The 71,199-nt window shown below is 43.3% G+C and overlaps 3 protein-coding genes across 3 annotated transcripts; 1 reads left to right on the plus strand and 2 right to left on the minus strand.

Moving 5' to 3' along the window:
- Positions 1 to 6,713: 6,713 nt before the first annotated feature.
- TMEM67 (transmembrane protein 67) lies at positions 6,714 to 35,625 on the minus strand. Its single transcript, XM_054385378.1, has 27 exons — positions 35,554 to 35,625; positions 34,474 to 34,567; positions 33,184 to 33,283; positions 32,676 to 32,745; positions 32,510 to 32,584; positions 31,690 to 31,752; positions 28,533 to 28,687; positions 28,303 to 28,411; positions 27,715 to 27,801; positions 25,169 to 25,234; positions 23,778 to 23,934; positions 22,675 to 22,798; positions 20,813 to 20,918; positions 19,901 to 19,951; positions 19,705 to 19,803; positions 18,765 to 18,863; positions 18,312 to 18,398; positions 16,720 to 16,819; positions 16,487 to 16,626; positions 13,796 to 13,936; positions 12,748 to 12,828; positions 11,334 to 11,450; positions 9,981 to 10,097; positions 9,791 to 9,895; positions 8,875 to 8,977; positions 7,680 to 7,822; positions 6,714 to 6,794 (listed from the first exon to the last, which is right to left on the minus strand). Exons 1-27 carry the CDS (start codon positions 35,608 to 35,610, stop codon positions 6,714 to 6,716), a joined length of 2,727 nt encoding a protein of 908 aa, XP_054241353.1. The 5' UTR covers positions 35,611 to 35,625.
- Positions 35,626 to 41,912: 6,287 nt separating this feature from the next.
- RBM12B (RNA binding motif protein 12B) lies at positions 41,913 to 44,114 on the plus strand. Its single transcript, XM_054385436.1, has one exon. The coding sequence runs from the start codon at positions 41,913 to 41,915 to the stop codon at positions 44,001 to 44,003; it is 2,091 nt and encodes a 696-aa protein (XP_054241411.1). The 3' UTR covers positions 44,004 to 44,114.
- Positions 44,115 to 48,718: 4,604 nt separating this feature from the next.
- On the minus strand, positions 48,719 to 65,860 carry CIBAR1 (CBY1 interacting BAR domain containing 1). Its single transcript, XM_054385483.1, has 9 exons — positions 65,814 to 65,860; positions 63,079 to 63,313; positions 60,268 to 60,336; positions 58,398 to 58,499; positions 56,739 to 56,744; positions 54,698 to 54,802; positions 53,553 to 53,666; positions 51,750 to 51,869; positions 48,719 to 48,820 (listed from the first exon to the last, which is right to left on the minus strand). The coding sequence occupies exons 1-9, from the start codon at positions 65,843 to 65,845 to the stop codon at positions 48,719 to 48,721; spliced, it is 885 nt and encodes a 294-aa protein (XP_054241458.1). The 5' UTR covers positions 65,846 to 65,860.
- Between the last annotated feature and the right edge of the window lie 5,339 nt (positions 65,861 to 71,199).

The raw sequence follows: 71,199 nt of genomic DNA on the forward strand, positions 1-71,199 counted from the left end.
GTTGGCTCCAGGACACACTGAGCTGTTGGTGGCTCCAGGACACACGGAGCTGTTGTTGGCTCCAGGACACACGGAGCTGTTGTTGGCTCCAGGACACACGGAGCTGTTGGTGGCTCCAGGACACACTGAGCTGTTGGCTCCAGGACACACTGAGGTGTTGTTGGCTCCAGGACACACTGAGCTGTTGGCTCCAGGACACACTGAGCTGTTGTTGGCTCCAGGACACACTGAGCTGTTGTTGGCTCCAGGACACACGGAGCTGTTGGTGGCTCCAGGACACACGGAGCTGTTGGTGGCTCCAGGACACACGGAGCTGTTGGTGGCTCCAGGACACACTGAGCTCTTGGTGGCTCCAGGAGACACTGAGCTGTTGGCGGCTCCAGGACACACTGAGCTGTTGGCTCCAGGACACACTGAGCTGTTGTTGGCTCCAGGACACACGGAGCTGTTGTTGGCTCCAGGACACACTGAGCTGTTGGCTCCAGGACACACTGAGCTGTTGTTGGCTCCAGGACACACTGAGCTGTTGTTGGCTCCAGGACACACGGAGGTGTTGGTGGCTCCAGGACACACGGAGCTGTTGTTGGCTGCAGGACACACTGAGCTGTTGGTGGCTCCAGGACGCACTGAGCTGTTGGTGGCTCCAGGACACACTGAGCTGTTGGCTCCAGCACACACTGAGGTGTTGTTGGCTCCAGGACACACTGAGCTGTTGGCTCCAGGACACACTGAGCTGTTGGTGGCTCCAGGACACACGGAGCTGTTGTTGGCTCCAGGACACACTGAGCTGTTGGTGGCTCCAGGACACACTGAGGTGTTGGTGGCTCCAGGACACACTGAGCTGTTGTTGGCTCCAGGACACACTGAGCTGTTGGTGGCTCCAGGACACACTGAGCTGTTGTTGGCTGCAGGACACACTGAGCTGTTGTTGGCTCCAGGACACACTGAGGTGTTGGTGGCTCCAGGACACACGGAGCTGTTGTTGGCTGCAGGACACACTGAGCTGTTGTTGGCTCCAGGACACACTGAGCTGTTGGCTCCAGGACACACTGAGCTGTTGGTGGCTCCAGGACACACTGAGCTGTTGGCTCCAGGACACACTGAGCTGTTGTTGGCTCCAGGACACACGGAGCTGTTTGTGGCTCCAGGACACACTGAGCTGTTGTTGGCTCCAGGACACACTGAGCTGTTGTTGGCTGCAGGACACACTGAGCTGTTGGTGGCTCCAGGACACACTGAGCTGTTGGCTCCAGGACACACTGAGCTGTTGGTGGCTCCAGGACACACTGAGCTGTTGTTGGCTGCAGGACACACGGAGCTGTTTGTGGCTCCAGGACACACTGAGCTGTTGGCTCAGGACAGAGGTTGCTGCAACACTTCGTGTCTCAAGGATGAGACAGCACCAGAAGCAAAGATCTCTATTCAGCATTTGTGGGAAGGACTGGAGACATTCATAGATTCATAGCATGGTTTGGGTTGGAAGGCACTTTCAAGGTCTTCTAGTTCCAACCCCACCTCCCACTAGCCCAGGTTGCTCAAGGCCCCTGGTCCAACCTGGCCTTGAACACCTCTAGGGAGAGGGCATACAGAACCTCCCTGGGCAACCTGTTCCAGTGTCTCCCCACCCTCACTGTCAAGAATTTCTTCCTAATTTCCAGTCTAAATCTGCCCTCCTCAAGCTCAAGCCACTGCATGATTCAAAGGGGTCTCCCTCCCTGCAGTTGTAAACCAGAGTGAACAGGTCATGGACACCAAGAGGTTGTTGGTTGTTTTTTTATTATTCAGGTTTTCCCCACCCTGCATGAACCTTTCTGCCTCCCTGAGGCCCAGAGCTGTAAGATGGACACTGGGGAACTGCTGTCATAGCAGGCCCTCAGGCAAGTCCCCTGCAGCTCAGCCACACCAAGACACCATCTAGATCTGGCTCTTCGTGGTTGCTTGTTCTCTGGGCAGAAGGGCTGTGGTGTGAGGGGGGACTGTTTGCAGAGGCCTGCAGGGACAGGACCAGGAGTAGTGGTCTGAAATGAGAGCAGAGCAGATTTGAGATTGGATGTTTGCAACAAGTTCTGCGCCATGAGGGTGCTGGATCACTACAACAGGTTGTCCAGGGGGGTGGTTGAGGCCCTGCCACTGGAGAAGTAACAACAGGCACCAGGACAGGTTAGGAGCTGCCCTGCTGCAACCACAGAGAAAGACCTTGGAGTGCTGGTGGGCAGCAAGTTCTGCATGGGACAGCAATGTGCCCTTGTGGCCAAGAGAGCCAATGGGATCCTGGGGTGCACAAAGAAAGGTTCTGCTGCCCCTCTGCTCTGCCCTGCTGAGACCACAGCTGCAATCCTGTGTCCAGTTTGGGGCTCCCCAGCTCAAGAGAGACAGAGACCTGCTGGAGAGAGTCCAAGGGAGAGCCAGGAGGATGCTTAGGGGACTTGAGCATCTCCCCTGTGAAGAGAGACTGAGAGCCCTGGGGCTGTTTAGTGTGGAGAAGAGAAGGCTGAGAGGGATCTGATCAATGCCTATCAATAGCTGAGGGGTGGGTGTCAAGGGGAGGGGGCCATGCTCTTTTGGGTGGTTCACAGTGATAGGACAAGGGACAGTGTGTTCGAACTAGAAGATTTCACCTCAACATGAGGAGAAACTTCTTTCCAGTGAGGGTGCCAGAGCCCTGGAGCAGGCTGCCCAGAGGGGTTGTGGAGTCTCCTTCTCTGGAGACTTTCCAGCCCCACCTGGATGCATTCCTGTGCAGACTCCCCTGGGTGATCCTGCTCTGGCAGGGGGGTTGGACTGGATGATCTCTGGAGGTCCCTTCCAACCTCTGTGAGCCTGTGATATTCAAGGTGAGGCTGGACAGGGCTCTGGGCAACCTTATCTAGTTGAGGATGTCCCTGCTCAGTGCAGGGAGTTGGACTCTAGAGGTCCTTTCCAACCCAAGCCAGTCTCTGATTCTATGGCAGGAAAAGGCTGTTGTAGGCTTGGGTCAACTGATTTACCAAGTAAACAAAAAAGAAACTTCTCCAATACCTCAAAATATTTTTATTGCTGAGTGTGGAAACAGAGCTGAGAGTCTGAAATATTGGAATGGATTGATTTGACTGATTGATTGATGTGGTTAAATTAAGCATGTGGAAACTTGAACTACACTCATCACAAACCCAGCACATTGTAGCTGCATATTGATCTGAAAAAAAGGGGAAAAGGTGAAGTTGGAAATAGAGTCCCAAAAGCTTTTTCTGGATCAAACAATAGAACCAAGTGCAGCCAACCCATTCCCAAGTGTTCCCTGGGCAGCAAGAAGGAAGAAAAGCTTCTCTGAATTCCTGAAGCTTTTGACTCCTGTAATGATTTCCTAAATCATGCAGACTGACTGTGGGTAGGGAAATTAGCTGTAATTAACCTTTCAGACAAATGGCCTGGAAAAATAAAGCACAACAGAGCAGAGTGTGCAGCCAGGAGAGAGGAGGCCAAGTGCCTGAACTGTTGTGGTGGTTTGAAACTGTCTCTTTAATTTTTCTTCTCAAAGTTCAAGCAGAGAAAGCTAAAGGGTGTAAATAAGTCACTATTGGGTGTAAGACACTGACACAACTGTGTTGAGAGGACAGTTTTGGATGAATTTCTCTGTAGCAGGAGTTGCCTTTAGCAGCAGTTCTTGCAGACTGCAAGGCCACTCAAGCTGTCTGCTTCTGAGCAGCAGATCATGAAAGGCATAGCTAAAGCAAACTCACAGCATGGTTTTGGCATGGGAAGGTGGCATGGTCTCCCTCCCTGGAGACATTCCATAGCCACTTGGATGTGTTCCTGTGTGACCTGCCCTGGGTAATCCTGCTCTGGCAGGGGGGGTTGGGCTGGATGATCCTGTGAGGTCCCTTTCCACCCCCTACCATTCTGTGATTCTGTGTACCTGGTTAGCAAAAGCCCTGACAGCAGGGCAGAGAGTGAGAGCCCACATGCTGAAACCTCTCCAGTTCTGCTTGCAGCAGACTGACTGACAGCTGCACAGCCATGCTGACAGCTGACACAGTCACACCTGCATTCTGCTTGCAGACATTCATTCCCTGCTTTACCCAGCCTGGTTCCTACAGCTCAGTCATTCTGAATGCAGGCAGCATCTTTGAGTGTGGCTCTGGCTCCTAGAACAACTTCATGACTGTGAGCACATCATCAGAATTCACAGAGAGAAAAACCTTGTGCCTGTGAGCACAGACAATGAGGCACAGTCCTGCTGCTGGCAAGAAAACACCTGAATGAGGGTAATTCATCAGGGTCCTACTTGCTCACTTGCAGACCATAGTAACCATCTTTTAATCCCCCTGAAGAAATGTGGTCAGATGAGAAGGATGTTTCCTCTGGTACACCTGCACTAGATTCTCTGGTCCTGCTCTGGCAGGGGGGGTTGGACTGGATGATCTCCAGAGGTTCCTTCCAACCCTTAACATCCTGTGAGTCTGTGACATTTCAGACATTTCATGGACAGCTTGCTTAAGTTCAGTTAAGCTAAGCAAAGATAGTGGCCAAAGAAATACATGGATGCCATGAGAGCCTTACCTTTGCCTTGCAGGTGTCCTATTGCAGACCATCTTCCATCTGTCTCCTTAGCCTAGTTCACAGCTTTGGCACTCAGCGTATCAGTGACAAGAAGTAGGACAGAAAGGTCCCAAGCAATGAAGTTACAGAGTCATGGTACTGGGTGGAAATGTAAAGGCTGGCTGTGTTAGCAGATCCACAACCTCATGGACACTTGAATGACTACACTGACTATGATTTACAGTGACTTGATTTACAGTGGACATTCCACCCTGTGGGTATTTTGTGCTCACCCCTTTTTCTGAGGGACAGTCTTCACCAACAGAGAACTGTGCACAAGCACACAAAGGTAAGGAAAAGCATGGCATGGGAATGCCCAGGCAAAAAATGCACACCACCAGATGGATGTCCCACTGAAAATCAGCTCTTCCCTCCTCTGCCTTCTCACAGCCTTACTGGCAGACACATCCAACCAGCTAACAGCAACCCTACAGGGCTGGCAAGCTCCACAGCTTTTGCAACACCAAAAGCAAATGCATTGGAGCAACAGTGACCCTGAGGTTCATGTCCCTGTCTCTTGAAGTTTAAAATCATGGCATGATATGATATGATATGATATGATATGATATGATATGATATGATATGGTATGATATGGTATGGTATGATATGGTATCAACAGGAGCACATACTCCCCTTTCTGCAGTCAAGGAACACCTGAAGCCCAATGCTTCCTCAGCTCAGAGAAGCATGGAAGTCTGCTAGGTCCAACTGGTCACATCCTCAGCCTCTGCTTGGAATGAGAATGCTGACCCCCACCTGCATCTTTATGGTGGTTGTGCTGGTGAAAGTCCCTTGTTGAATCATCTGAAGGCAAGGAACAGCTATAAAAAGAGCAAACACTATAAATGTTTAACCATTTACTGAACAAAACCCATCACTTAACAAAGGCAGGGAGGCTTCCCAGAGCTAGACACCTCACTTCAAGGTGTTTAGAAGGCCAGGCTCATAATCTCCCTGAACACTAAAGAGGTGGCACTTGAATAATCATTAACTTGCCTAAATACCCAAAATAAATGAGTGTGGTCCTTGTGTTCTATCTAAAGACAATGAAGAGGCACATGAGCACATAAAGGCACCTGTGAGAACACTTCACAAACAACAACTGCCTCTATCTCACTTGTGTGGGGACAGCAGAGGAGAATTTCTGTGTTACCCTGGTCATCATCAGATGACCAAAGATCAGGAACAAACCCCATATAGCTAAACCATCTCTCCTGCTCTGTCACCCTGGCCTATACTGGAACTGCTGTGGCCAGCAGGGACAGGGAGGTGATCATCCCCCTGCACTCAGCACTGGTGAGGCCATACCTTGAGTGTTGTGTTCAGTTCTGGGCCCCTCACAACAGGAAGCACATTGAGGGGCTGAGCCTGTCCAGAGAAGGGCAACAAAGCTGGAGAAGGGCCTGGAGCACCATTCCCCCTAGTCCTGTCTCTAGAAAAGTCCCTCTGCAGCCTTCCTGTAGGATCCTTTCAGCTATTGGAAGGAAGCTCTTAGGTCCCCTGGAGTCTTCTCTCTTCCACCTCAACACCCCCAGCTCCCTCAGCCTATCCTCACAGTAGAGCTGCTCCAGCCCTTGGATCATCTTTGTGGCCTCCTCTGGACTCTCTCCAGCAGCTCTGTGTCCTTCTTCTGCTGGGGACACCAGAACTGGAGGCAGGATTGGAGGTGAGGTCTCAGCAGAGCAGAGTCCAGGGGCAGAATCCCCTCTCTTGCCCTGCTGCCCACACTCCTCTGGCTGCAGCCCAGCACACAGCTGCCTGCTGGGCTGCAGGAGGGCACTGCTGGCTCCTGGGGAGCTGCTCAGCCACCAGCACCCCTAAGTCTCTTTCTTCAGGGCTATTCTCAAGCCATAAGCAGCCAGCCATATTTTCCTTTCAAAGTCCTATGGCTTAGTGTTCAGAAACTTAAAAAAACTATTTGCAAATACACAAAATTAAAGCTGAAGAACACACAGTAGAAAAAATATACATTTAAAATGCACCTATTGAAAAGTGCACTACAATTGATCAGTCAGAGATGCTGGACTGGATGATCCTGAAGGTATTTTCAACCCAGATCTATTCTGTGATTTTTTGTGATGGTGGAGATCATTTCCATGATTAATTCCTCAGCAAAGTTGTTCCATCTTCTTAATCAAATGAGAAATCTTTGATCCACCAAGGTTTTGGATGCCAAATTCTTCTGCCCAAGTGTATTACGAATGAACCTAAATATCTGAGAGGAACAGACCAAAAAGGTATGAACAAAGAAATACTTCAAGTAGTATTCTTTGAATGCCTAATGCAAAATAGTAACTCCATAGTATCTTTAAATCACAAAGAAACTGAATGAATCAAGTCCTTCACTTCCCTTAGTGTTTTGAGATTTGTGATTAATTTTAACAGGGATTTGTGGGTTCTGTGGCCACTTTTACTCACGACTGGGATGTGAGTAAAATGAATCTCTCACAAGCCTGTTTGACAACAGAACAGCAGCTAAAAACTGTTGTATAACCTCTCAGTATAACCTGTCACCACCTAAAGTTAACTTAGTCATAGATCCATAGGGTGGTTTGGGTTGGAAGGGACCTTAAACATCATCCAGTTCCAACCCTCCTGCCATGGGCAGGGACACCCCCCACCAGCCCAGGTTGCTCAAGGCCTCATCCAACCTGGCCTTGGACACCTCCAGGGAGGAGGCATCCACAACCTCCCTGGGCAACCTGTTCCAGTGTCTCACCAACCTGTCAAGAATTTCCTCCTAATCTCCAGTCTAAATCTGCCCTCCTCAAGCTTCAGTCCATTGCCTCTCATTCTATCACTACAGGCCCTTATAAAAGTCCTTTCCTGGCTTTCTTGTAGCCCCTTTCAGACACTGGAAGGCTGCTGTAAGGTCTCCCTGGTCTTCTCTTCTCCAGGCTGGACAGCCCCAGCTCCCTCAGCCTGTCCCCATAGGGGAGGTTCTCCATCTCTCTGATCATCTTTGTGGCCTCCACTGGACCCCCTCCCGCTCTGTGGCTGGAGCCAGCAGAACTGTATCTATATGAACTACAAAACTATATAAACCTCCCTCCAATCCCATCTTGAAAAAACAGTACTTTGTGCTTCAGTTGAAATTTACCTCTTGTTGCAAGTATGTCACAATGGCTGCTAACACAAAACTCTGGGAAGCCAGATCCACCACGGAGAAAAAGAGGATATCGAAGATGAGCAGCGTGGTCTCGTTGCCATAATAGAGAACGTCAGTGAAAGCCTGTCCTTCGTCTGCAGGAAGGAAACAAGGGTAGAGAAGCTGTTATTCCTGTGAAGGGCAGGCTTGTGGAGTTCAGCAGGCCCTGCTGAGAAAGCTCAAAAGGAAAAGGGAAGTCTGAGCAAGAGCTAGTCAAGGCACTCGATGGCATCAGAAGAGCTGCTGAGGTCATTCATTTGATTGAAACTAAATAACTCAAAACTTTTCTGCTCCAAAATGGCTCAATACTGGCAGAACCCCACAGCCAAAGCCCTCCTGCCACAGGCAGCTTTCTTCACACCTAACATCTCCATTGGATTGTTTTAACAAAGCTGCTTTGAACAAGAACAAGAGAGGGGATTCTGCCCCTTTGCTCTGCTCTGCTGAGACCCCATCTCCAATCCTGCCTCCAGTTCTGGTGTCCCCAGCATAGGGACAGAGAGCTGTTGGACTGAGTCCAGAGGAGGCCACAAAGATGATCCAAGGGCTGGAGCCCCTCTGCTGTGAGGACAGGCTGAGGGAGCTGGGGGTGTTCAGCATGGAGAAGAGAAGACTCCAGGGGGACCTTAGAGCTTCCTTCCAACAGCTGAAAGGATCTTACAGGAAGGCTGCAGAGGGACTTTTCAGAATGGGTGTCTAGAGACAGGACAAGGGGGAATGGTTTGAAACTGAGGGAGAGCAGGGTTAGGCTGGATCTTAGGAAAAAGTTCTTCAGTATGAGGGTGGTGAGACTCTGGAACAGGTTGCCCAGGGAGGTTGTGGATGCCTCCTCCCTGGGGGTTTGTTTCAGATGAAATATGGTTCTATATTAAATTAAAAAAAAAAGGCATGGAGCTGATTAAATATTGTGGCTCTTCTTTCTATTTACCAAGTGGACATTGGATCTAGATAGCAATTCAGAGGAGCGCTTCCTACTCTAAACAGCATTTCTTTAACCTGAAAATCTTAACTACCTCCCTCAGCAGTATTCATTTAATGCCCCCTCCTGCTGTAAAGCCCAGTTTAGACTGTAAATCCTGGGAAAGAAATCTACACAGATACCTACATAGTTCTAACAGCACAAAAAGGAAGCCATAAATCTTTTTACCATTGTAAAATATACTTTTATCCAGTGGTTCCATTAACTCCATTTCAAGAATCCTTTCCAGCAGCAACTTATCTTTTACAATATAATCCATTTCTTTGTGAACCTGAAAGAAAAGGCAAACCCAAAACTTGGTTTATGATTTCAAAGAGAAAGTACTCATTAGAAAGTGAAGTGCAGCTACTTAGACCTTTAAGAATGAAAAAAAACAACACTGGTCTGTTTCAAGACAAAAATAAAGGAAATAAAAAAGGAATTGTCATTTTTAAGGGCAGGCTGCACTGCTGGGCTGCCCTTCAATTTGATTCTTTTAATGAAGCACTCTTCCAGTTGCTGTTGGAGTGAATCCAGAGGAGTGCCACAAAGATGATCCAAGGGCTGGAGCACCTCTGCTATGAGGATAGGCTGAGGGAGCTGGGGGTGTTCAGCCTGGAGAAGAGAAGATTCCAGGGGGACCTTAGAGCTGCCTTCCAATACCTGAAGTGATCCTCCAGGAAGGCTGCAGAGGGACTTCTCATAAGGGTGTCTAGAGACAGAACAAGGGGGAATGGTTTGAAGCTGAGGGAGAGCAGGGTTAGACTGGAGCTGAGGAAGAAGTTCTTCAGTATGAGGGTGGTGAGACTCTGGAACAGGCTGCCCAGAGCAATTGTGGCTGCCTCCTCCCTGGGGGTGTTCAAGGGCAGGTTGGATGAGGCCTTGAGCAGCTGAGTCTAGCTGAGAGGTGTCCCTGCCCATGGCAGGGCAGTTAGAGTAAACGATCCATGAGGTCCCTTCCAACCTAAGCCATTTTATGATTCTATGACTGACATGAAGTCCCCAAGTCTTTAAGTACATCTGTATTACTCTTTCAGCTGTTAGAGTTGTCAGTCTCTCCTGACTGTCTCCCCTTTCCTTCCTGCAGCAGCTGCCCTGTACGTACGTGATCAATGAAGGAGCCGAGGAACTTGTTCATGGTGTTGTATGCCCTTGTGCTCTGCTCAAAAGTATTTGCTGAGGAGTCCACAAGCCTGGCAGGACCACGTTTCTGAAAGACAGCACCACCACCACCACTTGAGTGGGAAATGTCCATATTTAAAATGAGAATTAGAGAAGAGAGATCTCTGACTCACCCTGGTCAGGGCTTCGTGGATCCTGTCGTAGTGCAGCCGCATCCTTCTTGACAGGGAGATCTGAAAGGTCTGGCACTCTGTGCCGGGCAGCAAACCTCTCTGACTGCAGAGATTCTCCTGCACAATGAAAGCAGTTGGAAATGAACATCATTCAGTCTGGAGAAGAGAAGGCTCCCAGGAGACCTCATTGTGGCCTTCCAGGATCTGAAGGGGGTTACAAGAAAGCTGGGGAGGGACTTTGGAGGGTGTCAGGGAGTGATAGGACTGAGGGGAGTGGAACAAAACTAGAAATGGGGAGATTCAGATTGGATGTTAGGAAGAAGTTTTACACCATGAGGGTGGTGAGACACTGGCACAGGTTGCCCAGGGAGGTGGTGGAAGCCTCATGTCTGGAGGTTTTTGCAGCCAGGCTGCATGTGGCTGTGAGGAACCTGCTGTAGTGTGAGGTATCCCTGCCTATGGCAGGGCAGTTGGAACTGGATGATCCTTGAGGTCCCTTCCAACCCTGACAATTCTGTGATTAATGTCATCCACAGACCGAAAAAAAAAAAAAAACAAACCCCAGCTTTTCATTTTCTCTCTTTCCTATACACATAGGACTTAGTGGCTCTAAATATCTGACTCGACTACACTCTCCATTCAATTATAGCCTGGATCTATAGCCTGGATCTCCTTAGGACAAGAAATCCTGACCCATGCTGTCACAAAATCAGATTCTCCTTTCACCTGTGTTCAGCTTATTACAGATTCACACATTCTCCAGTCCAATCCCCCTGCCAAAGCAGCTTCACTTAAAGAAGGTCACTCAGAAATACCTCCAGGCAGGTTTCAAAAGTCTCCAGGGGAGACTCCACGACCTCTCTGGGCATCCAGCTCCAGTGCTCCACCACCTTTACATTAAAGAAGTTCCTCCCCATGTTTAGCTGGAACTTCTAATGTTCCAGTTTGTGCCCATTACCCCTTGTCCTGTCACTAGGCAGCAGTGAAAAAAGCCTGGCCCCATCCTCCTGACACCCAGCCTTTATTTATAAGCCTTTATGAGATCCCACTCCACTTTGCTCTTTTTCCCCTACAGTTTGCAATATTCCAGACTAAAAGTCACAGAATCACAGAATATTAGGGGCTGGAAAGGACCTCCAGATATCATCCCAGTCCAACCCTCCTGCCAGAGCAGGATCACCTAGGGCAGGCTGCACAGGAACACATCCAGGTGGGGGTTGAATGTCTGCAGAGAAGGAGACTCCACAACCTCTCTGGGCAGCCTGCTCCATAATGCAAAGGTGTGGAGTTGTTTTTTTTTTTTTACAAAAATAAATGACTGGAGCAGGTGTCAGCATTGATCCTTTTACTTACTGCTTCTCTCTTTAGGTTCAGATTCATTTCTTCCATATTGGTATCTGCATGCCCATGCACAGAGCGCCCATGGATATAGTACCCAAAGCAGCTATGTGACAAGAGGAAGACTGAAATCTAGAAGAGATGGAGGAAGAAAAAGAGTCCTCTAATCCAACATGACCATTCTATGGTTGAACTTTTGAATTCACAGCAGAGATCAGCAGGACCAGCCCTTCTGCAAACACAAAGCAGGCATCCACCAAAACAAGTATGACAGAAAGATCTTTAATAACTCTTTAACTGATTTTGTAAGTAGAAACAAAACCCAGTGTTGAGTTTAGGTTGTGAAGGGCAAGGATCACTACTGAATTCATACATTTATAAATTCACAGAATGATTTAGGTTGGAAGGGACCTCACAGGTCATCTACCCCAACTTCCCCTGCCATTGGCAGAGAGACCTCTCAACTAGACTCAGCTGCTCAAAGCTTCATCCAACCTGGTCTTGAACACCTCCAGGGAAGTGTCATCCACAACTTCCCTGGGCAACCTGTTCCAGAGCCTCAATATCCTCAGGGGATGTTGATTCAAGAGTTGGGGATGTTCAACCTGGAGAAAAGGAGGCAGTGGGGAGACCTTAGAGCTGCCTTCCAGTACCTGAACAGGCATACAGGAAAGCTGGGGAAGGAGTTTTCACAAGGGCTTCTAGTGACAGGGCAAAGGGCAATGGATTGATGCTTGAGGAGGGCAGATTTAGACTGGGGATTAGGAAGAAATTCTTCCCAGTGAGGGTGGTGAGACACTGGCACAGGTTGCTCAGGGAGGTTGTGGATGTCCCCTCCCTAGAGGTGTTCAAGGCCAGGCTGGATGAGGCCTTGAGCAACCTGGGCTGGTGGTGGGAGTTGTTCCTGCCCACAGCGGAGGGGTTGGAACCAAATGATCTTGAAGGTGCAATCCAACCTAAACCATTCTATGAATCTATGAACCATCCAGGAGGGACAGCCACGAGAAGGGAGCAGAAACTAAACAAAAACATATGGAATAAACCCAAGACATCTGTGTCTGTAAGACTAAAATAGAAACCAGCAGACAGAATGGCAGCAAAAGGTTTGACACCAACTTTGTTGTAAATTGTCATAATGCTTTTTCTTTGTAATTGTGTGTAAGGAAATGGAACCAATTTAACTCCAAAATCCAATCTAAAAACCACCTCTAGAAGAACAGATTGATAGCAATGGCTGAAGAATGGTTTTCTAATTAAAGTTCAACTGAAATCTTCTTGCAGATTGCATCAGTAAAGTGAGGTGAAAGAAACACTGACTGTGGCTGTTAGGTAGTGATCTCTAATTAAACTAAAGGAATCAGTACTGTTTCATAGTCTTACACCTACTTAATGTGTTATTCTCTTAGAAAGGAGACACAGAAATACTTACATTGCTCATGCAACACAAATCAACAAACTGGCTTATCTTGTCTTCAACAAATCTTTCATAGAACACAGAAAAAAATAGAATCTGAAAGAAATCAACACATTTTCTTTAATTAATTCATTTTATTTCATCAAGCAGTCACCATCCCAGTTTAACACTCACAAATTACAGACTTATCTAGTGGCCACCATTCCACTGGGCTCTGTGAAATGGGACTGACTCCCTCCTTCATCTAAGAAGGGAGGTTGTAGCAATAACTTGCTCTTCATTTTGATCTTAGAGATGCTTCAAAGTTGTTTAAAACAAAACAAGCACTCCTCACCTGCAGTATTGTGTCCAGCTCTGGGCCCCCAACACAAGAGAGACATGGACCTGATGAAATAGGTCCAAAGGAGGCAACCAAGATGATCAGAGGGCTGCAGCACCTCTGCTATGAAGACAGGCTGAAAGAATTTAGGCTGTTCAGCCTGGAGAAGGCTCTGGAGAGATCTTAGAGCTTCATTTCAGTATCTGAAGGGGACCTACAGGCAGGAAGGCTGGGGAGGGACTGTTTAGAAGGGCCTGTGGGGATAGGATGAGGGGCAATGGTTTGAAACTGGAGCAGGGCAGATGTAGGTTGGACATCAGGAGGAAGTTCTGCACAGCGAGAGTGGTGAAACACTGGAACAGGCTGCCCAGGGAGGTGGTTGAGGCCTCATCCTAGCAGACATTCAAGCTCAGACTGGATGTGGCCCTGTGCAGCCTGCTGTAGTTGGAGGTGTCCCTGCTGAGTGCAGGGGGGTTAGAGAAGATGCCCTTTGAGGGTCCCTTCCAACCCAATGAAATCTGTGAATCTGGGTGAATCTTTGAGAGGATTAAGATGTCTCATAGCTTAGAGGATTCATTTGGAGCTCTGAGTACCATGCTAAGGCAGCTAAAATTCTACATCAAGCAAAACAGTTCACAACATAACCTATGCTATGACACATAGTCTGAATGACCTCGTGATACATTCTAGCTGCCAAGAAACACTCTGACAACGATAATTCTTTGTCTCCTGTGCTTCACACACCTGCAGGAAGGCAATGGCCAGCCACAGAGCAGCAGACACCCCAAATCTCAACGTGCGGCTCCAGGGAGCGATGTAACTCTCACTGCTTCTCGTAAGACTGGAAGAAGAATCCATTAAAGCCAGGTTTGAAAATCCCACCACCTGATGAGATAAGAAAGTCAACAGGACAAGATGAAACAATTAACAGGATTCATTATGACTCTGTTGTTTCCACCCTAACAAGAAGTAAGGAAAAAACAGGAAACAATGGGAGCTAGGAGTAGCAGAATGGTCACTATGGGAGAGCCCAGCTGTGTGCTCCAGTCTGATTGCTGGGCAATGCAAATAAAAACACAAACTGTACCTAGGAAACATTCAAAACATACACAGCTAAACCCCACAAGAAGTCAACACTGAGTTCTACTGAAAAGCTCCAAAAGATTCTACTGTTAGACTGCAAAGGGAGGTAGTTGAAGCCCCACCCCTGGACATTATTCAAGATCAGGCTCATTAGGGCTTGGAGCAACCTGATCTGGTGGAGGATGTCCCTGCTGACTGCAGGGGGGTTGGACTGGATGACCTCTGGAGGTCCCTTCTAACCCAAACCATTCTAGAGTTCTATGATTCTATGCTTTATTGCTGAGCACGTGGTACATGGTATGGAATACCCCTTTGGTTAGTTGGGCTCAGCTGTCATGGTGGTGCTTTCCCCCACCTCCTTGGGCAGCCCCAGCCACTTCCCTGGGGCCTTTGACACTGTGCAAGCACTGTTTAGCAATACCATAAACATTGGTGTGTTACAGAGCAAGATGTCACTCCCTACTAAGAGTAGCTTCTCCCTTCTAGTAACAACCAGGAGCATAAGAGGAGTAACCTGAGCAGATTGGTTGAGAAACCTGGTCTAGAGGAAGGTGTCCCTGCCCTTGGCAGGGGCTTGGAACTAGATGATCTTTAAGGTCCTTTCCAACACAAACCATTCTATGACCCTACAAGTCTTGGGAACACATGCTCTCCTGTCTCCCATTCCTTCCTCATAACATGGCACCTAAGTTGGCCCTGGCCTTCATTTGCCAACAGCAAAAATACTGATTTAGGGAATGAGGTGAGTTTGAGGTCTTTGTTTGGGTTTTTTTTTCCCTGTATTTCATTAAAAAAATAGTCAATTTAAACCCAGAAATATAAAAATGAATAAACACCTGATTGCTCTGGGCAACCTGATCTAGTTGAGGATGTCTCTGCTGACTGCAGAGGGGGTTGGACTGGGTGACCTTTGGAAGTCCCTCCCAACCCAGACCATTCTATGATTCTATTAAATACACTGCAGAAGAACCCCACATAAACAACTCTATGCTTTACGAATACATCCCAAACTAAAAGTCCTTTCCAAGCTACAGAAGAAACAAACTGCAAAGCTAAAGCAGAATTTCTGGCACATCCTTCAGCTGAAGGCACACTGCCTTGTGTGTGGCAGGAACAGAACTGGCACATTCCATTTCCTGCTTTATAAAAGGTCACTACAGCAAAGTAGCAGCAAGGAAGCTCAGTTCAGATGAATATGAAACCACTGTAGCAGGAGGCAGCCAGCAAGCAAATAAAGAATTGAATGTGTACATAGATTTATCAGTCTAAGCTATTTAGGGCAATTTATTACCTTAAAAAAACCCAAACAAACCCAACAAAGGTCTCAAAGTTTGGTGTGTTTGGGGTTTTTAAAAAGTTTTTATTGCAACGAGCCATAAATGGATACCCATACATTAAAAAAATGAACTTATGATAATTATTTCACTAAGTTTTACAGTTTTTATTGCAATGATCCATAGATGGATACCCATAAGTGAAAAAAATGAAATTAATTATTTCACTAAGTTTTAAAGTTTTTATTGCAATGATCCATAGATGGATACCCATAAGTGAAAAAATTAACTTAAAATAATTATTGCACTAAGTTTTAAAGTTTTTTATTGCAATGAGCCACAGATGGATACCCACAAGTGAAAAAATGAAAATAATTATTTCACTAAGTTTTTTAAAGTTTTTATTGCAATGAGCCATAGATGCATATCCATAGATGCAAAAAAATAAATAAAATTATTTTACTAAGTTTTGAAGGCTTTTTTGTTGCAATGACCCATAGCTGCATACCCATAAATGAAAAAATGAACTTCAAATAATTATTTCACTAAGTTTTAAAGTTTTTACTGCAATGAGCCATAGATGGATACCCAAAAATTAAAAAAAAAAATTAAATTATTATTTCACTAAGTTTTAAAGTGTTTTATTACAATGACCCATGGATGCATGCCCATAAATAAAATAAATTAAATTAAAATAATTATTTCACTAGATTCTAAAGTTTTTATTGCAATGACCTATAAATGTATACCCATAAATGAAAAAAAAAAACCTAAACTTAATTGTTCCACTAAGTTTTAAAGTTTTTTATTGCAATGACCTGTAGATGTATACTCATAAATGAAAAAAAAAATAATTATTTTACTAAGTTTTAAAGTTTTTTATTGCAAGGGCCCGTAGATGGATACCCATTAAATGAAAAAAAAAAAAAAGAAAGAACTTAAAATATCTTTTCAAGTGAACTTGAAAGTCATCCACTGTGATCACAAAGAATGCAAGAACTCAAACCCAGATTCTTATGTTATGCTCTGGTTGTGAACCATAAAAAATGAATACCAATAATAATTGTAGCAATAATACCTCCAGAAAGAAAAGGACTGCAATCACTTGGAAGAGGGGATTTATCTTCCTCACTGTCTGAATTTCATGCCATTCATTTGCTATAAAGTATGTCCTCCATATGCTCACAGGTGCAGCAGCACTTCTAATAACCCCTTCACCTAAAAAGAACACATCAAATAAAGCTCTTAATGCTTGAGTGAGAGCCAAAGTTAGCCAGAGCTGTTTAGACAAATGAGCACAGCTTGAGTTACCTTCAACTGCTTTAAGAACTTTGCCCTTAGGTCTTTCCCAGTCGATAAAGAAAATATCTACAGTGAGTTGTGAAACCAGCAAATGTAAGAACTGCAGGGCCTGAGGGAGAAAGGAGAAATCCAACAAGTAAGGACAGCAACAGCATGCAGGCAAAGCTGAAGAAGCACTCACTGCACGTCAGTCACTAAACATCAGTAATAGGCTTGACTGCTAGGCTTGACTGCACTGGAGACTGCAACTCTGTCACCAGCTTGGGGTTTTTTACATTTAAAAGCTTGGCTTCATGGCAAGCAACGAGATGATGTCCAAACTATGCAGCAAATAGAGCAAAAGAACAAATTAAAAAAACACTGACTAAGCATTTTCCCACATGAACCTGTATTATGAAATCCAATTCAATATGCTCCCCAGAATCAGTAAGATAATTGTGTGTCCCATGAACAGAAAATTGTGATCTCTGAATTTCACAAGTTCTCTTTCAACATAATTATTTTAATCTGCCTTTTTTTTTCAGTCAGGAATTGACAGCACTATATTCCCCTTTAAAAGAAAGCACTTCCTTTCTCCATGTGGTTTTCTTTGCTTTACATTTCCTTACATGGAAAGAGTTTTCCACAGATCACCTTCCTTAGATATTTGGTTCCATATAAAGACTCCACAAATTAAATTACTGTGGGGAAATGAATTAATTCTTTGCATAAAATCATAAAATCATCCTGGGCACACCTATTGGGTGATGCAAGAGAATCACTAATAAAATGAACCGTACAAGATGTTTAAAATCAAGTCTGATGCCTGGGTCTGGGCAATCCCAAGCACAAATCCAGGCTGGGTGAGTGGCTGGAGAGCAGTCTGGAGCAGAAGGCCTTGGGGGTGTCACTTGGTGACAAACTCCCCAGGAGCCAGCAATGGTCCCTGGCAGCCCAGCAGGCAGCTGTGTGCTGAGCTGCATCCAGAGCAGGGAGAGCAGCAGCACAGGGAGGGGATTCTGCCCCTCTGCTCTACTGAGACCCCACCTGCAGCACTGCCTCCAGCTCTGGTGCCCCCAGCATAAGAGGGACATGGAGCTGCTGGAACAGGTCCAGAGGAGGTGATGAAGATGATCAGAAGGCTGGAGAGCCTCCCCTATAGGGACAGGCTGAGAGAGTTGGGGCTGTTCAGCATGGAGAAGAGAAGGCTCCAGGGAGACCTTACAGCAGCCTTCCAGTACCTGAAGGGTGCTACAAGAAAGCCAGGAAGGGACTTTTTATAAGGGCTTCTCATGATAGGATGAGAGGGAATGGATTGAAGCTTGAGGAGGGCAGATTGAGACTGGAGATTAGGAGGAAATTCTTGACAGTGAGGGTGGTGAGACACTGGAACAGGTTGCCCAGAGAGGCTGTGGATGCCTCCTCCCTGGAGGTGTCCAAGGCCAGGCTGGATGAGGCCTTGAGCAACCTGGGCTGGTGGGAAATGTCCCTGCTCATGGCAGGGGGGTTGGAACTGAATGATCTTTAAAGTCCCTTCCAACCTAACCCATTCTATGAATCTATGGAAACATAGAGAAGCCTGTGTTGAAATGTCTTTAATGCCTAAGGAAAAGAATATTTACCTTTAAACTAAATGCACAGGCTATGTATGTGACAAATTCCTCTTCTTGAGATGGAAGTGGTAAAAGGACGGAGACAAACTTCTGAGCCTGTAATGGAGAAGTCACATTGGAAGAGTGTGGATGGCATATGTGACAAAACACTAAATGCTAGAGTGAAACACATATTGCAGAAAAAGGTCAATATTTAGTGGGCAAACATTGTGAATTAGTAAAAGATTTTAAAGGACTATTAAGCAGACTGCAAGTACAATAAATCCTAAGGAAAAGAAAGAGTTGAACACAAAAACAGAAGTACAGAAAACGGAATATGATAGACAACTTGCCTCAATACTCTGACCAGAAAGGCAAAACAAAAAAAAAAGGAAGGAAAAAAGAAAGAAAATTAATTTTTGCATATAAATCTATGCCATATTAATTTGTTTTCATAACACCCACATCTGGAGAGACACTTACTTTGAAGAACACAAGCCAATAAATCCCTGTGCCCACTGTGATGAGAAAGAAAACGTTGGCAAGGTCTCCAGCATAGAACAGGAGAAACTTCAAAACTGTCTGCAATTACAAAAACACACTGTAGAGATCTGTAATTAAGCAAGGAATATGTACAGTCACACACAAGGGTCTGCAGCTCACACTAGGGCAAACTCCAGTATTGAAAAGCAGCCTCAAAGAAGATTTTTCTCCTTTGGTCACATGCTTATGACATCTTCAGTATCTGAAGATTGTACATGATGGCTTTGTTCAAGGAAGAATTCACTAGAAAACTAAGTCCACTCAACTGATCAGAATAGAATCACAGAACGGTCAGGGTCTGGAAGGGACCTCCAAAGCTCATCCAGTCCAATGCCCTCTGCAGTCAGCAGAGGCATCCTCAACTAGATCAGGTTGCCCAGAGCTCCGACAAGATGAGAGGGAATGGACTGAAGTTTAAGGAAGGCAGATTTAGACTGGAGAATAGGAAGAAATTCTTGACAGTGAGGGTGGGGAGACACTGGAACAGGTTGCCCAGGGAGGTTCTGGATGTCTCTCCCTGGAAGTGTTCAAGGCCAGGTTGGATGAGGCCTTGAGCAACCTGGGCTAGTGGGAGGTGTCCCTGCCCATGGCAGGGGGGTTGGAACTAGATGATTGTTAAGGTCCTTCCAACCCAAACCATTCTATGAATCTATGAATTAATAAATACTTTTATTTTTTAGCAGATTTCCTTAAATGACAAGATCAGAATCAAACAAAAAAAAGCAAAAACCCTACTCCCTCAAGTGAACCTAGCTCCAGGTCACTGTTCTGTGCAGCTAGGCTAGAAATCATGTGAGTTACCTTAGGAAACAAAATAATAGCAAAGGTCTCCTTAAAGGGAGGAGGATGTGTCCCTTGTGAGGTTGCCAGCTGCTTATACCTGCAAGTCAATTACAGAGCTTCCTGTACGCCTCTTCCAGCCTGTAGTCTTGAGGAGGGACCACAACACTGCCAGACCACCCAACACACCCAGGGCAATCTGAAGAGAAAGAAAAATCACTTCCAGCTATTTTAGAAACCCACACAAAACAGAAGTAAATCATTCCATCAGCCAACTGAAGGGAAATAAAACTTACATCAGTCTGAGCCTCTGACTGGTTCATCTCATAACTGACTGAGAAGGAAACCTGAATGTCAAGATATAAAAAGTATAAATGCACAGAAATCCTGAAATGGGAATTCCCAGCTAGGACTACAAGAAGTACAACAATTTCTATCTCCTTTTTGAAGCTTGAAGGAAACACAAATTGCCATGCAGCAGCAAAATTGCTTCCTCTAGCTTAAATGTCTGTCTAACCTAAGACATGTTTTGGCTTTGGTCAGAAAGATTTGTACAAGGAAGAGAAAATGTCATGTTTTTATAACATTCTAGCCTCAACCTTTGTCACTAGCCTCACTTTGTCACTGCAAGGCTAAACTTAACACAAGTATGATAATGAATAGTAATTTGAATTCAGTTTAAATAAAAAAAAAAAAAGGACAAAATCACCCCAAACCTACCCCTCCATCCCTCACCTTCCAGTACCTGGAGGAGGCCTACAGCAAGGCTGCCCAGGGACTGTTTGCAAAGGCCTGGAGTGATAGGACCAGGGGCAATGGTTTGAAATTATTTTTAATTGATTTTTCAATTGTTCATTATTATAGAATCATAGAATTTTTAAGGTTGGAAGGGACCTCAAGGATCAGCCAGTTCCAACCCCCCTGCCATGGCCAGGGACACCTCACACTACAGCAGGTTGCTCACAGCCACATCCAGCCTGGCTGCAAAAACCTCCAGGGATGAGGCTTCTACCAGCTCCCTGGGCAACCTGTGCCAGTGTCTCACCACCCTCATTTAAAAGCTCTCAGTTTTAGTGAGGACTTGCAGCTTGACACTGCACAGGACTAGAAATGATAATGATTTTTATAACCTCCCAAAAAAATGTTCACCCAAAAACTGAGAGCACGATTAACAAATCAGCTCAGTGAAGACAGCACCAAGATCTCACCTTTACACTCTGGGTTTCAGGGTTCTGGACAAGCACATCTGTGTAAGCAACAGTAACCAGAGGAGGGTAGATGGCTCCCCTCTTACTCTGGGGTACCAGACGAATGCTGCAGGAATACAAACAGTATTTTAATGCAGAAAATGGAGGAATCACTTGGAAAGTCTTCATTGCAAGTCTACTAAAAGCATGCACACAAATACAGAAAGATGCTGGGAAGGGTTCTTTATTTGTAAGAAAATACCTCAATCATAGAGTCACAGAATGTTAGGGGGTGGAAGGGCCTCTGGGAATCATTGAGTCCAACCCCGCTGCCAAAACAGGATCACCTAGGGCAGGCCACCCAGGAACGCATCCAGGCGTTCAGATTGTTTATGACTTGCCCAGTCTTATTTTGGACATCTCTGAGGACTGGGGTGCCCCAGCCAGCCTGGGACCCAGTTCCAGTGGTTCACCACAGAATCACAGAATGCTAGTGGGTAGAAGGGGCCTCTGGGGGTCACTGAATCCAACCCTACTGCTAAAACAGGATGACCTAGGGCAGGCTGCACAGGAACGCATCCAGATGGGTTTTGAAAGTCTCCAAAGAAGGAGGCTCCAGCTGCAACTGAAGGCAGTTCCCAAGGTAACTTTTCTCAAAACACTACAGAATATCCTTTTCTATGTGTTTTTGAAATTTCTGGCATTATTCTTCGTTGAAAGGGGGATGGGAGGGAGTTCTGAGAGCTGGAATATGATTTGGAAGAACCTTTTTTCCTCTTTTTTTTTTTTTTTCTGTAATATCTCCCTTTGAGATGACTGTCTAAAACTTGAGATCTCCCTTTTCCTTCAGCACTTCCAGCTGAGATTAACACCAGCAACAACCCCAACAGGGACTCTCACAATTTCAGTTAGCTGACTACAAGCCTGCTCTGGATTGTCCAGCAGAATAGGCAATAGATTGTATAATACTGCAAACCAAAATATGGAATGAGAAATAGCATCCTGGTGTAGTCAGCAACATAAAAAAGAAGACCCAACCTCAAATACAGCATCCAGTTTTGCTGTCCCCATCATAAGAAGCACATAGAGATGCTGGATTGAGTCCAGAGGCCACAAGGATGATCCAAGGGCTGCAGCACCTCTGCTATGAGGATAGACTGAGGGAGCTGGGGATGTTTAGCATGGAGAAGAGAAAACTCCAGGGGGACCATAGAGCTGCCTTCCAGTACCTGAAGGGATCTTACAGGAAGGCTGCAGAGAGACTTTTGCTAGGAGTGTCTAGAGACAGGCCAAGGGGGAATGGTTTGAAGCTGAGGGAGAGCAGGGTTAGACTGAATCTTAGGAAGAAGTTCTTCAGTATGAGGGTGGTGAGACTCTGGAATAGGTTGCCCAGGGAGGTTGTGGCTGCCTCCTCCCTGGGGGTGTTCAAGGCCAGGTTGGATGAGGCCTTGAGCAGCTGAGTCTAGTTGAGAGGTGTCCCTGCCCCTGGGAGGTTGGAGTAGGTGATTTGTGAGGTCCCTTCCAACCTAAGCCATTCTATCAAAGAATTAAGAGAGGAGTTTTTAGGTCATGCCAGATGACTCCTGCTGAGAAGTGACTGAATGCCTGCTAACTTGCATCACGCATACATAGTCTGATCCATCATCTCTGGAAAGAAATTACAGTAATTTTCACCCTCAGAGGTCAGAGACATGTTTTCTTCCTCACTCATATGAACAACCTAGGGAAACTTTTGCTATTTCCAACGATGATATGGAAAAATCAGCACCAGGACTTACTAGAAGCAACATAAAACCTTAAATGTCTTTTCAAGACAATCAAATGCCAGCTGCACAGGATTGGTTTTATTTTCTATGGACTCTGTATGATATGGCATGAATCACCTTATGGTTATTTTGCTAGCAATCCGAATTACTCTTGGTAGCTTTCCCAAGCTGTTCTCTTTTCCACTCAGAGCATCCACCAAGAAAAATCGACGAGTCAAAAGCCAGTTGTTCATGTTACTGCCTTGGAAAAGACAGGACAGTCACATAACACTTCAGAAGCTAAATCAGCACACAAAAAGAATGAAATCTCCTAGAAAAGATCCACATAGCTGTACAGTACACGGAACTGTATGCAGGATATCAAATTGTTTACTCTTTATTCTTTTATTACCCTTTACTCTGCTCTTGTGAGACCCTCTCCTCCAGTGCTGCCTCCAGTTCTGGTGTCCTCAGCCTGAGAAGGACGCAGAGCTCGTGGAGCAGGTCCAGAGGAGGGTCACAAAGATGATCCAAGGGCTGGAGCACCTCTGCTATGAGGATAGGCTGAGGAAGATGGGATTGTTCAGCCTGGAGAAAAGACTCCAGGGGGACCTTAGGTCTTCCTTCCAATATGTGAAGGCTGCAGAGAGACTTTTCCTAAGGGTGTCTAGAGACAGGCCAAGGGGGAATGGTTTGAAGCTGAGGGAGAGCAGGGTAAGACTGGAGCTTAGGAAGAAGTTCTTCAGTATGAGGGTCGTGAGACTCTGGAATAGGCTGCCTATAGGTTGTGGCTGCCTCCTCCCTAGGGGTGTTCAAGGCCAGGTTGGATGAGACTTTGAGCAGCCAAGTCTAGTTGAGAGGTGTCTCTGCCCATGGCAGGCGAGGTTGGGGTAGATGATTTGTGAGGTCCCCTCCAACCTAAACCACTCTGTGATTCTATTTATGTCCAACTGAAACAAATACAGAAGGACATCAGTTGACTTTATTTGTGCATCATAGAATCAGAGAAAGGCTTAGCCTGGAAGGGATATTATGGGTTGGGCTGGTGTATATGACCAAAGGTTGCACTTAACACTATCACAACTTGCCCACCAAGTATTAAACTCTTAAAGCAGAATCAGTTCTGTTGTGTTGTGCTATCTTTAAAACAATTCAGTAACAGCAAGTAAAACAAATTCCTTCTCTGTGAAGTTATTAAGATTATTCAAATTCCCAGGGCTGTTACTACAAAACAGTCTTACCTTGATTAACAAACATTTCACTGTACTGAAGATTCAAGTTTAAAACTGGCACAGGCCAGAGATATTGCTGTCCATTATCACCATTATATTCAAGGAACAGGTCATAAAAGATTGGATTAGGAAAATCCAGTAAAATCTTGGAAAGTGAAATTTTGCACTGAAAAAAAAACGTTAAAAGAAAAAGATTGCTTTAGCCTTCAATGATTTTATCAAGGTGTGGAAAATTTTAAAGGTACAGCCTAAAACTACCACAAGAGCAGATGTAGATTGGATGTTAGGAACAAGTTCTTTGCTATGAGGGTGGTGGAACACTGGAACAGGTTGCCCAGGGAGGTGGTTGGGGCCCCATCCCTGGAGATATTCAAGGTGAAGCTGGACAGGGCTCTGGGCAACCTGATCTAGTGGAGGATGTCCCTGCTGACTGCAGGGAGGTCAGACTAGATGACCTGTGGAGGTCCCTTCTGGCCTGAACCATTCTATGATTCCCCTGTAAGATTATTGTGGAATCTGTCCCACTTTTTCCCAAAAGACAAGTCATTGCAGCCCTTTGCAAGCAATTAGAAAGCACTAATGATTTTATACAAACCTCTTGGAAATGAATGATTAATGTGGAGAATGAAGCTCTGCTAATGGTTTTGAACAGATGAGGGAAAAATATCCTAACACATTTCAGAGAAATGGGGAGGGACTGTTTAGAAGGGCTTGCAGCAATGGTTTGAAACTAGAGCAGAGCAGATTTAGGTTGAACATCAGGAGGAAGTTCTGCACAGTGAGAGTGGTGAAATACTGGAACAGGCTGCCCAGGGAGGTGGTTGAGGCCCCATGCCTGGAGACATTCAAGCTCAGACTGGATGTGGCCCTGGGCAGCCTGCTGTAGTTGGAGGTGTCCCTGTTGAGTGCAGGGGGGTTGGACAAGATGCCCTTCGAGGCTCCCTTCCAACCTGATGCAGTCTGTGAAGCTACATATGACTGTTGGAATTCAAGCATTGTGTTCTTCCACTGATGAGGCAGCAACCTCACTGATTGGGATGCCAGTTCCATTTATCTTGGTTAGCCTATGTAATAACCAATTTTTTCTTGCATAGTTAAACAAATTAACCCCCCCACACCATATTTATTTCACTCAATAATAATTAAAAAATTAAACAAATGACCCCCCCATATTTATTTCACTCAATAAAAAAGTTAAACAAATTACTCCCTCCCTCGTATTTATTTCACTCAATAATAATAATTAAAAAAGTAAAATAAGCAAGAGTATGACAAGAAAGAAGGATCATGCTGCAGCTCATGGTTAAACTCCAGAGGTCCTTCAGTGTGTTGTGAATTATTAGATGACTTAGACCCCACCTTAATTCAACACTCAGAAGAACATTTTATCTCTTACTTACACTTTGCTGGTAAGTTGTTCCAAATGCATAAGCTGCATCCAATTTAGTTTGGGTATCAGGACAAAGCTGAACAAAACATAAATATAATGAGGTTAATTCAAAGGTATCAGTTTCTCACATGAAATATTTCCAGCTTATGTGCTGTTCACATTTCTGTTTTTTAAGAAGAGGTAACACAATTATTTCTTGTACTAATATCACAGAATGTATCTGGTTGGAAGAGACTTCCAAGATCATCCAGTCCAAGCACTAAATGGTTAACACTAAACCATGTCCCTAAGCACCAGGTCCCCAGGCTGCTTAAACACCTCCAGGGATGGTGACTCCAGCACTGCCCTGGGCAGACCATTCCAATATTTGAGAGTCTTTTCAGTGAAGGAATATTTCCTAAGAGCCAATCTGAACCTCCCCTGACGCAGCTTGGAACTATTTCCTCTAGTCCTGTCTCTTGCCACCACAATTCCATTAGTGTACAGCTGGAATTCTGGGAGTTGCTACAATTACGCATTGAGGTGGCTTCAGCACTGTAATATCATCATGCATGCCCTGGTGAGGCTACACCTGGAATACTATGTCCAGTTCTGGGCTCCCTGGATCTGCTGGAGAGATTCCAACACAGGGACTTGAACATCTCCCCTGTGAAGAGAGACTGAGAGCCCTGGGGCTGTTTGTGGTCTTGAGAGGGCTGAGAGGGGATCTGATCAATGTCTATCAATATCTGAGGGATGGGTGTCAGGATGAAGCTGATGGTTCCTTTTTGGTGGTACCCAGTGACAGGACAAGGGGCAATGGCTGCAAGCTGGAGCAGAGGAGGTTCCATGTGAACATAAGGAAGAAATCTTCAACTGTGAGGGTGATAGAGCCCTGAAGCAGGAGGCTGCCCAGAGAGGCTGTGGAGTCTCCTTCCCTGGAGACTTTCAAAATCCACCTGGATGTGCTCCTGTGCAGCCCACTCTAGGTGATCCTGCTTTGGCAGGGGGGTGTGGGACCCCCTAGAAGTCCTTTCCAATCCCTAACATTCTGTGATTACATGAAAAGATGCTTTGAATGGAAGAGCTGTTCCTCTCCCATTGAGTCCTGAGAGCTACCAAAAGCTCTGCATTTAGGGAATCAACATGTCCCAGTAAATCCTAAAATCTGTGTCAGAATATATAGTTTCCTATGCAGAGTAATTGCCTTAGTCACCTGCTATCCCAGACTCTAGTTTTCCTTGAAATGAGACAGCTCATCCTGAGATAATAACCAAAGAAACAGCAGTCACTATCTAAAGCTGCTTCTCTATAGATACTGGAGCATTTGAAGTGACATGCTCCAAGAGTGACATGAAGAACACAGAACAAGGGACAAACAATTCCCAATTGTTCTTGCCAGTGTTCCTATTGTTGCCTGCCTAGGGAGTTGCTGAGAGCCCAGATCACCACTGGACTGCTAAACAAATTCTATTCTGTAATGCTTTGCAGCTGCCAATTTCTGCTGTTACTGATGTCCAGTGACAGGACAAGAGGCCATGGGGGCAAGCTGGAGCAGAGGAGGTTCCATGGGAACAGAAGGGAAAACTTTTTCACTGTGAGGGTGACAGAACCCTGGAGCAGGCTGCCCAGAGAGGTTGTGGAGTCTCCTTCTCTGGAGACATTCAAAACTCACCTGGATGTGTTCCTGTGTGACCTGCCCTGGGTGATCCTGCTCTGACAGGGTGGGTGGACTGGACGATCTCTGAAGGTCACTCCCAATCCCTAATATTCTGTGATTCTAAATAGTCACCAGAGATGGTGACTCAATTACTTCCCTGACCAGCCTGTTCCAGTGCCTTACAACTGTCTTGGTGAAGAATTTTTTCCTAATATCCAATTTGAACCTCCCCTGGTACATCCTGATGCTATTTCCTCTCGTCCTAACACTTGGTACTTGAGAGAAGAGATCAACACTCATCTCACTACAACCTGCTTTCAGTTTAGTTGTAGAAAGTGAGAAGGTCTCCTCTGAGCCTCCTTTTCTCCAGGCTAAACAACCCCAGTTCCCTCAGCCATTCCTCACACAATTTGTGGCTTCATTACCCTTCTCTGGATGCACTCCAGCCCCTCAATGTCTTTCTTGCAGTGAGGGGCCCAAAACTGAAGCCGGTGTGGCCTCACCAGTGTTGAGTACAGGGGGACAATCCCTGCCCAGGTCCTGCTGGCCACACTACTGCTGATACAAGCCAGGATGCTGTCGACCTTGTTGGCCACCTGGGCACATACTCAGCTGGCTGTTGGCCATTGTTGTTTCTAAATAATTAGAACTGATTTTCAGAGATTTCCAATACTCTGAATTTATTTTAGTCTGATGGACTAAGGCAATGTTGAATTAATACTTTTGATTCTGCAGAGATGATAAAATTAGAGATTTGAAATAGTGAGGAAGAATCAAGGGCTGATTGCCCTAATCTAGCTCTTCAGGTATCTTATGAACTGTCCCTAGTGTAGTAATCTCCTGCCTTTTGTCTTAATTTGGCTAAAGGCAATCAGAATGTTATGGTATTGACAAAGGATAATGGAAATCAAACCTACCTGTAAGATGCCTCCTTCCAGACTTTGCCATTTAAGGAAGTTTCCTGCTGCATCAAACGAGGCTGCAATAAATTGCAGCTTTACATCCTGATGATGAAAATAAGAGAAAGAAACCATGAAACTGCCATAAAGTGGACATTATCTTTAGGAGAGCCACATCTGTAACAAACCAAAACTGCTTCGTGTGATGACAGCCCCTTCCTAATGTCTGCTTCCCTGAAGGTCCTTGCTGGTCCCAGTGAAACAGTATCTCAGGTCTAGATGAAAGCCAGGAAGGGACTTTAAACATGGGCTTGTAATGATAGAATAAGAGGGGATGGATTGAAGCTTGAGGAGGGAAGATTTAGACTGCATGTTAGGAAAAAATTCTTTACAGTAAAGGTGGAGAGACACTGGAACATGTTGCCTAAAGGAAGATCATGGATGCCCCCTCCCTGGAGGTGTTCAAGGCCAGGTGGGATGAAGCTCCGAGGAACCTGTTCTAGTGGAAGGTGTCCCTGCCCATGGCAGGAGGTTGGAACTGGATGATCTTGAAGGTCCCTTCCAACCCAAACCATTCTATGACTATGTCTACTACCCAACACCTACCTTTTCTGTTCCTTTAAAACTGAAGACTGCAGGGAAATGATTTGCCTCAAGCACTTGGGATGCTAATCCTGGTAGATCACCATAATATAACCATGGCAGGTTGTGCCTCCTGAAAACAATGACAATGTTTTCTCTAAAGGAACAGTGTGTCACATCAAACAACATTCAGAATAACAACTACCATAAAAAAACCCTATCACAGTCTGAAAGCTATGGAAAAGGCAACTTACCAGAAGGCTACTGAATGAACAACGCCTAACCTTGCTGTGTTGACATAAATATACTGAAACAAACCACAGGCATCAGCACTTGAAGGACTCAGTGAGTTCATATTCATCACACACATATTTCCAAGAGCTTGGCATGCTGTCAGATTAGAGTGAGACTGCAATGGAGAAACACAAGAACACACAAGAGTATTTATTCGCCCCTCCTTTTGATAAGGCAGGCATAAAATTAATCTCTAATAAGCCATTCCTAATCTCCCATTTTAACTTTAAAGTAATTTCATTTGGTCAACTTCTAAATTCTTCTCCTAGTTATTCTGGTTCCATATTCTGGCAGTGTGAAATCAGTGCTCTCACTTTTCCAGTTCATTTTAGTTTCATCAGCTAAATGGTATGAAGCAAGAGAAATCCCAACATCTGCATTTAGAAAACAAAGTAAGAATCAAAATGTTTAACACCACTCAGGCTGTAGGACAAAGGTGACTCCATCAGAGATCTACGACTATCAAGTGTAGTTGCACGTAGCATAAAGATCTTCTTTTTAGCATTTTTAGTATTTTTTCTATCCTGTTGTTCCTAAACCAGGTTGTATTGATACCACTGTTTAATTTTGGTAAACAAACCACTGCTGCAGGATAGGCAGAAGTGATGCCTGGCACCTGAGTGCAGTGATCACTGCACCAGGATTAAGCTGTCACCATCTAGCACCTTGGTGTGGGTGAGATCAGCAGCTGCACATCACATTCAGAGCAGCACCTCTGAAGAGCTGAGCAGGCTGAGATAGACAGACAGGATAAACTTACTGAAGTGATGAGGATAGTCTCAGTTTGTAAAAACAGAATGGGATAAGCAGGAGAATACATCTCAGAGCTGTGTGCATGAGATGCTGATGGGAGCAGCTACAAAGGTGACCTGGGAAAATACTGAAACTAAGTCTGCTGAATGCCTGCCAGCCTAGGACCAGCTAGATGGCAGCTGGGCCTGGCAATCAAAACCATCCTCAAGAACTGCAGAAGATAAACACCAGAGACATCCTGAGACAGCATCAATATGCACAAATCCAAGAAGTGTAACACCAGCTAATTATCTGGAAAGGTGAAAAATAGCCAGGAAAAGAGGGAATGCATTCTAAGAAAGTAAGAATTGGCAACTGCTCTTGGATGTTCTAGCTGAAAGAGCAGGAAAACAGTCTGTTAATATAAAAACTGCTCTGAGAGAATATAAAGCAGGATAGATATTGGCTACTCCAGGTGGTGCTGCCCCATGCCACCTAATGTCCCTGACTGTTTCCCTCTCTCACACACACACAGAGAAACCTGCTTCAGCACAAACTTTTCTATGAGCTCTCCTAGGCACATCAGAGCATGGCTGGGAACACCTACCTGCCTCCAGACTCCCTGGCATGGATTATCTTCAAAGTGAGACTTCAACAACAGTTGATTTTGAGGCCCCACTACTGGTGAGCCCTGGTACTGGTGTTCAAGAAGACCAAATGCAAGGTCCTGCATCTGGGTCCGGAAAATCCCAAGCACTGATATGGGCTGGGCAAGAACTGGCTTGAGAGCAGCCCTGAAGAAAAGCATTTGAGGGTATTGGGGGATGAGAAGCTCAGCATGAGCCAGCAGTTGCTGCAAGTGTTGCCTGCACTTGCAGGCCAGAAAGCAAATCACATCCTGGGCAGCACCAAGAGCAATGTGGCCAGCAGGTCGAGGGAAGTGATTCTCTCCCTCTACTCTGCTCTGGTGAGATCCCACCTGGAGCTCTGTGTCCAGTTCTGGAGCATCTATTACAAGGATTTGGAGGTGCTGGAAGGTGTCCAGAGAAGGGCCATGAGGATGAGCAGAGGGCTGAAGCTGCTCTGCTATGGAGACAAACTGAGAGAGTTGGGGTTGTTCAGTCTGGAGAAGAGAAGGCTCTGAGGAGACCTTCTTGTGGCCTACCAGTATCTGAAGGGGGCTCCAAGAAAGCTGTGGAGGGACTTTTGAGGGTGTCAGGGAGTGATAGGACTGGGGGAGGGGAATTGAACAAAACTAGAAATGGGGAGATTCAGATTGGATGTTAGGAAGAAATTCTTCCCCAGGAGGGTGGTGAGACACTGGCACAGGTTGCCCAGGGAGGTGGTGGAAGCCTCATGCCTGGAGGTTTTTGCAGCCAGGCTGGATGTGGCTGTGAGCAACCTGCTGTAGTGTGAGGTGTCCCTGCCCATGGCAGGGGGGTTGGAACTGGATGAGCCTTGAGGTCCCTTCCAACCCTGACAATTCTGTGATTCTATGATTCTACACCTGTTGCTTTACTAGTGATAATGTTGTAGTAGCTTGTAGCATTGCAGTATATGCTTGCTGATACTATTGGTTTCTACTATCATTGGAATACAAAGATATTTTCTTTATTAATCATAAATATACTCATTTTACTAACAGCAATTTGTAGTAGTTTCTGACAGAGAGAGGTAGGAAATAAAGACTTTGTGTGCTTGTGTATTACCTGAAAATCCACTGTTAAGTTCTTTACACACCTCTAGGCCAGGTAGCCCTTTGAGTTGTGACAGATTGGGAGAAAAAAATAGGGCTTAAGAAGTTAAAATCTGATTTTGAGAAGAGGAATATGGAAGGGAAATGAGGATGTGTCATAACAGAGTTGGTAAAAAAGAGGCAGAGCATGATCCTGTTGTGGCAGACACTCTTCCACATGTGGTTGGTTACTGCCACCCAGAGCAACAAAGTGGTAAATAACATTTGCATTAGTAAAACAAAGCAAAAAAGGATGGTTCTGAGGTTACCCTTCTCCCTGCCAAAACAAAATGAGTAACTGAAAGACAAAGGGCAAAGACCAGCTGCCAATGAATACTGACTATGGGAAAAGTTGATTTTCTGAGTTATTCCTTACTAGATATACTCATGAACAGTTCACATACCAACTGACTACTGCAGGAGCTTTCTCTAACACCATTCATCTTGTGAAGATTCTAACGCTGGAGATTTGCACTAACATCAACTCTTTTTAAAATTCCTGTATCTTTCTTTCTTTCCTAGCTACTGTCATCTCAAAATTCGATTCTTTAAAAGCAAGCAAGCTCACTTCCAACAATTAAAGTGCCAGGCTTTTAGACAGAGCATCACCTCTAAAAGAATAGCAGACTGCAGGCACTAATGAAACTCACCCAACAGGCAGAGGCTGAGGACTGCAGGTTTTGCAGGAACCAGGCTGAGGTCAGTGTTAAACCCTGTAAATAAAGAAATGCTTCACTCTCTTTGTTCCATATAATTTATCCACAACCCAACACTCTGGAAAACTCTGTCAGCTAAAAGGTACTACTTATTTTTTTCTAATAGCTTCCTGTCCTCTCTAAATGTTTCAGTTCAAAATACAATAATAATGCACCCACAGCCACTCTGGGCAACCTATTCCAGAGTCTCACCACTCTCATACTGAAGAACTTTTTCCTAAGATCCAGTCTAACCCTGTTCTCCCCCAGCTTCAAACCACTCCCCCTTGGCCTGTCTCTAGACACCCTCAGGAAAATCCCTCTGCAGCCTTCCTGGATGATCCCTTCAGCTATTGGAAGGCAGCTCTAAGGTCCTCTTGGAGTCTTCTCTTCTCCAGGCTGAACACCCCCAGCTCCCTCAGCCTGTCCTCACAGCAGAGCTCCTCCAGCCCTTGGATCATCTTTGTAGCCTCCTCTGGACTCACTCCAACAGCTCTGTGTCCTTCTTCTGCTGGGGACACCAGAACTGGACTCAATATAGACCACATACTACTTGTATGGATACTAAATTACTTCCCTATTTCAGTTTCCCACAGGGCATGACATTTCTTCTGCATATTCCATGAGAACAATGCTTGCCTGGTCTCCATGTCTACACTCCATCTTGCAGTCACTGTGATCAGACAACAAGCCACCACCTTTGTTTTTCAGGAAAGGAAATTCAAACACTTACTAAAAGTAAATAATGACAATACTTGACACTAAAAGCACTTACTAGCTGTCCAAAATGAACAGTTGCAACTCCTTTTAGGGGTAAACTTTCACCAGCACTGAAACATAATCCCCCAGTCTGAAACAAACAAACACACAGGGGAAAAAAAAGGAAATGTAAACACTTAGCAGCATAACTTTTCTTTTTCTGAGTTTCAATATTTACTTACTAAAATGTTTGGGCTGCTGCAGTCACAAGACTTGCTTACATTGATGAAAGTTTGTTCACATCTTACACACCTGTGGATCACAAACATGAAGACTGCACTTAATATGTAGTGAATGATGAGAATCAGTATTTAGTGAAAGCTGATTAAGGAGTAGGCCTGAGAACACTGTCATCATCTTCACTAGTTTGAACTGAAATCCAAAAGATGTTACTGATTTGGTTCTACTGTCAGTGAAGTAGACAAGAAATTAAATAGTTAATCCAAATTCTCCTTCTGCCTACATTCCAAAGCTCACTCTTTAGTCTTATCAAAGCAAAACAAACAAACAAATCAAGTCCCTGGTCACAGAAGGATTTCAGTGGACACAAAACATTGAGCTTGATATGGGGCTGAGGATTTCCACTTCACTGCTTTTAAAACTGTCACTCTAAAGATACAGAGTCCTCCTCTGTTAAAACCCAACAGGACACATTCACTTTTGTCATCACTGAAGGTAAAGAACACTCACCTATTTCCTGAGGCATCTGAAGCAGACAAGGAGTGCTCACTTCCATTACAATGTATGCACAATGCTTCATTAAGCAAAATGCCATCAATACTTCTCTCCACTAAGGAAAAGAAAAACCACTGTGATAAAATTGCATGCTGCCCAGTATGGCACACAGGTTAAGAGAAGTGTGAGAAAACAAAAGTGTCAGTGCAGATCTAAAATAAATGCAAAGATTTTGATTTTCAAAACAATCAAGGGCGTAAATATGCAAATAACATCCAGATGGATGTAGAGATTCACAGATTGCATGGGGTTGGAAGGGACCCTCAAAGGGCATCTTGTTCAACCTCCCTGCACTCAGCAGGGACACCTCCAACTAGTGCTTATAGCCATGTACATGCAATTTACTGTTAATGTGAAATGCAATATTTAATGCTCAGTTTTGCTGTTCTTTTCTTATTTATTCTGAACCAAATTTCAAAGCAAGACTTTAATGAAAAGCTAAAATGAAAACCTCAAGTTTACAAACTGCTGGAATTTTTAATTTGTCCCAAAACAATCCATGAAAATGACACTGATTCAAAGTTTTGAAACTGCATCTTCCAGCAAGTAAATAATTTGGCATGAGATTGCAAGTCTCATCATTAAAAACAAAAAGATAAAAAGAGAAGCAAAATAATTAGAATCCTAATTCATGAAGTTCAATAAGGACAAGTACAGAGTCCTGCATCTGGGGAGGAACACCACCAGGCATGAGCACAGACTAGGGGCTGTCCTGTTGGAAAGCAGCTCCATGGAGAAAGACCTTGGAGTGCTGGTGGACAGCAAGTTCTGCATGGGACAGCAATGTGCCCTTGTGGCCAAGAGAGCCAATGGGATCCTGGGATTTATCAAGAAAATTGTGGCGAGTGGGGCTAGGGAGGTGCTCCTGCTCCTCTGCTCTGCCCTGTTGAGAACACACCTGGAATATTGTGTCCAGTTCTGGGCTCCCCAGTTCAAGAGAGACAGAGACCTGCTGGAGAGAGTTCATTAGAGAGCTACAAGGATGGCTGGGGGACTTGAACATCCCTGCTGTGAAGAAAGACTGAGGGACCTGGGGTTGTTCAGTCTTGAGAAGGCTGGATGGGATCTTATCCATGTCTATCAATATCTGAGGGGTGGGTGCCAAGATGAAGGTGATGGTCTCTTTTTGATGAAGACTAAAACATATGCTCAATTTCCTTTCTCATTTAATAGAAAAACATGTCTTAAGAAAATGAAGTAGCTAAACCAAGCACTAATATCTCATAGCTTGCATATATTTCTTACCTAATATTTCATTATTGAGGCATTTACATTTTCCTTCTGAAGTTAGGCCTTTAGGGCAGATAATACAATTCCACCCATCCTGAGTAACTCCACTCTAAAACAAAATGCAAAGCTATTAGAATTTTCAAATATATCATCCAATATCTGTGAAGAAAGCTTGATCCAGATGTTTCTGGTATAATAACATCAATAACATTCATGGAGCTTGAAAACAGGTTGAAGTCTGACAAAATAATTCCTGTGCAGGCACAGACTAAAACAAGTTTCTGAACCCATCAGTTAACATCCTTTGGTGAAGGTTAAGAGTTGATTAAAAGTGAAAGATTTAACAAAAGATATAAAAGATCTACAGTGGCAAAAATTAATCAGTAAACATAACAATGCATAAGTAGATATATTTTCATACAAAGATACAGAAAAAATAGAAATGGAGGGGTTTGAAGTGAACCAACTTATATAACTGTGTGGGATTCTGCACCTTTCTAAACAGTTCACATCCACACTGACTCTGCACTATGAAGTAGCTGCACTACAGATCGAAATCCAGGAGGAAAATGAAGCTAACTGCTCATCCTCTATTCCCTTCTTCACTATCATCATATTATCCTGCATAAGCCTTGCCAGAGGATCAAAGATAAAGGGCACCATTACAGTGAACAGAAAGAAACAGCAGAATGGTCAAAACATCAAAGGATATTTGTCAGTGTTTCGGTATAATGCAGCAAGAAGATGGAAGGAGGAAAATTGTCTACATTAACTACTGAACACCTAACTTACTCAATTAAATTGGTCTCTTAAGAGCTCCTCTCTATTGGAGAGAAAGAACTATTCAGGAAGGCTTTCACCCTGAAAATATGCTTTTGCTGAAAAAACCCAATTATTTCTCTGTTTACTACAGTGGGAATAAGCTGGTTAAGCCTGGTGGTGCCTCTGGTTCAATGCTGTGAATATGACCCAAATACCAAAAAAAAAAAAAAAAAAATTAATGAAAAAAACAATTTGCAGTGAGGAGGAAATTTTTTAAAATAATTAATAGCCCCAACATTTATTATGGCAAAGGATGGAAAGTTCAATACCTACCATATTTTCTGGGCATTTTTCACAAATGATGGAGGAGCCACCATTGCTAGAAACCATCCTGTATCCTGGCTGACATACACAGGAACTACCTGGAAAAAAAATGCATTTTTAATCTATATAAAGCTGAGTTTTTTTCCACAGAATACTAAGAACAATTCCTATTGTTCTGGTGTGGTCAATATAGATTAGGAGAGACAAATACAGCACCTGACTGAGATGTGCATGTTGGTGTTACAGCTTGTGCAAAGAGATTTTAGGAAAATGTTACTAGACTGACTGATGTACTACAGCTGAACAAGAACACAGAAATTGTGGGTTTGTAGTTTTTTTTTTTAAAACTAAACTCTACCAGTTGCTCCAATAGCAGATACAATCTCTCCCTCTAAATCTTGCATTCTTAGCCCATCCTCTCTGTAACACCAGCATTAGAAGGAACCCTCAAAGGGCATCTTGTCCAAAGCCCCTGTAGTCAGCCCCTACTGCCCAGGGCCACATCCAGTCTGTTCTTGAATGTCTCCAGGGATGGAGCCTCAACCACATCCCTGGGCAGCCTGTTCCAGTATTTCACCACTCTCATTGTGCAGAACTTCCTCCCAATGTTCCACCTAAATCTACCCTCTCCAGTTTCAAACCATTGCCCCTCATCCTATCACTCCAAGCCCTTCTAAACAGTCCCTCCCTCACAGCCTTTCTGTAGGTCCCTTTAGATACTGAAATGAAGCTCTAAGGTTTTCCTGGAGCCTTCTCTTCTCCAAGTTGAACAGTCCCTATTCTTTCAGCCTGTAGTTTTAATCTTTAAATAGAAAGTCTGTCCAAAAATCAAAACATGTCTATATGCCAAGGCTTTTCAAAATATAACTGTTGTGTGTAAAGCCATTTTAAACTTAAAGCTTTTAAAATTGTGCATGAGGAACAAGCTTTATATTGAATGCATTGGACACTACCATATCATCTCAGCTCCTAAAGAAAGTGAACTACCATCTGTATTTTTCATGTAGCACTGTCAAAGTATGTTGTGTATGCTTCAAGTTTCCACGTGTGACTTGGATTAGTATGCACACAGCCCCAAGATCTCAGATACTTAACGTCTAAGACATTCAAGTTTTGACAAAGAATTTCAAGCTAACAGAAGTGGTCAAGAACATAAATTCAGGGACCTACGGAATTTTAGCGACGAAAATGTTAATACTTATAACCATGCAAATGCTTGAGTAAAGAAGATAAAACCCGGGATGCACCTCAGACACAGGTATCACAGCTGCGCTGTGGCGACTTACGCCTTTGCAGGATCCTAGCCCTTTATACTGCCCATTCAGACTTGTCCCTGAGGACTGCTGTTTTACCACCATAAGCGGAGCCCAGATGCTGCATGTCCCGCTGCTGGGTGCGGATCATGAGCGCGGAGCTGCCTGAGCTCCACCGCCCCAGCACGGCCCCCAGGCCCGGCCAGTCCCGCCTTCCCCTCGCGCCGCAGGGCCGGATCCCTCACCGCCGGCGCTCTGTCGCTGATGGGCTCCGCAGGGCCCGCAGGCCAGGCGGGAGATGTCGAAGTAGCGGGTGTCCCCGCAGTCAGCAGGCCGCTGCAGCGGGATGGAAAATCCGCGGGCGGGCTGTAGCGCCGCCGCCATCGCCAGCAGCAGTACGACGGCTCCCCAGCGCCCTGGCGTCGCCATGACTACTCGCGGCCCGCCACGGCTCGCCCTCATTGGTCAACCGCTCCCCTACGGCTACCGCGAGGGGCCCGCCACAGGACGCGAAGCGTTCGGAGTGCGATGTCAAGGCGGACGGAAGGCGGGGAGGGGGGGGTCACCAGTCTGGGAAGGACTTAGGGCTGGGTACGGAGAGGCAGAGAACTCGGGGAACCCGAACGAGGCGGGGGTGCGGCAGGAACCAGAGAAGTGAGGTTAGCGGGGAGATGTTTGGCGTTTTTTAGAACATGAAGATGGACGAGATCGGCGGGCAAAACCAATGCAGATCTGTAGCCAATGGAAGGGAAGCAGAGGGTACGACCACACTTCTTGGTGCCTGAGGAATACACAAGCACAGACCAATCAGCACAATGCTCTACCTGGTCTGTCTTCCACCCTGCTCTCCTTCCTGGGCTGAGGAAGCACCGGGACTAATGGAAACAGGAGGCTGAAGACAACGCTTCACACGCCAAGCGATAGTGATCTAAGGGATGCTGTCCCCTGCGTAAACCTTAGCTCTACATGGGCCGCCAGCGACCCGTGGCGCATGCGCATTACCTGCAGCAGGACTGCCCTCACTGCTGCCAGTACCTCTGCCCCCTTCCCGCCACAGTGCTGCCCATGCGCGCTGGGATGAACGGGCCGCGCACCCGCAAGAGCGAGGGTGACGAAAGCAGCATTTTCCGCCCCATATCTCGGCGGCGCTTTGCAGCCCGGCGGAAGGACTAGAGCGGGTTCAACCCTGGGGGCGACGGGGAGGGGCTGGCGCAGGCGCGGCGCGGCCTCCCCTCCCCTCGGAGTGTTTTTTTGGGGGGAAGCAGTGGAGAAGCCATCTTGGTGGTGCCGTGCCGGGAACTGCGGGGAAAGTGGCTCGGCGCGGAGCCTGTTCCTGGTGCCGTGGCCGGTGGGTGGATGGCGTAAGGGAGAGCGTCTGGCATCCCGGGGCGCTGCGTGTAACCGGGGGCACGGGGTTCGCGCCGTGAGCCGGTTCTCGACAGCCCAACGCCCGCGGAACCGCTGCGAGGCCGTTTCCCGGGCTGGGGCCTCCTCATGCCGCCTGGTTGTCCCATCTCCTTTCACCCCTCGGGGTCTCCTTCCAGCCTTGTCCCGGTGCCGCGGGGAGGCCAGGCCTCTCCGCGGGGTCGGCTCACGCGGCTTCTGGCGGGCGCGCTGTGCGGATCGGCCTTCCCCGCACCCTGTTCCCCTCGTTCCTGTTCCCTATTCCGTCGATCTGGGCAGAGGTCTGCAGGCCCTGTCTGGGCTTGTGCTTTTAGTGGTCGGAGAGGTTTAAGTGCCGGTGCGGCCCGGCCCCCGGGCGGCGGAGCGGCTCGCTGGGCCTCCGGCTCTCAGCGCTCGGAGGCGGGCCCGGCGGCGGAGTTCCCTCGCATCTTCTTTCAGCGATGCGAAAACTCATTAACAACGGCTTACTTTGACTGCTAAGGCTTATTTTGTAGATTAGAATAAGAAATCGTCCTCTGACCTACCAGTTAGGTTTATCTTAGTCCCGGTTGATAGTTGAAGTATGTCTGCTGGTGTTCTGGCTAGCTTGCATGCTTGCTATGTGCAGACTATGTAACATCTCAACGTTACGATAAAAATGTTAGTCGACTGCAGGCTTAGTTTCCTGCAATGTTTACAAAGGGTAGTTTAGTGTAGTTTTAACGATACTTGGAATTTGCTGAGGCTACGGACATAGAGATATAAGTACGGTTTTCTAATTAATTCAGTTCATACATAAAATTTATTACAAAGGTGTGCACGCTTCAGTGCTTTTAAATTGGTCGCATGAAGCTGTCGATCTGTTAATCTGAATGTTCTCTGAAGTCTTTCCTCAGTTAACAGATTGGTCTTAGTTTTTCTCTGGCACTTTCATCTCAAAAGTCACTCCTTTTGCTCATTCACTTTAAGTGGTTGGATGGCTTGGCTACACTTTCTACCAGTGCTTGATGCTTTAATATACAGTCAGTAAAAGTGTATTATTTGAACTTGGCATTTCTGTTTGTGGACTTATGATCTGGAATCACGACGTCTGTTTTTTACCACTGAAGGTTCTATGTTGTATCCTTGGTACGTTGTGGAGACCTTGCCCTTTATCACTGAAGAAATGCTGAGGACATCTCTTCTGAATGCTGCTTAAAAAGATGAGATAAGACTAGAGTTGTGAAATGCTACAAACTATATACATCTTGAAGTAGCAGGGCAGTGGATTTGATTTTTTTCAAGACACAAAGGTCATATAAGGAAATTCTGCTATTCTCCTTGCTTTTTGGCACTGCCATCACATCTGTTGAGAAGATGCATTATAAAGTGTACTGGGTCTGGCAGGGATGGAGTTAACTTTCTTCATAGCAGCCAGTATGGTTCTGTATTTTGGATTTGTGGCTAAAAGAATGTTTGCAACACACCAGTGTTTTGGCTATGGCTGAACAACGTTTGCACAGCATCAAGGCTTGCTTTTTCCCCACTCTGCAACCCCTGCGAGTATGTTGGGAGTAGGCAAGAAGCTAGGAGGGGACACAGCCAGGACATCTGACGCAGACTGACCACAGGGATATTCCATGCCATACTACATCATGCTGAGCAACAACAACTGAGGCAGAGGAAGAGGAAGGGTTTTTGTTTGATTGTTTTGGGCTTTTTGAGGAAGGATGACTTTTTATTGGCTTCCAAGGGGATTGTTATTCAGAGGCAGGCTGACCATGAGGCAGCCTGTGGGAGGTGGTGATTTCCTTTGTTTCACTTTTTTCTCTTCACTGAAGAAACTTTCCATCTTGACCCACGAGTTTTCTTGACTTTGTTCTTCCTGTGTTCTTCCCCATCCCGCTGGGGGGGATGAGGAGTGAATGATCAGCTGTGTGGGTGTTTGACTGCTGGCTGGGGTCAGCCCACTACAAAAGTACTTAAAAAAGATGATCTTTAGTGAAGTTACTAAATAGGCAGTTGTTTTCAGTTGGTTGTGTTTACAAAGTGCTGATGTAGAAGTGCTGTAGAATTTGTTAGTTAACAGAATTCTGGCTTTGCATTTGTTTTGCTAAGGTAGGTGGAGTGATAGTTACTGTTATCAAAAGGTAATTTGGAATTGGGATCCAGTGTTTTGTTATTGAGCAAGGGCTTTGTATGAGGGGTATTCATCACTTGGTGTTGAAGTGTTGGGCCCTTTTTTAAAGGGATGTAGTAATTTGCTACAGCAGGTTGTGTTCTGAGAGTACTGTGTTATATGTTGTGGGATGTTAGATAATGTTGAACATCAGGATCTGTTTTAAGGCAGTGGATTAGAGTGATTCTTGTTCTTTTGTTTGAAAGGCAGTGGACATGTAGGGGGAAACAACAAAGTTTGCTTTGTCAGTTGAAGTACTCCCTGAAGTACTTGATGGATACTTTTGCTCTTTCATTTGACTGTCTTCACTGCATATGCCAAGTGCAGTGCTGGACTGGTGAGTAGGATACTCTTGTGACCTTTGAAAGCAGGTGGATTTCAGAAGAATGGACACCGCCTCTAATCTTGAGTTGGACTTGCACATCTTTCAAGGACTCAAAAGAACTGAACTGAGAGTTTTCCCCTCGATAGACTGTCAGTCTGTTTCATTTCAACAGTTCAGTGTGGCACAATCGATGACCCAAGTAATCTCATCTGTTTTCATCATTTCCAGAAGTCAACTTAAATTCTGAATTTCTTTTGCTTCTAAAATGGAAACGCAAAGATGCGGTGCCTTAGCATCTTGGAACGTGGAAGGAGCTCTTCATAGTATCCCAAATTGTGGGTTCATTACATGCTTGGCTTTAATATTAGCCCCTGCTATGGATAAGCTGCAGCAGTGTAGCACAGTATGTAAAACAAAGTACAGATATCAGCTATTAATTATGTTTCATTTTCTTTTCACAGTTAAGTTGATTTTACAGAATTTATCAGGTCTCCAAAGCAGAAACAGGTAAGCTGCCAAAAGCTTAACACTTCTCACTGAGTATTGTGACAAGATCATACACGGCCTATTTTTCTCACAGACTCCTGGCTGGGAACTAGGATATGCTCTCCTGAATGCATGTGGCTGCTGCAGTTAATACTCTTGACTACCTGAAGGAGACAACAGCTTTGAACACTAAGAAAACAAGTTATTGAACAGAACCCAGTAGTAAAGCAGCTTATCAAAACAGTGAAGTCATCACTGTTGGTGAATTACTTCATTTTCCAGGGACGTAGTGGTTACCTTCTCTCCTTTAATCATCTAGTATTTTCTGTGGTAACTGTCATGACTGTCCTGTTCAAAAGGAAACAGGATTTGTTTGATCCTTAGGACTGGGCAGAGGTCTCTGGCATATGGTAACTATACCGCGAAAGACTTCAGGTGTTCTTTAAGGTATCATGGATGGTGAGGAGTGACTGAGGTGGATTTTGTTGCCCTTAAGATAGGGAGTATTGATAGACTTGTGCATGTGTGCCAGTGGAGTAGCTAATTGTTCTGACTAATCAACTTCCAGGGAATCTTGTTTTAATCTTGTTCTTGTGAACTTGTGGGTTTTTTGATACCTTCTCTCTTGATTGAGACAAGGACGCTCATTAAAAAGGCTCTAGCTTCTTAAGTGTTAAGATGCTATAATAGTTGAGTACTAAAGACGTGCTATCATGTGTACCTTTTTGTCTGCAGGTGATTTTTGCTGTGGGTTGAGCTCAGCATGGCTGTAGTCATCCGTTTACAGGGGCTTCCTGTTGTTGCGGGCCCTGCAGATATTCGTCGTTTCTTCTTGGGATTGAATATTCCTGATGGAGGTGTGCATATTATTGGAGGAGAGATTGGGGAGGCTTTTATTATATTTGCCACAGATGAAGACGCACGGCGTGCCATGAGCTGTTCAGGAGGGTTTATCAAGGACTCGCACATAGAGCTGTTTCTCAGCAGCAAGGCGGAGATGCAGAACACCATAGAAATGAGCCGGAAACGATTTGACTGTGGAGGACGAGAACCTATGTCTGGCTCTAGAAGAATGGGTACTAACGGTTCAGGTGCTGGAGACATGCCGCATTTAGGCACACCTTTTCCAAAAGGAGTAAATAAACCTGGTTACGGTCCGCCGAGTCACCCAGAGGCTGGTTTCCATACCAATGGCACAAGACATGGGGATCTAGGCATGCCTAAGTCAAGCTATCAGTCACTAAACGATTCTCATCCGTTTATCCCAGATGATCTTTACTTGTTTCTCCGTGGCATACCTTATTCTGCGACAGAAGATGATGTGTGTGCTTTCCTTTCGGGGATCCGTGTGGATGGAGTGATCCTGATCAAGCGTCACAATGGCTTAAACAGTGGCGATTGCCTGGTAAAATTCGCTACACCGGGTGATGCCTTAGAGGCACTTAAACGTCACAGACAGTACATGGGTCAGAGGTATATAGAAATTAGCCCAACTACAGAGGAACGGTGGATTGAGTACGGTGGGATGGTAGACACGCCAGATGAGATGGATCGCTTTTCCTGTGAGGACTGTTCTCCAAGAAGTTCAGGCTACATGCATTCTAGGAGGCATTCACGTTCAAGGTCACCAAGGAGACAAAGAACGCGTTCTCGTTCACCTCCTCACCAGGAGTACTACATACACTTAAGAAATTTATCTACTAATCTGGAAAAGAGAGATTTGATAGACTTTTTTGCTGACCTGGATATATGCAGCACACAAATCAAGCTTCTGATGGATAAGCATCAGAGAAGGACTCGAGATGCCTTTGTGATGTTAAGGAGTGAGCGAGATTATCACGCTGCGTTGAAATGTCATAGAAGGGTTCTTCTCAATCGTTCCGTTTACATTTTTCCAATTTCAAGAAAGTCAATGTTGAAAATAATTGATTCTTGTGAGAGGAAAAGATCACAGGACAGAGATCGTTCTGGACGGTCCACACCGGAAAAAAGTTACCGGGAAGGGCATTCTGGCCCCAAGAGATGTGTTTACGTAAGGAATTTTCCATTTGATGTTTCAAAAATCGAAGTGCAAAGGTTCTTTGAAAGATTTGATGTTGATGAAGATGATATTTACTTGCTCTATGATGACAAAGGAGTTGGGCTGGGAGAAGCATTAGTAAAGTTTAAATCTGAAGATGAAGCCATGGAGGCAGAAAATTTAAATCGCCGAAGGTTCTTGGGAACAGAGGTGTTGATAAGACTTATATCTGAAGACCAGATGGAGAAGTTTGGTGTAACTGTGCCAATGTTTACACCAAATGATATGCAGGATCATTCACATCCATATGACAGAGGTGAGCTTTCCTGTCCAATTGGTTCACCATCTGGGCCACCACAGGGCCCACCCATGCACTCATTTGGTCCCCCTGGGAATTTTGGCCATCCTCCTGAATTTAGGCATCCTCCTGAGGACTTCATGTGCCCTCCTAAGGATTTTAGAGGCCCTCCACCCCCCATGGATTTTGGTGGTGACAGTGAACCTTTTGGCAGAATGGAGTTTGGGAATAATAAAATAGGAGGCTTTTCTGAAGGAAGGTTTACACCGGATCCAAATTTCAGTGGTGGTTCTGAACGTGTTGTTCCTATTCGATTGAAAAATTTACCTTTTAAAGCTACTCCTAATGAGATTCTGGATTTTTTCTATGGTTACAGCGTGATACCCGAGTCAGTTTCTGTACAGTACAATGAACAGGGATTACCTTCAGGTGATGCTATTGTTGCTATGACAAACTATGAGGAAGCTATGGCTGCTATCAATGAACTGAATGATAGGCCAATTGGGCAGCGGAAAGTTAAGTTGAGCTTGCTGTGAAGGAGAAAAGATGCTTTAGAGTGAAGCATCCCGGATGACAGTATTGACAGTTGTTTTCACTTTTTTAATCGCTGGAAGATACAGAAGAAAGTTTCCATCAACGGTTGTAAATAATGTCTAGTTCAGTTGTTCAGTTCTTGGTTGAAATATTTCAATGGTTAAGATGTGAGAATTTGCTGTGCCTAATTTTTGTGGCATAGAGGAGCCCAGCAACTGGAGGACGTTGAATGTCTTGAGGTATAAAGGCATGGAGTTGTAATGCTTTGGGTTTTTTTTAATTTGTTTTTAATTCCATGGCCCATGACTTTTGCATCAAATAACAATATTAGTGCTGGTTCAAACGGTTCAAACAGGGAGAACTTCAGTGCTACCTGCATTAGTAAATAACACTTCTTACTGACCTTAGCTTAATAAAAGTAAAAAATTTACATTTTAATTGTAAATTATTCAGGTTTTGTTCAGTTTCATCTGTTTGCAGGCATTCCTATTAAAAGAAGAAATGAGCATCCTATTCACATTAGTTGGCTTTGCAACTTTTTTAAAAATAAAAAAGAAATTGCCATGAAATGTGTGTTTTATATTTAAAACTTACATAGTTAATGATCTCAACTATTATGCTCAGCATATTTGCGTCTTGGTGAGAAAGATGCTGGCTGCTGCTTCTGGAAAGAATTGAATTAGTACAGTCTGTTAACACAGCAATGGGTAGATCATTTACCTGGAAACTGCAAAATCTCTATGAAATCAGTTGGAGAGGCTTTTTTGTTCTCACTGAGGTACCTTGATAGAGAAAATGAATGTTGGAATTGTTTCAAGAATCTTGACTTCAGCTTGAGCTTTTGGAGTGGACTTTGTTTTATCTCCACATGCTCATAATATCAATATTAACTTGCTAATGATGTCTGGATGCATTCCAGGTCAATCACTGATTAATTTTAACTAACATCTGTCACTGACAACCAACTATGTTATTTTCTTATATGAGAAAATAAGCTCTTACAGCAGTTTTAAGAATGTTTTGATTGGTTTAGTGCCAGCACATTTAAATTTTAGGAAGAAATAAAAGCTAGCCTGTTGAGGAAAAACTGCATTTTCAAAATTAAGGCTTAGCAGGAAACTTTGGTTGTGTGTATAAGGACTCTGTGGACACTGCAATTGTACAAGACAGTAGTTGGAGCACTAAATTTTATGACATTTTAGCTTCCCTCTCAAACTAAGACAACAAAATTGCAACTTGCTGATGAAAACTGATTTTAACTTTTGCTGAGGCAATAGCAAAAAACAGATTTGTAGAGTAGTTGAGGTTGGAATGGACCTGAAGGTCTCTAGTCCAACTTTCTTCTCAAAGCAGTTTCAGCTAGAACACGTTGTTCAAGGCCTTGTCTGTTGGATTTTTAACATCTCTGAGGACAGAGACTACACAGCCTCTGGGCAGTGTGTTCCAGTGACTGGTTACCCTCACTGGTGGTATTAATTACCATTAATTACCTTATGTAAAGTCACCATCATTACTGAACTTCCATGTAAACCAGTTTGTTTGGGTTTTTGTTGTTCTGTAAGTAAAAGGTCAGTGTAGCGTTATTTCTTCTGCATATTATTTGTCCTCTCTTTTAAATGCTAGGGGGGGAAAAAAAGGCATTTTGAATGAGGATGATAATGCCAAGTCTGTAGATGGAATTGAAATAAAACTCAACAAATTGTTTTTTCTTTTATAATTGCTATAAAAGCTCAAGGAACTAGAAAACTTTGCAGGGAAAATAAAACTGTTACGAGGCTGCTCAAAATAAACTTGTCTGACGTAATCATGCTGTTGAAGGCTTCACTGTGATTATTTTTGTGGACCTAACATCATCTCTACTAATTCTTGCCTTTGTATTATCAGATGTGTTGTAGATGTGACTGCAACTTGCTTCTCCGGTTAACCAGCTCTAGAGGATTTGTATAAGTTCCTTTAGCTACTATACAGCAAGAGATTTCAGACACTGAAAAGAAACTGGTAAACTTTCAACCATGCTTCTAGAGTAGTGTACACACATGAATTGTTAAAAAGGAGTTGGAGGCTGGAAAGATAAGGGTGGATTTAAAAGATTTTTTTTTTTTTTGTCTGTTAAGTGTAAGATTATCTTTTAGGAGAAGCATTACCTGTTCTTAAGACTAACTGCTAAGTTACCATTAATTTTTAGGATGGCAACCCTCCCCCCCACCCCCAGGTGAATACATAAAAGGAGTCACAAAGCTTAGAACAGCAGAGGTGATAATTACGGCATTTCAGAATGTTTTTTCTTCACCCTATAGCTTATTTGTCTTTAATTTAAAGCCAGATAGAGTTTATGACTACTTTAGGTTAATCTGTAATGTCTGATTGATATGCCAAAAAAGTGGGCATTTGAAAAGTATCTACAAAGACAAAAGCTGTACTTCAAAACATGCACAGATCATCTACAGCACAGGGAAACTGGGAAGAGAGGCCAGTGCAGTTAAATAATACAAAGGCAGCTGACTCTCAGTTCATAGCTGTTAACTTGCTAGTATTTTTGGTTGGTGTTTTAGGCTTTTTTCCCCCCTCCCAAATGGGATATATATATATATATATAGGCATTATATTCTGATTCTGCCTGAAGAGGTGGTACAGGTGCATGGTGTGGTGACACCATTTCCTGGTAACAGGGCTTTGTAATTTCAAATATTTAATGGTTTGGAGGTCCACAATTACTTGAATTGATTGCTCGTACTTTTTAAGTACAAGTAGGGAAGGACATAGAGCTGTGGGAGCAGCTGTTGGCAGACAGGTTGGAGTAAATGATCTCTGAGGTCCCTTCCAACCAAAGCTATTCTATTAGTCCCAAAGAGATGGGCCAGCATGTTCAACAGAGTGGCAAAACACCCTTAGTAAGAATGGGGATGAGCCTACATCATTTAAGTGCTGGTAGTCAAAAAGTGCTGTCTTGCAGTAAGCACTTGTGCTATGACAAAAATCTGCAGAAGTATCTTCAGGTTCTGTAATTACATTTTAAATTATTCTTCTGTCTTTAATTAGTAACATTTTCATCTGTAGTTTTGAGGCCATGCAATTTCTGTCCAACATATAACCTCAAGACATGGTAGATGAAGGACAAAGTTTCCCAATGCTATTTCTCCCTTCCTGTAAGGTTTTCTGATTCCTAAAGTCAACTCTTGTGAGGTTGGGAAGAAGGAATTTGAAGCTGCCAAGAAAATAAATCAATCTCTATACTCTAGCTACTAATCTAGGGGGGATTAATCTAAAACCTCCTTCCTCTTTTATTAAGAATCCCTTTTTCAAGGCACAGTACAGAAATAATTTCTATTTGCATAGAGGTATTACATGAAAACTGGTATTGTCCTGAAGTTAATCATCTGGTTTGGAGATGAACTACATGACGTTGTTGAATATGAAATAGTTAAGTGGTGATCAGCATAGTTCTGATGTTGTGATGTAAATACTGAAGTGCCCTACTCACTGAAATTAGTTACCTTTGGAAGTTTGTTTTACACATTTAAAAATTTGGTTCTTAGACTTCTGCTCCTTGTCAGCAGTAGCTCAGTGCCAAGAGGATGTAATTTGGGTGTAAAACTATTTTCTAGGTTTAAACCAGAACCTTCCACTGGGACATTTTCACTTCTGTATTCATCACATTCACTTTGGGCAAAGCCTGCTTTTTTTTACAGGTCAGAACACACAGCATACTTTGCATCAGGGGACAAAGGCAGCATCAGTTTTAAAAACGCACTTCCTGGTTTATTTCTGTAACAAACAATATTTGGTTATAACTGAAGATTGTTTTCCCAGTTACAAGTTCAAATTCTAGGCTGATGCATTCTTTAGCTGGAGATAAAACAAAATGGTAGCAGCATTCTGGCACACAGTTGTATGCTATTCAAAAAATGAACATGCATAACCACCATCTCCAAACAGGAGAACTGGTAACTGAATCACCAGTTAAAACACATGGAACTTGAGCTATATGTAGCATGTCAACTAATGTAAATGTCAGCTATATAAAATAACTAGTTTTATTATGAAGGCACTTTTATTTAAAAGCAAAGCAGCATTAGAAGTGGATGCTGGGCTAGGTGAATGTTCATTCTGTGTGCATAAAGAAATCAAGTCAAGCCTGAGGGAAAATGAGAGTGAGAAAACAATACACCTCATGTATACAGCTTCTGCCACCCAAGGTGGAGCACAAAGTGACAGCTAACAGGATTGCTGATGTAATCAGGTTCTTGAGTATTAGAGTTACTTTAGGATGGATGAAACCAATTATGGCAAGTATAGCTGGAAGACGTATTAAATCCAAGAGGTGTGTAGGCAGAGAATAAGGTACATTGGCAAAGTAACAGGAAAACCCTTCTGTTCAGAACTGCTTGTCACTTACTGCAGTTTTTGGGCACTTCATCATGTAAGTTTAAGCAAACGTGACTGCAATATAACAGCTAAGCAAATATAATACAGGATCCTATTTAAAGAATTCCTGTTCTAGCTATGGAAATGATCCATTATCAACAGATTCTGTTCCATGCTTTGAAACTGGTCATTTGTTGTCTGGCACACTCCTATCAGTGCCAATTCTTGCTCCTGGTGGAATTTTAAAAATACCTCGGTGAAGTTTTTAATGAACACACAAAAGCCTTTACATAAAGGGAAATATTTTTTCTCTTGATCCAACCCCCTACCCCAAACTGTTAGAACAGTTCTGTTATCTCACTTCTTTAGTAGCGTCTAATTCCTCCTCTTCCTCTTCCTCATCTTCATCTTCTTCCTCTTCATCTTCATTTTTTCTTAGCATACTGCTAGAAATCTGATAAAAAAGAAAAGTAAATCAAATGTTTGTGCTCCTGAAAGAAAAATTCTATGTTGGCATTGCCAGTCTCAGTACTTGTAGATTTTTCACTTGGGAGAGGAGGTAAAGGTAAGTTGTTTCTCCATTAACCCTTCAAACTCCGGTAAGGAGCACAGCACTAACAAAGATACAGAACAGAAATACAGTAATGATTTTTGCAATTCCCCCAATTCCCCATAGTCCTGGGAACTATGACAGGATCAAATTAACATTAAAAGGATGAGGGTTTTTTTCTGGGTTGGCTGCTGAGACAGGAGGCTAAGATGAGTATTAAAGCATAATCTTACCTGGGAGATAACAAACCCCTTCAGTGAAATGAAAAACTCTATGCTGCTCTAAGGTTTTTGGTTTTTTTTGAGAAAAAATGAGACAAACTTTACTGGAGGAGTCTTGATTCATACATGAACTTCCTTCTCTGCCTGTCAGCGCTTGCCCTTCAGAATGATACTGTAGTCCCTTTCTGGTTCATCCCATGTTAAGTGCCAGCTGCCAAGCTTTTAGCTCATCTGACAGATTCTGCAATCTATACTTTTTTCTAATGAGGGCTCAATTTCATTCCTATTGAAGATAGGTTCTTCATAGAAGATGCAACATTTACAATTTAAAGTGGAATATATGTTGTTTTTTTTCTTTCCCCGTAAGAAAAGGAACATTAAGCTATCCAAGTCATCTGGAATGCTTTTGAAAAATGATTTTAGGTTCAGCAGTTCTCTGAGGGCATCTGCAGCTCTAATTTTGGTTAGGTTTTCTGAGTTTTCTCACATCCAGGGATATAATAAAACTTCAGTATTAAAGACAAAACTTGCCTTTTTTTTTTGTCAAACACCCCTCTATTTTAAAAGTCCTTAAGTGCTGGTTATTAAATTGACTTCTGAGATTTCATAATTCATACAGCTATGTATGTAACAGAAGTTTTTTGTGTGTGCATAAAGCAAACTGCAATCATTGAACTAATGAAAGCAGAAAAAGCCTTGTTCTTGTTGATGCTCACAAAGTACATAATTTAGCTTGAAGCAAATGCTTGCTTACAAATCTCTGAATGTAACAGAAAATGGAGTTAATCATTGGGTGAAGCTGGGTTAACTTCAGTCTAAATGCCTCAAACCAGCAATCTTGCTTTCTGTGAAAGAAGGGAAAGACAATGACACTGATTTATAATTGGAGATTAAGGAGTGCTGCAGACTGAGTCTGTTAAGGTAGCTTCCATTCAGTGCATAGATTAAATGCTCAAGTTTTTTGCAGTTAAGAGCATCTGAAATTCTTAAGAACTTCAGTCATGTTTCTGATTAAAAGCTCCCCCTTCCCTGAAATAAGAGGTGTTATTTCAGCTCTAAAGCTTTTTCTGCTCACTACTCAAGCACCTCTGACAGTGCTGTAACTAACTAAATAGCAAATGAAATATTTTCACTGGTGGTGGTAAGATGGCTAACCGGAGAACCAAACTGGACCAGAATAAGAAAAGTGAGAATGGAAATGAGGCAGTTTAAATATATGGTATTTTGCCATAAAGCTAGAATGTGCCAGTACTTAATTTTAATTTTTGCTTGCTTAATGCTGGGGAAAAAAAAAATCCGTAGAATTTTACAATCTGATAAATTTTTGCTCATCATAAACAATTTTATGGGAAGACAAATTCTCTGAATTTGCAGGTAGGTGATAATTGTCCCTGTCTAAGCTGTTAAGCTGCATGTAGTTAAAACTTGTGTTCCTAAATGTGATTTAAAATACCTGGAAAAGGTCGTTCTCTTCTGCTAGAGCTGTATCTAAAATACAGCGTACCAACCTGGATTGGTGAAATTAAATGCTGAAGATAATTGCCAAGTACAAACTGAAGAGACTTACAAAGAATTGTCATGAAAACCTAAAAAATCTTTTCAAAACTTGTATAAAGCTGCAATAGTCATGTTTTGAAAAAAGCCCTGAAAAGGTTTTCTCATCAGGCAGAGAGCTTTCCTGGGGCTTAAGAAATTTTCTCTCCTGATACATTAATTGCATGGAAATGAAAAAAATGCAGAGCTCCTTGTACTGTACTGTCTGCATTTTTGATAGAGAAGACAGGCCACTCATTGAAAGTCAAGGTTGGTTTTCACACACTGAATCACTAGGCTCTTTCATCTTTTCAGATGACACAACTCATTATTTCAACAATAGAATAACTCAACTGTAAAAACTGATCCTGTATTGAAAGCAGAGAGGAGTAACAATGTATCAAAACAAGCAAACTTTTTAGTTTTGTACAATCTCTCAATGGTTCTATCCAAAGCAGGAAAGTGGGATGCATACAATTAAAATTTAGCCATTTTTGTCTTTAGCACAAACACTGTTAAGGATCATCTTAGAGGATTAAGGCAGCAATAAGAGAAAAAAACAATGTTGCCATTTTGCAGTATCTGCAAGTTTACTGCTGCAAGGAAGTGTCAAAGATTTTTGTAAGGTAGCTGGTTCAAAGGAAAGGTCTCTTGGTCATGGGTTTGCTTTGCTGCTAGGAGCTATCACTAGTCTGATTTAGGATCTGGTAGAGAATGCACACTCTAGAATCTGGATAGCAAGACTAAGAATATGCAGATGTTATTTAAAGAATGACACTTCTCTTTGCAATAAGTTCCTAGATCTTTTCTCTGCAAGATGCCAGTTTTGTTGATGAAAGAAGTAATTTTGCTGGAAAAGGTATTTTTCAAAAGTAAAGAACACAGCTTTAAAAGCTGATTTGGTTTTTTTCCTCAAATCAAAATGATAAAGCTGCATTATTAGAAGATTAATATGACCTTTAAGAAGTCTCTTTACCTTTTTTTACTGTCCTGAACTGAGAAAAGGTAGTACATTAGCTAAGGCTGTACTTCAGAGATGCTTTTACTACAGCGATCTAGCATTTAATTCTTTCTCTTACCTGGACTGTCCTCAGTGAAGATTTTAAGGAGTCAGTTCTTAGCAGGGGGGACCTGGATTTTGCACGGATGATGTCCAAGCGAGACTGATAGTCTGGTGGGTAAAGTGAACTCCGGAAAACCTGCTCAGACCAAGAAAGTTGTGACCTGGGTGCCATGATCCAGCTTGCATGCTAACAGTCACCAAGGCTGACAAAAACACAGCACCAGACAATGAAACCTGCTCTAGAGATCTGCATCAACTTTGGTTTGATCACTTGTAGCTGAACCGAGATCCTTGCCTAACATTAAGACATATCAACACATTCACACTGGTCAAACATTCCTCAAGAGAGGGGATTTACAGGTGGAAAATTGCAATGGTTTCCCACCAACATACGTAGCTGAGTCTCAGGCTAACCCAGGGGTACAAATCCCAGCAATTCCTTTCAGGGTCTCCATTTCTTGGGAGAGATGAACTCCTGGCCCTTTCATAAGATAATCCTTGCTGCCAGTAATAGCTGCATCAGAGAAATTTAACTGAAATGTTCAGGAGATGTGAAGCCCAAGGGTAAATTGGGAAAACCCTTCAAATACAGGGCAGACTGTAATAGCCATTATTTTACAAGTTCTTTCCAACAGTCAAAAAGAATGAATTGTAAGACTAACAGCTTGATACTAAAAAAGCTATTTGTGCAGGACTTAATCAAATCAAGGAAGATGGCTGAATAAACCCTGGAGGTGTTCAAGGCCAGATTGGATGAGGCCTTGGACAACCAAGCCTAGCTGAGAAATATCCCCGTCCATGGCCAGGGGGGTTGGAGTAGATGATCTTTGAGGTCACTTCCAACCTAAGCCATTCTATGATTCCATTCTATTTATTTTTATGGAAAATAAATATTTTCCAATTAGCAAAAAAATTTAAATGAGGTTATAAATCTGGTTATGAAAGATAAACATTGACTTAAAGGATAGTTTTAAGTTGGTGCCAGGTGACATTTTAATTGTGAAACCAGAATAGTACAAAATTGCCAGGGCATAGTTTAAGTGAAGTAAAAATGCTGTGTGGTTTCAAATGTGAGTGTCACTGAAGAATCATGAGTTTGTAGGTCTTGTGCTAACTGAATATTGTCATCCTTGGTCCTGAGCTACATCACGGAAAAAATAATATGAAGACTGATAAAACTTTGAAAAACAGACCAAAAATCATCCAACTGTTGATAAGCTGAACACATACATACAATATACATGTCAATGATAGTAAGTTCAGAACTGCAAGAATGAATAAAGGACTGAAAAAAGGTCTCAGGAAAGAGAGACTACAACTCAGGGAGAACAGAAAGGGCAACTTGAATCTGCCACAAGGCAAAAAGCCTGCAATTTGGCAACAAATGTCTCTTAATTCTAGAACAGTCTAATAAAAAACAGTGACTGAAAGATGAAAACAAGCAAACAAAACTCAGAGAGAGAGGCTTTTACTGAAGTAATTAGTCTTTAAAACATCAGAACAACACAGGATTTTCACCTATGCATCTTTAAGACTCGCTGCAGAGGTGTTCTTTAGCTGAGTCTGGAGTGGCAGTTAATTTAGAAGAGTTTCTTATCTATCTTTTGTGGGAAAGATCAGATTGCCACTGCAGATTTAAAACCTCTAAATTTATAACCCTCTAAGCTCTTGCTGGAGAAGTGCAAAAAAAGGGCTCTGTATACAACAGCTTGTTTGGGAAACCTGAAATTTATGTTGCATTTTTGTCTGGGATATGTAGAGCTCAAAAACATTTTTTTGTTGTTTTTAAGTAAATTGAAAAATCTGAAATCACTCTTACCTCTAAATCTTTATCTTCATCAATATTTTGGATGATTTGGTATGCATCAGTATATATCTTTAAAGCTTGCCCATGGAATAACATTTCAATATTTATAAATTCAGAAAATATGTTCTAAAAGCAAATGAAAACAAAGGTTTTCTTAATGCAGTAAAGTATATTTTCACTTCAAATAAATGACTCAATTCTGTACAGTATTTATCTGATACAAATAGCTGTACAATACTTAGTACTTTTAAATAGTCAGATTGAATTTTATGAACTAACCCCAAGTGCTGGCTAGGCTGTCATTTCATACTAAAATTCTAAGTAAATGCTTGAAATGTGATGAGGAAACTCATTAGGAATAAGTAAAATGTCATGCTGAAAGCTCACAGTGAATTTTTGCTTTATGGACAACAATCTTTTTGAACAGATTGGGTACAAATTAGCTATAAATTCCAAAATTTACAGGTAATTATGTGTTTTATATAATAGAATGTTCTTTATAGACATATAAAAAACCCACTTGATGACATCTTCAGAACTCACATAATCTAACACCATGCACTGGTTGGTTTGGTTGGGTTTTTCAACCATCTTTTATTCCTATTTAGCTTGTGTTTCTGCTCCCTATAAAAGTTGTATCAGCAATATATCAGAATTAAATTTGAGATCAGAAAATGCAAGTGTTTTTCAGTCAGTAGTCTTTGGGACTTATGCCACTTATTGTTTGACACTAAGAGAGAAATGAAATCTTTGAGTACTTGCAGTCCCCACATTTTTTGTGCTTTCTGCATCACTAAAGCTTTTAACGTACAGTAACCTACACAAATTTCAGCATGGAAATTAATCCACATATATCATTCCCTTAATAAATGCAGCTACCAGTGAAGTAGAATATAAAAACTCTTAGAAGAAGCAGATGCTAAACAATCTCATACAGGAAAATTATTTATTGAGTAAACTGAATGAATAATGAACTAATTTTTTAATTGCAAAATTCATGATATTTGGATTAGGAAATATTTGTGCCTACATGATTTGGATTTCTGTAGGCTTAAATTAATACTAAATGTTGCTAATCTTGCCAAAGAGTAACCATAGTAATTCTGTTGTGCAGAAGGAACTGTGATGGCCTGTACTGAAATGTGAGGCACACTTACTTTTATGTCCTTTATTTTCTGTTTCTCAAAATTATCAATGGTTTCCTCTAATTGCCGAGTTGTTCGAGTTACATCCAGTGAAGCTCTCTGCAGTTCACTTTCAGCCTGGTGAAGTAACACATAGGTGAAATCAGTCCTGTACATGATATAAAAATACTTGCTTTAATTGCCATGAAAACTTTTAAGTCTGGGGTTTCAAAACTCTCCCCATGTGTGTGTAACTGTATTTTTAAACGTGCTTGTAGCTTAATAAACAAATAAAGCTGCCTTCTGCACCACTGTGACTTTGATCTGAAACATTAAAAATGCAGCCAGTTGGGAAAGGTCCCCTGTCCTAAGCTGGTTTTTGTAGTCATCTGCTAATTCCACTGAACCAGCCCTGACACTGCTAACACAGCGACCGGCTTCAAGGAATTGACCCAACTCAAGGGTTTCCTCTACATCAGTTACAAGTTTTTTTTCATGCTGGTGTAAAGGAGAGGGCAGGAGTGCACAGGCCAGAGCATGCAGAAAAAAATCATCCTTTATTTTCAACCTGGCTCTAGAGTGAATCTGTTCTGGTGCCATCTTACTAAACTTCTATCAATCATTTAAATAAACAATAGAGCAGCAGACGGAACCAATGCACTTCTGTAGTACCTCAGTCAGCAGGCTAGACTTGGTACCAGTTTTAGATCCAAAACACCAAAAGGTATTTTATATTTTCTGTATTTTTATATGATTTTATAAAAAACATCTTCAGCAGGGCACTGGGAAAGGGACACACCAGTGATCCCTAATGCATAAACTACAGTTTTGATTATTTTACTGCAAAAAGCATTTTAGATATGTATTTGGATTCTACACCAACTGTATAGAAGTGCAACACTACCATTTAAATAAAGATACTGAAGCTCTCCTGGTTAAGTAGAGTCTGACAACTCTACTGTTGCGAGAAATGATGTAAAGCTTGCACTTGAGTGCAAAATTGGGGTCTAAACTTTACTTTCCATAGCTTACTGATTACACATCACAGACTAGTCAAGACAGTAGCTACAGGCTCTAAACATTGAGTATCATCAGGAATCTATTCTGACCTGGGATTTGGAAACGGTATATAGAATCGTAGAATTCTTAGGGTTGGAAGGGACCTCAAGGATCAACCCCTCTTCCATGGGCAGGGACACTTTACAATAGATCAGGTTGCTCACAGCCACATCCAGCCTGGCTGCAAAAACCTCCAGGGATGAGGCTTCCACCACCTCCCTGGGCAACCTGTGCCAGTGTCTCACCACCCTCATGGGGAAGAATTTCTTCCTAACATCCAATCTGAATCTACCCATTTCTAGTTTTTTCCCATTCCCCCTAGTCCTATCATTACCTGACACCCTATAAAGTCCCTCACCTGCATCCTGCAATTCAGATGCAATATTCTTACCATTTCTACAGCTGAAGAACTTTTTCCATTTTTTTTTCTTTTTTAAATATGGAAATAGACACCACAGGCCCAGTCCCATGATTTATTTTTCACTCATGTATGGATATGGAAATTTATGGCCCAAGGCATGCTCTGTCACTTCTACTTCTTAGATTAAAATCTGGTAACCTTACATTACAGGATTATCAATTTGAAATGGTCTCCTTACAAAACCAGCTTCAAATCATAGACACAATTCTGCCATTAGTGGGCAAACAAAATTGATAATGATCTTTAGCAGTACACAGGGTCAAATCTCCATCTCCTTTTCTTGATTTTGCCCAAAACACAGGAGGGAAAGAGTCAGAAAAGCCATTTTGTGCATTCTCAGTTATTACAATCAGTCCTTCTCTCTAAATGGAGGCAGCTGTTCTGCACAAGCAGCCATTACAGATACAAATACAGGATGTTATTTTTATGACAAACCAATGCATCTTCTCAATCCATCTTAAATATATTGCCCTGACTTTGGGGGCAGATGCTTTGGGAAAGGAATTCTGGTGGTTGTAGAGCGCAATGTCTAAACTTGCAGAACCCGCAGTTTGCACATCAGCAGTTTGGTATTTTCTCCTCTGAAACACTCACCTGTGACTGAAAATACTAGTAAAGGAAAAAAAAAAGACAAAATAGCATTCAATATTAATTTATCTATTCTCACTTCTATTTTTTAATATATTGTGAAATATTTATCCTAGATATTTCAAACTTCTGTATACTTGGATCGTGCTGTTGCTATGTTGTCTGAAGCTTTCTGCTGTAAGACATTTATTTACACTTTGATATAGCTTTGCTAGAATTCAAGTATCCAGGCCAAAATATGTCAGTACAGCTGTTTACCTTCATCTGAGGGTTTGGGTATTTTATTTTTTGTTTTTTTTAATAACAAACCAACCCACCCAATTAACGTAGACCATTTTAGAAAAAAAACAAAACTATTTTGATTTAAAAAATGCAATTTTATATTTTTAAAATATCACACAGGGTTTTATTTTTACAGCTGTGCTACCCCCATGCTTTATAAGATGAATTTGAAATCAGGCTACGAGTACAGATCCCTTGCTCTCTGTGGCCAAAGCTGTCAGCTGCTGAAACATCACAGTTGCTCAAGAATAAAAGAACCACTACTGGAGCCTAACAGCTATGCTAACAAACATGGAAGCCTCTCTCAGACCCCAGACAAAACTGGGAGGGGTGGCTGACACCCCTTCAGGCTGTGCTGCCATTCAGTGAGATCTGGATAGGAGATGGGTGAAGGGGAACCTCTTTCTGTTATCACTTACCCCTTTCATTCTAGTGGAGAACTCTGCATGACAGCTCAAGCTCTAGCCCTAGTGCTGACATCTGTGCCTTTATTACATGAGGAACTCTAATTAGTCAGCACTTGATTTAACTGGTTTGATTAATATTAAATGGGAATTCTTTGGCAGAGACAAAAATTAAAATGTAATCTTTCTGAGTGGCATTTAACTATCATGATATTTTCTGCTCTTTCTGCAGTCCCATGGCCCAGTCACTAGAAAAATCCCAACTCTGCTTTACTCCAGAGTCCAACACTAGAGTGCAGTAAAAAATAAACAGCACATCATCACGAACTTAAATGCTGTGCCATAATACATAGGCGTACAGGAACTGAAGTAAAATTGCCTTAGTCACCTTCATTTTTGAATTGCCTAAATTCTGACTGCTTCAGAATTTGAAACTTCAATGAGATTTTAATGAAAATTCTGTGGAGGCTTAATTTTTCCCTCTGTGATATAGAATAAATAGTACAATGGGAGGAGTCACTGGTCTTTTGAAAGGATGGGTGGTCTGGTTGAATATTCTACCAGCAGTGTAGCAATTTTCACGCTTCATCTCAGAGCTGGAGGAAACTCATAGCCCATCTAGCTACAAGGAAGCACAACGACTATGAAAATGACAGGGGAAAAATAAACCAAAAAATCCACAGAAGTCAAAGAGGAGTTGTCTGATGACACTTATTTTCAAAAACCTCCAAATTCCTACATGCAATCTATGCCTACATCTCTTGCATAATCATATGAAATATTTCATTGTTTCTTTTCAATCAAAAAGGAAATAACAAAGCAGCTATCCTAAGCTGTAACTCATCATAAAGTTTAAGATTCATGATCAACACAGGAAAGAGTCCCTCTAAAGAGCACTCTTATTGCCTTCTAAACACAGTGGTTTAGTTCTTGAGAAATGTTTAAAATGCTTCTCATAGCCACTATAAACAGAGGATACAATAATGTGTCGATCTGACGGGTTCCGCTGACGTGTCTTTTCCAGCTGAGACAACTGTTTGGCTTCTCTGTTCTTTGCTGTTAAAGTTGCTTTAAGATCATCCTGGAAATAAAATGGTTTAGACATGTTTGAAATAGATCTAAGATAATACAAAATGCACTTCTTACCATACATGCATTGTCTAGAAAACATGACTTGTGCTTTAAACAAACCCAGATTTTACTGATGTTATCCTGTTAAGTGAAACCCTGAAAGGGGAGTCAATGGGGACCAAAAAGGTTTAGCACCTTGCACAACTCTCTGTAGCACACACACTGTAATTTAAATGTGTAGGAAAAGAGATATTTACAGCTGTTAATGAAAAATATAGTAAATGGTCAAAAGCCCAGATCTGGATGTGATGCAACATGTCCAGAGAAGGGTCACGAGGATGATCAGAGGGCTGGAGCTCCTCTGCTATGAAGACAGAGTGAGAGAGTTGGGATGTTCAGTCTGGAGAAGAGAAGGCTCCAAGGAGACCTGCTTGTGGCCTTACAGTATCTGCAGGGGGCTACAAGAAAGCTGGGGAGGGACCTTTTAGGAGTCAGGTAATGATAACACTAGGGGGAATGGAACAAAACTAGGGGGAATGGAACAAAACTAGAAATGGGTAGATTCAGATTGGATGTTAGGAAGAAATTCTTTCCCATGAGGGTGGTGAGACACTGGCACAGGTTGCCCAGGGAGGTGGTGGAAGCCTCATCCCTGGAGGTTTTTGCAGCCAGGCTGGATGTGGCTGTGAGCAACCTGCTGTAGTGTGAGGTGTCCCTGCCCATGGCAGTGGGAGTTGGAACTGGCTGATCCTTGAGGTCCCTTCCAAACCTAGCAATTCTACGATTCTATGATCCCCAAAGCAGAACACAGACCAATTCCAGGCTTAGCAATGGAATAAAGGTGGCAGTTAGAAATAAAAAGTGGCATCTAATAAGTCTGCAAAAATAAAACATATACAAGAACAAATCCATATGAAAATGTGAGTTTGAGGTGCAGTGCCACAGCACACTTAACCACAAGGAACACGCTAAGATTTTTATATGTAAAACAGCATCAAATGATGATGATTTTCCCCGTTGATTTATACAGATTATGATATAGACATACACAAAAACTACAGATTTGAGTTTATGGGATGAAGGCATCCTATACCTAATATACAAGTATCACAAAGAACTGTTTTCATCCTATAGACTAGTATTTGCTTATTAAAATTTCCTGCTTCAAGCCTATTCCTCCTGAAAGAAAAAAAAAAGCAGTATTTTGTGAGAATATTTCAACCCCCTACAGTCTGTTTCCAGAATGCAGTGAATGAAGAGACCTGTTTTTTGTGTATCTTCAGGTTATCTTGATGACTTTGCAGGACAGAGGGATTCAGGCCACTACCTATTTATCTGCTTCAAAAAGTGTCTTCAACATGATGAACTTCAACATTGAACACAATTCTAAGTTAGAAAAGTTGTTAAAGGCAGTGTATGATGACTATGAGCCAACTGCCTTTTGGAAGTCTGATGTGTAATAATAACAATAAAAACAATTACATTAATTATAAAGAAAAAAAACATCCTGAATTTTCACTATCCAGGAAGTTTCACTTTACTCACAATACCTTTTTTTTTAGCATTTGCTTGTGCTCCAAGAGTCTGATACCCTTGTCTTCATATCAAAGATGGTTTTCCTTCATCTATATAGCTTCAGTTCAGCTGGATTACTACATGATTCAGTTAGACTGATTACCACAGTATGAAAAAGCAGATATATTCCCCCTGAAAGGTTTCAACTGAGTGGCCAGAACACCAAAAGGTGCCTTGTGAAAAAACACAGCTATTTAACCTACCCTTTTCAGTTTCACTATGGTCCCATAACTTTTCAGAGGTTCAACAACCTTGGCTTCAAGCCTATGAACCTGCAAGAGAAATTGGAAGGTCACTAAAATCATCCACATCTATGGTGTGTAGAACAACTTATTTGGTGGTCACTCTATGGTGTGTAGAACAACTTATTTACCAGTCACTCATCTTATCAGGAATTTAGATCATACCTACTGAAAATATAGTGGGATGGAGGTTTTAAAAATACTTCAAAAACCCACAGGCAGTTAAATTAACCAGTAAATAATTTGTATTTTGAGGAGCTCAAGCTGATTTCTAGTGGAATTCCTTTTTCTTCATTGGCACCACATTGGGAAAAATGAAACATGGAGATTCTAACAACTGGGTACTAAATACATCAAATTCTGCACTCTGGAGATCTGTAGCTGTCCAAAGTTGTTTCCAAAGCATTTGTTCTACACTTGCTGATGGAATATGGACTTAAGCCATCTCTGCCATCACATACTGTATGAAATACAACAAGGTGTGCAAAATGCACAAATGCTCTCACAGGTGAATGCATCTGAATTTTTTGTTTCAGTTCTCTTAGTTAGAAAAACAGCCACATATGGTCAGACAGGCAATAGGATCAGAATTCTCTGCTTGTCAAAACTAACAATACTGCCCAAGTGGACCCTGTATAAGCTGGTGATGACTTCACATCATCAAGTCATGGCCCACTGCTGTCACATCCAAATAAAGACAAGGTGCATGTCTCTGCTAGGAAGGGACACACATTACATTTCCCTTTAAACTGCCAGTCACTAGTCAGCCAAAATCCATGGTAACTGAGCAAACATTTTTCCTTTACTACACTCTACTACTGTCAAACAATTTCACTTGAACTACCAATAGAACAGAACGGAATAGGGCACTAAGGCTCAAAACGAAGCATATGATATAGACACACCAAACAACCAGCTCATCTTGCTTACTCATCCTTCCATGTGTTGTGGAAGCATCTCACACCTCAGCATTTAGACATCTAGCGCTGCAGCTAAAGACTAGAAACCAATAACTCTTATAAGTTAATTTTCTGTTGCCCACATTGTCAATATAGATGAAAACTGTCCCAAAATAAATAAAGCTGAGATTATCTATTTGGTTTTCATGAGGAGAGCTTGTTCTAAAATGGTGAAGAGCTTCTCTTTTCCTTTGTTGAATATGCTGAAAAGAGTCCAAGGGATAGCTACAAGGATGATTGCAGGACTTGAACATCTCTCCTATGAAGAAAGACTGAGAGACCTGGGGCTGTTTAGTCTGGAGAAGAGACGGGTGAGACAGAAGCAGACAAGGTACCTCATGGACTAACTTCTTTTAAAAGGTTTTCTTTTCTGCTTCATTAATACAGGAAAATGATTTGTAATGCTTCTTATAAAAAAAAATAAAATATTGAAAAACAGCAAAAATACCTACTGCTTTAGTCTCTTCAAAATTATAAAAGTCCTTAGCTGTTCAAAACTAAATGGGAATTTTCTGTGCAAAGTTTTAAGGATAGTGTGGCCAGCAGGTGGAGAGAGGTGATTCTCCCCCTCTACACTGCTCTCGTGACACCCCACCTGGAGTACTGTGTCCAGCTGTGGAGCACCTATTATGAGAAAGATCTGTATGTGCTACAACATGTCCAGAGAAGGACCACAAGGATGATCACAGGGCTGGAGCTCCTCTCCTATAAGAATAGGCTGAGAGAGTTGGGGTTGTCCAGTTTGGAGAAGAGAAGGCTTTGAGAAGAACTTACTGTGGCCTTCCAGTGCCTAAAGGGGGCCTCTAAGAAAGCTGGGGAGGGACTTTTTAGGGTGTCAGGTAATGATAGGACTAGGGGAAATGGATTCAAACTAGAGGAGGGGAGATTTAGATTAGACTTTAGGAAGAAGTTCTTCACCCTGAGGGTGATGAGATACTGGAACAGGTTCGCCAAGGGAGGTGGTGGAAGCTGCATCCCTGGATGTTTTTAAGATCAAGCTGGATGTGGATCTGGGCAACATGATCTAGTGTGAGGTATCCCTGCACATGGCAGCGGGGTTGGAACTAGATGATCCTTGAGGTCCCTTCCAATCCTGACAATTGTGTGACATGTACTCCAAAAATTAGTCTGAGTACATATGAATGTTTTGTTTGTTTTTTTCCTGAAATCTCAGCATTTGGAATTCTGGATCACAGGTTACAGTTTGTCTGGCCCCACACACAGAAGTATAAGTGGCATCAACACCTTTCTTCACACCCTCACATACCTAGCAGAAATGTGATCCAAATCAAGCTTGTACTTCTAGCATTGAAGTACAGACTTATGAAATATACAGGCATCCCCAAAAGCACCTTAGAGGACTGTCAGTGCACAGTGAAGTAGTCTAGTTAGTATTCTCCTCCATTCTGCTTCTGATAACAGACTTAGCCAATGGAAAAGGATTGATTTTACCTCAGCTGCTGCTAGACAAATCAAGTCACAAAAGTAAAATAACACTTTATTAACTGCAAATCATAATCCAAAGTCAAAGACCAATAAAAGACTTTCTTTGTCTCAAATTCTGTGGGTGCTCATAGAGATAGTTTCACTGACTTCAACAGGACTAATCACAGGCAATTTTCACTAGAGTTATAAGCAGAACAAATGATGAATGCTTTGGCAGCCTGCCCTGCTCTGCCACTAATATTTAAGAGCTGTTTTTTCCTATGTTTCTCTTGTGATTGCAGAATGTATCTTTTTACCCTTTTAAACACAGTTAAGTCACTGAAAAGTTCAGATGGCAAACACGGCGTGTACAGCTTTAATTTTGTACCTCTGCCTGGCGATAGTCCTGAAGTCTGGAAAATTCACCTGCAAATTTTATCAGTCCAGCTTTTAAGTCTGGTGTCTCTGTGGCTGCATATGCATTGATTTCTTGTACAAGAAGATCTGCTTTGTCTCGTAGTCTGGCAGTTTTTCGTACATATCCAGCAAATATTTGGCACAATTCACCAAAATGTTTTTCCACGTTTGAAACAGCATCTTGTATTTGTCTAGTCTGATTGTCCCTGGATACCAAAGAAAAATAAGTGAAAAATAAGAAGGGGACAACTGTTCACAACACACACAGAGGAAAAACTCTCTAATTGTATTATTAATAATTTATACATGATTTGTACATCTCATTTCAATGCGAAACAGGTATCTGGTCTTAAAAAGATAATGTGATAATGTAACAAACTGATGCAATATGTGCTTATCTATGAATTAGTAACAAACAAACAAGCAAGCAGGATTTATACTTAAAAAGAAAGATCCAGTAGAGGAAAACCCAAATCACAAACATCAGATAGGAGGAAGTTTCCCTCCCATGATTAGCAAAACCTCATGGCTACTTTCGGTGTTAATCACTAATGCAGGGGTAACTCCTGCAGCTCTCAAACAAGACTGGGCTTTATGACTTCCTGCAAGAGCTAAACAGACAAGCCAAGGGTAGGAGAAATTAAACACTAAAAGGCAAATCTCTAAAAGTACTACATGTTCTTTAAATTGTGAACAGGTACCAAACTGCTCCTGGTCAACATTACAGAGGATAAATAATATCCCTGTGAATCAGAGAAGAAAGTCAATGGACACAAGTACAGAGGTGAAAACTTTAAGAGCACAGAAAGCACATTCACCACCCACAAATAATTTTATTTTAAATTATATTAGTCTATTTTAATATCTATTTTTATATTTTATTGGTTTATTTTTATTTGAACCAACTGCCTGTTTCATTATTAATGATCTAGATAAGTTGTTCTGAATATTAACTCACATATTTCACTCGATATTTTGTTTTCCTATTCCTACAGCATTCCATGGTCTTGCTTTTGTTATGCTTCAGTGATACAATTAGACCAGTGTCAGTGAATTCATACCAATTCTTGTCAATCTGACTGAATCAACTACAGGACAATTTAGCTAACAGTAACAGCCAGAGACTGGCTCCTAGGAAGTCTCCATGGTTTACATGAGGTGATTTACATCACGTGTTCTAATTCTCCGCAAGAAAATTCACTCATACAACCATCTTGCTGAGGGTAACCAAAATATGAGTGCAGAGGAAAACTTCCTTCATACCTCAACTCCAAATGCTGGCCAATATTTAAATATTGACTTAATATCACATGAAAATCAGAAAAGAAATGTAATACTTCAAAACTAAAGAACAAAGCAGTCAATGGGAGCAAAGAACATTTTTTTCAGGAACTCTTCAGGGAAAGTATTTCAGGCCAAAATTCTGCTATGGGCAAAAAGATTCATAGCAAGAAATCCAGGAGACTGTTCAAGAAAGATTTTGTTCAAAGAAAAAAAAATTCCAAGTACATTTTTCACTCCTCTAGGACATATCTGAGAATAGAACCATTTGAACAGGAAAGGTTTTGCTGAGTAAGTGTGAAAGTAAGAGTCCTATTAAGTAATAGTAAAGTTGGTAGGTTTTTTTCCAAATTAATATTGCCTGATACACCTTCACTAAAAGGTGTATCCATTTTACTGGAAGTCTTTCATGTCAGAAATTGTTCCTTTCCCAGTTTTAAGCCCGTTTCCTTGCCAGTTTTACAATTTTGATCTTAGAGTACTCCCATGCAAATAATATTTAATTTTGGGGCATGAAACACTACATTTCCTTAGACAACCCTTGTGGGGCTCTTCCCCCTTCTATTTGCGTCCAGTTCTGGGCTCCTCAGTTCAAGGACAGAGAACTGCTTGAAAGAGTCCAGCGCAGAGCCACAAAGCTGCTGCAGGCAGTGGAACATCTCCCTGTGAGGACAGGCTGAGGGAGCTGGGGCTTGGAGTTTGGAGTAGAGGAGCCTGAGGGGTGACCTCATGCATGTTTATGAATAAGTTACAGTTAAGCGTCAGGAGGACAGAGCCATCAATGATGTCCAACGATAGGAGACAAGGGGCAATGGGTGCATGCTGGAGCAGAGGAGGTTCCACGTGAACACAAGAAAAAACTTTTTCACTGTGAGGGTGCCAGAGCCCTGGAACCGGCTGCCCAGAGAGGTTGTGGAGCCTCCTTCACTGAAGACATTCAAAACCCGCCTGAATGCATTCCACTATGACCTGCCCTATTCGATCCTGCTCTGGCAGTAGGGTTGTACTTGATGATCTCTAGAGGTGCCTTCCAACCCCTAACATTCTGGGATTTGGGAAGGCTTAGAGGCGGACACAAAATTACCAGCGAAAGGCCTGAATAAATCGGTAAGTCTTCATCTCTCACAGCACGCCTGGAAAAGTTTTTCGGCCTTTACCCGAGGCAAGCAGAGGCCGGTCCCCCACCTCTCTGACGATTAGCTGCCGTAAGGGGGACTGGGCCCGCATCGCCCCCAGCGCCCCACCCTACTCCCTGGGTACCCTGAACCCGGGCCTCCTCCCGAGCCCGGCAAGGCCAGGCAGCGCGGCCGGACCCCGTCACGCAAGCCCCCAGGAGGCGCCTTCCGGGGGCCGGGCAAGATACCCGCAACAGGCACCGTGGCAGCGATACCCCGGAGCCTTCTCCGCCCCTCACTGCCCCGTTACCTGGCTTCCAGCCCGCGGCCCAGCAGCATCATGGCGGCGGCGGCCCGGCGTCAAGGAGGGCGGCGCTCCGCGTGCGCCCGGTTTCCATGGACACCACCCGCCCCGGCCCGCCCCGGCCCGCCCCAGCCTGGCCCGGCCCCGCCCGGCCCGGCCCGCCCTGCCCTGCCCTGCCCTACCCTGGCCGGCCTGCCCCGCCCCGCCCCGCCCCGGTCCCCTGCTTGGGGCAGGGTTCAGGCTTTTCCGGGCTTAGGGTGGCTGCGGCTCCGTGAGGGGAAGTCGCCCGAGGACTCCTGGCGGCCCTCGGGATGTGGTCGGTCCCCGCCGCGGACACCCCCGTCCCTTTCGGTGGCCAGAGGGCGCTGAGGCCCCGAGCCTGCGGTTTCCCAGCGGGCTGTCACCAGGAGAAGGGGAACTTGAACCAGTGCAGGAGCAGAAAGTGGGAATGGTCGAACCCGTCTTATAAAGAATAAACTAATAATCAGGAAGCTCCTCTTTTCTTTTTTTTTTTTTCTGTAAACATTTAATTTTTTCGCCCATACATCTACACTTGGCCAGTGAGAAGCAGTACCAAGGGAAGCAGCCTGTTTGCCACCTCTGAGGGAAAGCCTTATGTTGGACTGCCATGGGAAAAAATTTCAAGGAGCACCAGGACTGGCCTGTAACAAAATTATTAAACCTATGATTAAAACCCCCACTTAACACACCCCAGATCCCCTCTCTGTAAAGGTAGCACTGGGAAAGTGACTGGGACGGTGTGGGCACCAACCTGTTGCAGTGCTGAAGAAGGAGACCGCTGGCAGAGTTCCACCGGGTGTTGGGCAAGGCAAATGCAGGGAAGGCCCTTAAAGGAGCAAGGGTGGGAATTGTGCTGTGTATGAAAATACAGCAGTGGGCAACAGCTAAGTATGAAATACAACAAGGACAAGTGTAGAGTCTTGCCTGTTGGAAGGAACAACCACATGGACCAGGATAGATTGGGGACTGACAGAGAACAGTTACCTGTAATGCCACACTGCTTAACTGTCAGATGTGGACCTATGCCACACTTAACTGCAAATCATTACCCTTGATATAGAATCATAGAATGGCTCAGGTTGGAAGAAACCTCACAGATCACCCCCTCCAAGTTCCCATGGGCACGGACACCTCTCAACTAGACTCAGCTGCTCAAGGCCTTTTCCAGCCTAACCTTGAACACCTGCAGGGAGGAGGCATCCACAACCTCCCTGGGCAGCCTGTTCCAGACTCTCACCACCCTTGTACTGAAGAACTTCTTCCTGAAACCTACATTCCCTCAGCTTCAAACCATCCCCCCTTGTCCTGTCTCTAGACGCCTTTATCAAAAGTCCCTCTGCAGCCTTCCTGGAGGATCCCTTCAGCTATTGGAAGGCAGCTCTAAGAGCTGCCCCCAGAGTCTTCTCCAGGCTGAACACCCCCAGCTCCCTCAGCCTGTCCTCATAGCAGAGGGGCTCCAGCCTTGGATCATCTTTGTGTCCCTCCTCTGGACTCGCTCCAACAGCTCTGTGTCCTTCTTATGCTGGGGACACATTCATGTTCTTTAGAGGCTCTCCTGCTACTTCGAGCATATTTAGGCTTGGTCACCCAGGAAAGCTCAAGCAAAGCAAGTGCCAGAGAATCCAGAAATTCTTGATAAACAGCAGAATGGTGTTATATGAAGTGCTGTAGAAACATCACAGGAACTGCAAATTTATTTGCTTCAAATTACACACCAGTAAGAAACAGACCAACACTCAAGAAGTCTTTGAAAATAAGGAAAAGTTACTAGTGATTAAAATCAAAGTAGTTGTCATTAGAACAAGACACAAAATAGGAATGACAGCTCATCTTCAGCTATTGCAGACTAAATCTACTTCAGTCCTAAAGTGTTGAACTTGGCATAGACATTAAAAACCCTTGATTTGTATATGCTGATCTTGCACATGAATTAACTTAATAGTTCTTAATACGATGCTGAAGATAGTTCTGGAATGTATGGCCCACCAGCTCCAGCTGCACACAGACAGTTGAAAATAATGTCATGAGGGCTTGTTGAAATTTTGAGTCATCAGAGAGTGCACAAGAGCACAAGCTGCATAAATCATGGAGTGGAAAAATATTTTTGCACTATGATTTAGAAATAATTATGGAGAACGATGTTGAAAGTAATGCCAAATTTCCTGCTCATTACCTCTAAGTAAGTTTCCAGAATAACATACTAAAGATGATGACATCTTATAAATGACAATTTCTTAAGATAAGAATGCTGTGAAATATCCAATTGACAATGTTTTCCAATATTCCTCCAGAGCATAAGCAACAGAGTCCTCCTGACTTCAGAGAAGTTGAGTACATTCTCTGTGTTGTTGTATTGAACAACAGCACAAAACTTCAGCAGTTTTCAGCAGTAGTGAAGAGTTCCCTGTCCTTACTGGGTAATAAAAACAGGGAAACTTCAAGAACATAAACTGGGATAGAATTTCTTCTGTAATATTTAGGGAGCACTTTAGCTGTTGGTAAGGTAAAGCCATTTTTTTCTGTGTTGTAATTTCACATTTTGTCTTTGGGTTTGTCCCAGATATAAGTGTAAAGTATCACCAGAATATTCAGACACCTGCACTGAAGTTAACTGGTGTTAATTTACATGGTATAGTAATTACAAATTGATGATACAAGTCCAGAGGTTCATCTTTGCACTGCAGTTTGTTAGTAAGTCTCTGTGTGTAATTAATTAGCTATGTTCATGTGGCTGCTTCTTTTCTCCTAGTGTGTTCTGTAATTTTAGGATTTTTTTTTTACAGTTTTTTTAAAATATACTTTTCCATTTTCACATCCACCTATTGTATCAACTCCTATAATTTACAGGCTCTCCTCTGTTGCACCCTGTAATAAGAGAAGGAGCAATGGATAGAAACTCCAGCACAGGAGGCTCCACCTCGCCATGAGGAGGAACTTCTTCACTCTGAGGGTCCCAGAGCAGTGGAACAGGCTGCCCAGAGAGGTTGTGGAGTCTCCTTCTCTGGAGCCTTTCAAGCCCCATCTGGATGTGTTCCTGTGTGACCTGTGCTGGATTCTATGGTCCTCCTCTGGCAGGGGGTTTGGACTGGATGATCTCCTTAAGTCCCTTCCAACCCCTAACATCCTGTGATCCTGTGTGTGTGGTGGTAGGCCATGACACATGGCCCAGTACAAATCCAGACAGGCCTCAAGATGTCTAGACAGGTCCTTTCTCTCTCCTCCTTCCTGCCACAACAACAGGGCAAGGCGGGAAAAGGAACAAAGGGGCCAGGCCCTTGCCTGTCTGGTACACAGATGCCAGCTGGGGTCAGAGCACGAAAGCTGCCCCAGATACGAGGTCCTGGCGTCTGCCTTTTATGGTCATATCCTGGCAGAAGGCTTCCCATTGGGTGGCTGCATGTTAGCTTTAGTGCCCATTGGACCAAGTGACCTCTGGCATTTTGTATATATGCAAGTGGCTGGGGAGCCTGGGGGCTGCTGCTCAGATCCGCCTTGCTCAGATCCACCTTGCTCAGAACCTCCTCGCTCAAATCTGCCTTGCTCAAGCCTTGCTCACATCTGCTGAAGCCTTTCCTCACTTCAAGCCTTGTCGTCTCCAGTGTCCTGCCGTGCTTCGAGTGCCTGCTCCAGAGCCCTGGGATAAAGCCTGAGCCTCCAACTGGATTACAAACTGACAGTTTCTGGAGCCTGTCAGCAGAGTGAGCTGGGGACTATCTCCAAATTCCCACTTTAATCCTCGTGAGTAAATCCTGGTCTGCTCATATTTTCCTAAGGGTTATAGGTTGGCTTTTGGTTTATAAGTGGGTGAAGCTATTTGTGTCATAGCTCTTTCCAGTCTCTGAACTCTCTAAATTTTATCAAAATTGCCATAAGCATCCTGGAAGAATTCACGACCCAATAGAACTTGTAAATAATTCTATCAGTTTTGTACATAGTTTTGGGGTGGGGTTTTGGGAAAATAAAAATAACTATATTTTAATATATTTATATTTTAATACAGTTATATAGTTTAATTATAATTCCTGCCTCATTAATTTAACCCAAAACTAGTACAGTGTGATCCTGTGATTTGTATAGAAAAGCAATTGCTCTAGACTTTGGATGTTAAGCAACTTTAATTTTTTTAAAGAAGTATGACCTGCAGGGTGAGAGAGGTGGTTCCCAACATGTGTTCTGCTCTACTGAGACCCCACCAGCAGCACTGCCTCCAGTTCTGGTGCCCCCGGCATAAGAGGAACATGGAACTGCTGGAGCAGGTCCAGAGGAGTCCATGAAGATGAATAGAGGGCTGGAGAACCTCCCCAGTGGAGACAGGCTGAGAGAGTTAGGGCTGTTCAGCCTGAAGAAAAAAAAGGCTCCAGGGAGAGCTTATATCAGCCTTCCAGTATCTGAAGGGGGCTACAAAAAAAGCTGGGGGAGGAACTTTTTACAAGGGCTTGCAGTGATAGGATGAGGAGCAACGGCTTGAGGAGGGCAGATTTAGACTGGAGATTAGGAAGAAATTCTTTCCAGTGAGGGTGGTGAGACACTGAACGTTGCCCAGGGTGGTCATGGAAGTCCTCCCCTTGAGGTTTTCAAGGCCAGGTTGGATGTGGCCTTGAGCACCCTGGGCTAGAGGAAGGTGTCCCTGCCCATGGCAGGGGGTTGGAATTAGATGATCTTTAAGGTCCCTTCCAACCCAAACCATTCCATGAATCTATGAATTTTAGCATCAGAGTTTAGCTCGTAGTGAATCAAGGACTGTTCTTTGAGATTTAATAATTCCAAGTGTTTTCTTCTGCTGCAGCAGTTCCCCTCTTCCTGCTATTACACTCCTAGGGTCCTTACTTAATGCAGGAACTGGATCACTAATTCCTAGCTCTGTGTTTTTTCAAGAACAAGAGGCAGCAGGTGGGAATCATCCTTCCCTGATACACAAGTCTCCAATACCAATACTCTTAATTAAACATTAGTTAGTTTGCTAAAGAAAACAATTGACAACATAATTGGAAAACCAGTAAAACGTTGTTTCCTCAGGCTAATACCCCTAGGCTGGTGTAACTTCTGTCAGCATTGGTTAGTGTGTAGAAGTCTCCTGGTGATTTGTGCATTTGCTTGTTTTGTTCTTAGCTCTTTAAAAGGACTTTGGCCACTATCAGAGGTAGGATGCTGGGCTAGTGAAGTCTTTGATCTTGTTCAGTGCAGGCACTCATGCTTCTTATTAACTAAAAGGAATTCTTTTTGGTTGCTCCCTTGCTTACCTTATGGTAAGTATTCCTGCTCCCATACTTCTCTTTATGCAAACTGAGTTCAAAGCAAAATGTGAAATATGTCTAGAACATACTGTGGTTCTCTGCAGCCTGATCTAGCTGACTGCAGGGGCCCTGGACAA

Source organism: Indicator indicator, chromosome 12, assembly GCF_027791375.1.
Source record: "Indicator indicator isolate 239-I01 chromosome 12, UM_Iind_1.1, whole genome shotgun sequence".
NCBI lineage: Eukaryota > Metazoa > Chordata > Aves > Piciformes > Indicatoridae > Indicator > Indicator indicator.

Bases quoted from the DNA above. Each gene is read 5' to 3' on its own strand.
- RBM12B (XM_054385436.1), top strand. From the start codon at position 41,913: ATGGCTGTAGTCATCCGTTTACAGGGGCTTCCTGTTGTTGCGGGCCCT.
- TMEM67 (XM_054385378.1), bottom strand. From the start codon at position 35,610: ATGGTTTCTAGCAATGGTGGCTCCTCCATCATTTGTGAAAAATGCCCA. The intron at 19,952-20,812 runs GTGAGATCTTGG...CTTGACATTCAG, and splicing joins CTGAAACCCAGAGTGTAAAG to GTTTCCTTCTCAGTCAGTTA. The intron at 9,896-9,980 runs GTGAGTCAGAGA...GCTGTCTTTCAG, and splicing joins TCCACGAAGCCCTGACCAGG to AAACGTGGTCCTGCCAGGCT.
- CIBAR1 (XM_054385483.1), bottom strand. From the start codon at position 65,845: ATGATGCTGCTGGGCCGCGGGCTGGAAGCCAG. The intron at 51,870-53,552 runs GTAAGAGTGATT...TGGTCTGAGCAG, and splicing joins ATGAAGATAAAGATTTAGAG to GTTTTCCGGAGTTCACTTTA. The intron at 48,821-51,749 runs GTAAGAGAAAGA...CTTTTTTATCAG, and splicing joins CTTCACTGAGGACAGTCCAG to ATTTCTAGCAGTATGCTAAG.